The sequence below is a fragment of the Emys orbicularis genome, chromosome 1, assembly GCF_028017835.1.
Source record: "Emys orbicularis isolate rEmyOrb1 chromosome 1, rEmyOrb1.hap1, whole genome shotgun sequence".
Taxonomy (NCBI): domain Eukaryota; kingdom Metazoa; phylum Chordata; order Testudines; family Emydidae; genus Emys; species Emys orbicularis.
In genome coordinates this window covers 215,731,084-215,783,551 of record NC_088683.1, presented here as the reverse complement: position 1 = coordinate 215,783,551, position 52,468 = coordinate 215,731,084, and the positions used below count along the sequence as shown (strand labels likewise).

At 43.0% G+C, this 52,468-nt stretch overlaps 1 protein-coding gene across 1 annotated transcript; it reads right to left on the bottom strand.

The window, feature by feature from the left end:
* Positions 1-22,056: 22,056 nt before the first annotated feature.
* DYNLT3 (dynein light chain Tctex-type 3) lies at positions 22,057-34,747 on the bottom strand. Its single transcript, XM_065401132.1, has 5 exons — positions 34,673-34,747; positions 32,626-32,667; positions 27,822-27,945; positions 26,136-26,213; positions 22,057-24,528 (listed from the first exon to the last, which is right to left on the bottom strand). Exons 1-5 carry the CDS (start codon positions 34,700-34,702, stop codon positions 24,452-24,454), a joined length of 351 nt encoding a protein of 116 aa, XP_065257204.1. The 5' UTR covers positions 34,703-34,747; the 3' UTR covers positions 22,057-24,451.
* Between the last annotated feature and the right edge of the window lie 17,721 nt (positions 34,748-52,468).

Below are 52,468 nucleotides of genomic sequence, written 5' to 3'. Positions count from 1 at the left end.
CCACGTTCTCCACACACAAGCTGGACAGCAGAGCAGACAGGCCATGCAGCAGGGATATCCTGAACCCTCTAAAGGGGTGTCACAAATTGTGTCCTACACCCTGGGAAATCTGGGCCGCATTGTGCCTCTCTGAGGCAGACTGCCACTTGATGTGCCCCCAATGGTGGTGTGACGCTGCACCCCCACCTACTCCACCCCTGTGCCTACCAGGGAGAATTTACCCCTAAATGTTTTTTAAACTTTCATGATAAAAAAAGAACCTTTCACTTGCAAATTGCTGATTCCAAAAATCTGCAGCATCCTGCCAGGGTTACAAACATCCCTTCTTTAAGAAAAGTCATAAATGGCATTCAGTAGATACGCACAGTGCAATGCGTTGCGGGCTACTGTTAAGCATCATAAACTTGCTGTGTGCTAAATGGATAGTAATGCAGGGTTCCCACACTTCAGCCTGATCCTACTGACTACTGAATGCCCTCAATGCTTTATGGTGCGCAGCATCTGGCAGGGTCTTACCCTTAAGCAAGTTGATGTTAAGGCTTTCACGACCCCAGTAAAGAAAGCCTTTTTTCAATAACATACAGTACTGGTTCTAGGTCTCATCCTTATGGTGGAGATAGCTGAAAGTAATGCTTTCAGTACCTTTAATAATGTCAATAGAAATAGGGGATGTTTTGTGACATGCAATGTTAAAATCAATCCTGTGCTGTCCCTGTTTGGAGGCTATAGAAGATGGCTTCAGACTCCAAAGGTGTTACTCGTATATGTTCCACAAGGGCTAAACAATTCACTTGAAAATGCTTTGCAAAAGATTACAGGGAATCAAACCAATTAATACTACATTAACAAGATCAACACTTTAATTAATAGGAGCATTGTCCCACTATTTTTAAGACTTCTTTATCCTGCCAGCAGCTTAATCTGAACGTAGCTACTGAACTCAACTTCCCTCCCCTCTTATGTAAGATCCCCGCTTTCTGTGCGCATCTGGGCATGCATCTAGTAAGACTGGGCTGAGCAGCTGCCAGCCTATTTTTAACCATTGATGTTCATGGTTCTCATTAATTTAAGAAGTGTAAGACGAAAATAGCCACAACTTTCTTAGTCATAATCACCGTAGAAGGTACAGAACTGGCTCTGCAGTAGGAGGAAGAGTAAGCCTTTCCTGGAACCCCAAACAACACAAGCTGGCTCTTTGGGTGAGAGTTTGGGGGGAGGGATAGCTCAGTGGTTTGAGCATTGGCCTGCTAAACCCAGGGTTGTGAGTTCAATCCTTGAGGGGGCCACTTAGGGATCTGGGGCAAAATCAGTACTTGGTCCTGCTAGTGAAGGCAGGGGGCTGGACTTGATGACCTTTCAAGGTCCCTTCCAGTTCTAGGAGATAGGATATCTCCATTAATTTTTTTTTTTTTTTTTTTTTTTTTTTTTAGTTACTGGACTGCCTGGAAGCCAGTGAGCTCCTCATTTCCCACCCTGCAGTACTTCTGCGTGCCATGGCATGAGGCTGTGGAGCAGTCCCTGGGCTGCAGTCACTCTTCTAGGCACCAAGGGCATGGAAGGGTAGGCTCAGCAGCTGGACAGCTGCCAAAAGAAATCCAACCCTGATGTTTCATTTTCATGGCCCAGACTGCAGTGAAAGCCCCAGATGACACAACAGGGGCAGGACCTTGTGACAATGGTTTAATGACTCTGAACCAGTTGGTGCAAATTCAGCCCATATCGTTATAGTTAGTCTTGCCGTTGGAGAGCATGAGCCTGAGATGTACTGAGCAATTACAACTCATCATTGACTTCAATGGGAGTTAAGGGCATTCAGCACAGCTCAGAGGAAAGCACATCCCTTTAGTTTCTGGGATCCTTTATGGCCTGGAGAGCTTGTTTTTAGAAATCCTTGTACTGCTTCTGTAATTCATGCAGCTGTCAAATATTTACAAGATCAGCATAGTAAGAGAGAAAATTGGCAAAGTGAGAGATTATGGTGTTAACCTTTGAAGCAGGTTTTTACATTTGTTGGTATATTTTAGTGCTAATAAAAGTAAGGGCCTAGATTTGGAATCGTCCCACACAACTCCAGAAACCTCTGCTATTTTAGTGACTAGCTTAATAGTTCCAAATAATGGTGGCATTTTTGCATACACACATGCACCGAAAGAAGACCTAAAGACCACCTAAAAGACTACGTACCTATATTATCATACAAGACCAAAGAGCCAGCAAGGTTTTTATAAACTCTGAAACAGGCTTAGCCATGCAATGTTTGCCATTGCACATCACAGAGGAAACCACACTTGTTGCAGAATATCTGTTCCTCTTTTCAGTCATGTTCTTCTTTCCCAACAGGGCAGGGACTTACTGCATGTGACTGCCCACTGCCACATGGTTAAATTAAATTACTTTACTAAGAGCACAAAACTTCTCTTCTATACCTCAGAGAGTCTTTTTGATCACATAATAAATAGTGTCATGGCTTCATCTTGACACTGTCCCAGAGGATTCTTCTTCTGTAATGAGTATTCTTAAATATTTATTCCCAGTATTTTCAGATTTGATTTTTTTAAAAATCGGTTATTTCAACTGTTATTTCCTTGTAAGGCTTAGCGACAAATGTAAGCCCTGATCCCTCAAACACTTACACGCGTATGTTCAAAGGGACTACTCATGTGCATAGAGTTGCTCATGGACCTAAGTGTTTGCAGCACTAGGCCTTTATGAGATATGTCGGATTGTTCATAATGGACTCAATTCCACTGGTAAAAGCTAGCAGTGGTTCTCAAACTGTGGGTCAGAACCTCAAAGTGGGTCCCGACCTTGTTTTAATGGGGTTGCCAGGGCTGGCGTTAGACTCACTGGGGCCAGGGGCTGAACCCAATGCTCGAGCCCCATTTTCTGGGACTGAAGTCAATGCTCCTCTCCCCCCCCCCCCCCCCGCCACCCGGGGCGGAGGAGTTTGGGCTTTGGCTTCCCCCGCCTCCCCCCGCCAAGGGCAGTACAGCTAGGGCAGGTTCAGGCCTCGGTCCCCCCTCCTGGGGTCGTGTAATAATTTTTGTTGTCAGAAGGGGGATTGCGGTGCAATGAACTTTGAGAACCACTGAGCTGCTTGTGTATTTAGTCTTTACGAAAAGAGTCAATCCAATGCCATATTTGAAGAAATGGTTAGCTACGTGCCTGAGAGCAGAAATTGCTCTAAAGCTTGCAAAGATTTTATGGTGTGCTCTCCGAAGTATTATTTCCTTTTTTGGTCTATTCTCTGACATTCAGAATGTCATAAAAAGTAGCATTATGGATTATCCCAAAAGTGACACCAGCCTGGAATGGTTGATGATTTTAATACCTTTCAGCTCCCTTAGGAAATACAGTCGAGTATGAGGAGTATTGTTTGGCTTTGAAATGCCATACATTCAGTTATTTTTGCCTTTTGTTTCATAAAATCCCGTCACAATGGCTACCCAATTGGCCTATTTTGTATTTGTTGAAATTTGCATAATGTACCATACATCTAAGGGCTGGTCTACACTAGAAAATTACATCAACCCATCTGCATCGCTCAGGGGTGTGAAGAAATCTACATCCCTGAGCGATGTAGTTAAGCCAACCTAAATCCCCATATAAACAGTGCTAGGTTGATGGAAGAATTCTTCCGTCAACCTAGCTACTGCCTCTTGGGAAGGTGGATTTATTACAGAGACAGGAGATCCCTCCCATCACTGTAGCAGAGTCCGCACTGACGTGCTACAGCCGCGTCGCTGCCGCTCTGCAGCCGTAGCATTTTAGACATAGCCTAAGTCTGCTGGTGCAATAATGGGGATAAATATGGCCCTAAATTATAGTAAGTATAAATTTGGACTAACTCCATTGATATTGACAGAGTTACTTCAGCTTTACACTAGTGTTACTTAGGCTGTAAGGCCTGACTGACCACTGTGTTTCTCCAGATTTAGGTTGATGTCACACCACTGAATTCAGTGGAATTACATCAGTCTAAACCTGTTACAATGCAGTGGTGAATGATCAGGCTCATAGTCTGGTCCACAGTGTCAAAAGACTGGTGGTGTGATAATCCCACTCCTGTAGGTAAGAAGCAAGAGGTTTCATTATGGCTAATTTAGGCTATTGATGCCCTAAAAAGAATCCAGTGATCACTGAGTTAATTTTCATGAAAAGAAAATTTGATCAACTCCAGGAAATTTAGCTGGGTAAAATATTCAGTTCTCTTAGTTCTTGCTGTGTTGTAAAACAAGTTCTGGGCTTATTTACACTTTGTACAATCCCATTGATTTCAATGAGCTTGGATAGGGAAAGGCAGAATATAGGCCATCTACAGGGGTATCGTTAAGGCTGCATAGCTCTTCAGTCTTGTGTGAAATATTTACATTCACATAGCTAAGGCCCTGATTCACTTATGCACATACTTAGATTTAAGAACTCTAATAATCCCACGTCTAGTCAACAAAACACGTAAGCATGTGGATAGTCCCACTGAAATGCATAACCTGATATTATGAATATTCAAATTTCTACTAGTTGCTAGGGTGGAGTGTGGTTTGCTAACATTCAAGAGGCAGTTGTCTGTATAAATAGAAACTTTGTTTTGCTTTCCATTGGTTGTTATGCAATGGCAGCAATCTCTATTCTTATTTTATAACAGGGGAACTATTCACAGCAATCAGATAGAAAGAAGGTGTGAACCTAATGCAGCCTATTGTTTGTTCTATTTGATTGCTATAGGACCCATAAAAGGAATAACATTTAAAGGAACAACTCACTTTCATTTCTAGAAAATACCATTTCTTTTTCTTTCAACCTTTTCCCTGGACTCTTAAATCGCCCAGGTGGGCCGCAGGGCTCCTAGGCGCGCGTGAGGCGATACCACCAGCAGCGAAGGCAGCTGAGCGGGCATGTGGAAGCCCTGGCCGTGCCAGAAGAGCCCATTGACTGTTCTGCTCTGGGGGCCGGAATTGCTGTCGGCAGGCCTGAGTGCAAGAAAGAGAAGTTAAAATTTCCCCTTTGTGATTCCCCTCTCTCCCTCAAAGCATAAATAATTCCTGGCATTGAGGGAAGTAGGCGCTTAGATATTTGATTAATATCCACATGACAAAACTACCATGAGATTTGTCACAAATAGTCCAGGCCTGGACTAGCAGGGGTTGTACAGAACAGGGGTGAAGGTGCTCTGGCTCAGCTCTAGTGCAGATTGGACTGCATCTTTCTTTAGCAAGGCCCTGTTCCCTTCACCCCCACCTCCCACTTCACTGTGGCTCCTGCTTGTATTCTTCTGCCTCTCCCTCTCAAGCTCTGATCTCTGCCAACCTGGCTGTTGCCCATATCTCCTTGTCAGCCCCATGCATCTTCCTCCAGTGACCACCCTTTTCTCACCCACTCCTTCCCTGCTCCTCCATCACTGCTAGTCTTCTGAAAATTCCTAGGTACAGAAGTGGGGCGGGGCCACTACCATGCCCCCTTTGGAGTGCCTAGTGGAGTGGATGATGCTAAGACTCGCCGTTGGTGTTTGGGGAGAAAGCGTGAGCTCCCTGTGCCCACAACTCCGTGGAATGAGCCAGAGGCCCTTGCCAGAAGGTGTGGAAGTTCTAATGGGCAGATAATGACAATTGTTACCGTTGTCCCCCTGCTGTCACCCTTATCCTTCTACCTATTTATCCCCCTTCCACTCCTGGTAACCAGTGATAGACCAGACCTGAAAAGACCAACCTGTCTTCACTTGATTAGTCCAAATGAGTCTTCTAAGATCTGAATCCTGCCTAGCCAGCGGCAAGGAAATAATGAAGATGCCTCGTCCAAGCCAGCCTTGAGAAATAGAATTTCTATAGGCAATCTCTCAAAGAGAACAAGAGCCCTTTGATCCGCAAGTAGCTCTCATTAGGCTTTTGTTGGCTGTCTTTGTGTCCCAAGATTATGATTATTACCATTATGTATTAATAATAAATAAGATACTATCCAGATTGCACAGTACTTGTACTGCAAGTGATTAAGTAAATATGTAGATAATTTTCCACAGTTGTTCTCTGTGTTAGGTCTGGGAAGCTGAATTCCTCCATCAGTAAAGAACTGAACCACAAGGCAAACATATTGATAGAGCTAATCTATAAATTACAACAATGTGGAGTCTTTTTGTTGTCCGACCAATATTCACTGGAGTACCAGTTGACCCATATTTTCTTTGCCAAACCTAGAAACCCATTAAACATATAATTTCTGACTCCATTCTTACTCTATGGGTTCGCCCATCCTGTCTATTTCCAATTTCATACTCTTTGAGGCATACAGCAAAATTTGAATTGAATGTGCAAGTGTAATGATCACTTCGGAAAATAAAGCCACTGCTGTGGTTATTTTAATTATCTGAATGTGTGACCATTGTTGTGTCTACCAACAGGTGGGTAGGGAATGAGAGCGATCTTAACCAGTTAGTGAGGTCTTTCAATAAGGACTATGGATATGTGCGTGCTACATATTATCACAGTACTTGCTGATTACTGCTGATAGTGAGCAGGGAAGCAATACTTAAACACCCTGATGATCCATATGCTTTGTGCTGAAGCCTATGGAAAAAATGAGAACACTAAAAAGAAGATGTCTGAGATACCAATGGGAGCATTGAGGTATGCAGGTACGACCCCCTTAGTAGTGCCTGCAATGACTGAGAGAGACGTACTTGTCATGAGTACCTGCCTAAAATGCAGTAAAGGAGCATTAGCAATGGCAGAGCAGCTGGCTGAAGGAGAGCTCCCTGAGTGCTGGTCCCCAGTAGAGTCATAACTTTACCTGCCTAAGCCCAGGAAAAGATGATTATATTGATTGCTAATGAAACAAGTCGTGATGTTGTGGTGAAACATGGGCAGAAGATAGCAGACCGCTTTGAGCCCAAAACCATTGTGAGACCCCCAGTGTGAAGTTGTTGACTTTGGAGATTCACCATTGTCTGAGGAGTGAAAGGATTGCCTGAGGAAGACACTTTGTGGAAGATCCAAGGTATTCTCACTGCAAGAGTGGGATGAGTAAAAGGAGTGGAACACAACATCAGACTACAAGACTCACAATCCTTCAGGGAGCTATCTGGGAAGATTGTTCTCTCAGAGATGGAAGACGGGTAGCATTATCTCCAGGAGCTGATTGCAAATGGCATCATTACAGTGTCCCACAGCCTGTGCACCTGTCCCATTGTGATGGTCCATAAGAAGAATGGGAAAATCTGTAACAACCACTACACCCTATATAGGTGCACTGTAGTTGATCAGCACACCATGTCTCGAGTACAAGATGCCTTGAACTGTTTGCTGTTCTCAGCATTGGATCTTTGAAGGGAATACTATCAGATCCTTCTGGGAGCAGAAGATAAGGAGAAGATGGCCTTCATCTGTCTGTTAGGCTTTCATCAGTTTGAACACATGCCCCAAGGAATTTTTGGAGCACCTGACATGTTTCAATGTCTTATGGAAAAAGTTGTTGGAGACATGAATTTACTGCAAGTCTTAGTTTATTTGGATGACCTGACTGTGTTTGGAAGAACCTTGGAAGAACATGAAGAAAGACTTCCTAAAGTTCTAGACCAATTGGAAGCCTATGGACTTAATCTTTCAACTGATAAATGCCAGCTCTACCAAACATTGATGAAGTACAAGGGTCACTTTGTGTCTCAAGAGGGCGTGAGTACTTATCTGGATAAAATAGATACAGGAGTGCTGCACCAAATCACCGCAGATCCTTTACAAAATCAACGAACATTACTAGCGCTACCAAAAAAGTACAGAGTCCTGGCCATGAGGATCCTGCATGATGACTTTGGACATTTGGGAATGGAGAGAACCCTCGAACTTATTTGTAGTAGGTTCTATTGGCCCTGGATGTCTGAGGACATTCACAGAAAATGTGATACATGTGCTTAGTGTGTTCAAAGGAAAACTGCCCACTAGAGTGGCATATCTGAAGAATATCACCAGCAGCAAACCCTTGGAGCTGGTATGCATTGACTTCTTGTCTTTAGACTGTTGGGAACATCTTAGTAGTGTCTGGCCATTTTACATGGTATATGCAGGCATACCCCACATATGACCAGAAGGCCACCACCATCGCTTAACTGTTGTAGGAGAAATATGTTTCGGTGTATGGATTCCCAGCATAGATACAGACCAATCAGGGAGTCACCTTCTGAGGGAGGTGGTGAGGATGGCAGGAATTAAGAAGTCCCGGACAACACCTTATCACCCACAAGGTGACCCACAGCCAGATCAGCTTAATCAAAATCTGTTGAATATACGGGGACTTAATGTCTAGAGCAGAAGGCAACCTGAAGACAGCATGTTGTGTTTTTGGTGCATGCCTACAATGCCACAAACAATGATGCTACAGGAATCACCCCATATCTCTTGAGGTTTGGGCAAGAACCAGGATTACGCATAGACTTGTGCTTAGGCATATCAGAGGATGGGGATAACTATGAGACACACCAGCAGTATGTCTCCCGATTAAGAGAAAAGTTGTGGGATGCTTATCACATAGCTACAGCTCCAACCCGCAAGAACTGACAGTAACAAGCACTGGTATGATGTTAGGGTGTGTTTACAAGAGCTCCAGCAAGGGAACAGAGTTCTGTTGTGAAATTTGGGTGTTGATGGCAAACACAGGATAGCCAACAGATGGAAGGCAATACATTACCTGGTGATGGAAAAACTGGGAGAAGATCTGCTGGTTTACAAGATTAAACTTGAAATGGGGCCAAGGCAAATAAAGACAGTACATAGAAACCTCTTACTACTTGTGGGAGAATTGGTAGGTGACTGGTATGAAATGGACCATGACATGGGACCTGGGTGGCAAAAGTGTGCTGGACCAAAGCCACTGCCCAATACATGCAGTTGGCTCCCTAGGGCTAACCCACCCCTACTCACAGGGCCGGATTAAGACCTTTAGAAGCCCTAAGCACTCAAAAGATTATGGTGCCCCCCCATATGTAATTCAAAATAAAAACAATACTATACTGTAAAATAAAATTTTATTTTTCGAAATGACACAAAACTTACATGTATGCTGAAATTAAAATAGCTTCTTTCTAGATTTTCTGATTGCAAAATTCTGGATACGTTCATTGAAGCTGACTCGACGAAGCATGTCCGTTTCCATACACAATAGGGAAAGTGAATCAAGTCTGTCCTGACACATTGTTGTTCTCTGAGGGTTTTTTATTCTTTTCAGCTGAGAAAAAGAGCATTCTGCAGAGCAGTTAGCAATCATCAATGTTAGAAAAATACGTAGTGCGATCTCTACATTTGGAAATACACATTGTATTCCGTCTTTCAATATTGTGTCATGAAGATCAATGTGACTGAATTTCATTTTTCCTGTTTCATTAAGCTTTGCACGCATATAACAGTGGAACTGCCGTACTTCTCCACAGAGATTCATGTTCAAGTCAACAGGGTATGAGTCAACTAGCTTTTGGGAACCTTGTGAATATTGTTTGTCAGATAAGTCCATATCGTTTAGAAAAGAAAATCTACTTGATACTTCTTTGTACACTTCACCTCTCCTCTTCATATGAGCTTCAAGTGTATCAATTATAGCGTCGTAAGTAGATACGCGAAATTTGCCTCTAGGATTCAATGCTGTTTCTGTTGCACTGCTATCATTTGCTTGTTTTTTCCTGATTCGCTTGCGGGACTGGGCTTCTTTGTAGTTAGTATCAGGCAAGATATCTTTTGATATGTCTTCAAATCTTTCGAAATCATTCCTCAAAGTGTGTAAGTGGTCTGCTAATGATTGACAGAGGTCTGCACATGTTTTCAAATCCAATTCTTTTTCTTGGAGAGCTTGACTTGTGTGGTAAAAGTGTTGTAAAATTTCATTCCACATGGTCAACATGAATACAAACTCTAGTTCTTGCATCTTGTTTGCAATGTTTTCTGCCTCTCATATAGTTTCTCCCTTTTGTGATTGGTCTTCAGCTATACTTTCTAATGCATCCACAATCTTTGAGTAGGACTCCAGAATTGCACTTGTTGCCACTGAATGTGCCTCCAGCGAGTATTAGAAAGAGATTTCAACACACGATCATTGCCCAAATATGTTTTAAGAACTGCCCATCGGTGTGTTGAGGCAGAGAAAAATGTATAAAGTAACTGGACTGTTGAGCCCATTTACTGCCACCAGACAACAATCAACAGCACTGCGGCCAACAAGATTGAGAGAGTGTGCAGCACATGGTATGAATATGGCATATTTGTTCTGTTCTAAAAGCTGCTTCTGCATTCCTTCATAACACCCTGACATGTTGGCAGCATTGTCATAAGATTGACCTCTGCACTTTGAGAAATCTATTTTGCAAACTTGGCACAGATAATGCCATACTTGATTTGCCATTTCTTTACCAGTGTGGCTTTTCAAATTGAGGAACGTTTCATCCTGCCCCTTATCTCAGTTATCTGAACTTAAAAAAAAAAATTACACAACGTACATTATTTTTATGTATATTTATTATATATATAAGAAAGAAAAAAAACGAATCAAGTATGTATAACTCAGAAGAATATATCAATAATAAAACATAAATTTATTGCAGTACATGACAGGATCTGATTTCCTTGCATTATTTCGATCTACATTAGTAGGATGCCCCCCTGGTTTAGGTGGGGATAAGTAATAAAAAGAGAACAGAAAAACGGGGGAAGAGTATGTAGTGGAGTGTAAGGAAGTCTAACAAAGTTCTGATTTTTCCCATGATGACTACTTCGATGCTTTTTTTGAAATATCAAATATCAAATTTTTTTTGGTGCCCCCTGCTTTGCTGGTGCCCTAAGCATGTGCTTAGTCTGCCTATTGAGTAATGCAGCCCTGCCTACTCAGCACATCTGAAAGTGAGTCTGAAGACAAGGACACTACCATGGTATGTCCTAGAATGGAGACCAGATTCCGGCCTTGATTGGCTGACCCTAGTGAGAGCTCCACTTCTTTGGCCCTAAACCTCATGGTAGAAGCATTTAGGTCAGGGGTCGGCAACCTTTCAGAAGTGGTGTGCCGAGTCTTCATTTATTCACTCTAATTTAAGGTTTCGTGTGCCAGTCATACATTTTAACGTTTTTAGAAAGTCTCTTTCTATAAGTCTATAATATATAACTAAACTATTGTTGTATGTAAAGTAAATAACATTTCTAAAATGTTTAAGAAGCTTCATTTAAAATTAAATTAAAATGCAGAGCCCCTGGACCGGTGGCCAAGACCCGGGCAGTGTGAGTGCCACTGAAAATCAGCTTGCGTGCCGCCTTCGGCACGCGTGCCATAGGTTGCCTACCCCTGATTTAGGCCCATTGCTGGCACACCCATGACACCCATAAGACCAGCCTCAGATGACGAGTCTGCCCCACCAAAATTTCCAGACCTCCTTGAAGAAAAACAGGCCTGTGATGACCCACTAGGTTGTTGGACAGTGGGGACATACAGTTGGAAGGTGTCTCTGGTACCCTGGACCTTCCAGTGCTAGAACAAGAGATGCAGGGGCCTGTGCCAATAGCTGAGGGACCCTCAAGGAGAAGACAACTCTTTCTCTGCTGCTCAGCCTGTTTCATTTTAAGACCATGCCCTTTGGGTTACACACAGCAGCAGCCACTTTTCAACCTTTGATGGACTGATTACTCCAATAGCACAGTCAACATGTGGCAGCATACTTGGATGACGTAGTTATCTGTAGTAAGGATTGGGGCTCCCATCTTGAAAAAAGAGTTTAGCTGCCAAATGGGCAATAAAGAACCTGCAGTACTCCCTGATCACATGCCCCTGCGCTGGCTAAATGTGATGAAAGAGACAAATCCCAGGATCATGAGATGGTACCTGTCATTACAACCATACACCTTTTGGATACAACACCGAGCAGGAAGTTTGCATTGTAATGCCGGTTTTCTGTCCAGGGAAGCAGCCTACGCTAAGCTAGGCCTCGGTCTTGTGGGGGAGGATATGTAATGGTGTCTACAAACCAAATACTGAGAGTAGACAGAGGGGGAGGAGACAGGAGAGCCTCTCTTGTTTGGAGGCAAGCAGCTTGACCACACTAGCACGCAGCTGCCAGAGCTGCCAGTCATGGAGGCAGGCACCCACAACTGCATCCAATAGAAAAAAACAAGGCCTGCTATAAAGGGGAGAGTACACAGAAGGAAAGGAAGTCAGAAAGGTCTGTGATAGCAAAGGGGCAACACCCCTGCACCAGCCTCCCTGAACATAGCCAAGAGACTGAAGCATGCTTCTAGACTTAGAGGTGAGGGTTCAAGAACTGCCTGACCAGGGACTAACAAAGGAAGGCCAGTCAGGGGTAGCAGAGACCCCTCAAAAGACCACACCAGGGGCCAGTGACAGTCCCACATAAGCCTTCTGCATGCTGACCCTCTACACAAGAATGAATTTCATCCTGTATGCTTTAACCCTTTCCCTGGGTAATGTCTTAGGCTAAAGCAAGAGAGAAAAAAGAAGGGGACCATTTATAATTGTTGATCATCTAAAGAGCAGAAACTAATGCCAAAACCAAGAAAATGATGAAAGCGGTCCTGATATTATCAGCATATGGAAAGAGTAAAATGTAATCCAATGAGATAACCGCTTCCCTTTCAGAAGTAACAGATGTTTCCTTGCTTAGCTGCTCAGACTAAATCCACAGTTATTTCATTAGTTTCAAGATACAATCCATCAGACTGGGCTTTCATTTCTCCCACTGCCAATGATAAACTGCTCATTGTCAGTCAATGGAAAATGGGCTGTGTGTTCTGCAATCCAACAGGAAAGCTACATAAAGGATCCTGGCTGCAGAGAAAGCACAGTTGGTTTGAACTTTCAGGCCTGACTGCCAACTGCCTTACAACCTGGGTGGGCATTTACTCCCATGCAAGGTGGGTGTCAAAGGCTACTGTGCCGAGGGGCAGCATTTTACACTCACTTTGCACAGGTGTAAGTGACTGCACAGGGTGCAAAGCAGTGGAGAGCTGGACCAGTGCTTTCCAGCTGCCGCAGTTGGTGCAGTGTTCGAGACGGGCTTCCAGAGTGACTGGTTTTGTGGTTTTTGGTAGTGGAGCCAACATTGTAGAATTTGCTTCTCCTTTAAATCATCTCCCCGATTGGCTAGCCTCAGTGGCTCCCCACTCAGCTTGCTGGCTTTTGTGGATCTCATTCCTATAGACACCTAATTCTCCGCCGCATTGTATAGGGAGCCTGGGCACGAAACGGGGCTGTGGATGCCACTAGGCAGCAGGCTACCTAAAGTTAGGCATTGCAATGCTGAGCCTAAGTCCCCTTTGTGGCTAAAACCCGATGTGTTTTTCTTAACTATGTTCTAGACACACCCAGTTTGGCTGTCCTCCACAAGTGGGCGTAGGCAGGACAATTAGGAAACCAATTAGTGACTGAACATGGGCTGCGTTTATTTCCCTTCCAGCAATCACCAGGACTCTGAGTAGGCTCTAAAAAAGACTCCAGCGTTCAATGAAGTATCTTATGGGTTATATCAAGTGGTTAGTAGGCACAGTACAAATCATATGAAGAATGGTAAAGCAGCACACAAGAGTCAAACTGCATTCTCAGGAAAGTCACTTTGACTAGCTGGAAGAATGATCCCCTTCTTTCTGCTGCTCATTAAAGTCCAGCAGTGCTCAAATGCAGGAAGAGTGACACTGCAGAAATAAAGAAAAACCTGGGGCTCTCTTAAAGGGAAAGGCTGTACAATGAGCATAAACTCTGGGATAATATTTGTATGCTGGATCAATGATTTCCTGTGACAACAATATGCTCTTCATACATAATCCAGACTAGTCCGACTGTATCTCCTGGTTTACAGTGTGATTTTATGCCCCATGTTTCCACTATGCATGAGATGCACTTGGCTGAGGGGAGAATGGTGGCTGCAGGGAGCCACTTGCAGCTCCTTGGATCCTGGGTCAGTTGGCGCTGGTGAAAATTAGAGCAGATGGGGGTGCTCTGTAATTTCCACCAGTGAGGATCAGGTGTAGTAGAGCTCTACTCCACACACTCCGCCCCATCAAGCTCCCAGCCCTCCCCTGACATGTCCATTCCTCTCCCTTACACCACAGTTGACATGTAGTGTCATAGGAAACAGTGCAAAGTGAATTTGGTGGACTGAACACCCATTGTTTCTCACCATGGATACAATCCAACACCCACAGTTGACTTCAATTGGTGTTGAGCAAGGCCCTAGTTGTGGAAAGTACATGTAAATAGTTATTATTCTTTGGTTCTCTCTACTCACTGCCATAAGAGTCAGATCCTGGGCCCCCTGACGACAATGGGAGTTTTTCTATTGATTTCAGTGCGGGCAGGATTGGGTCCTAACAGAAGTGATCAAACAGAACAGTACAATTGAAGCAAACTAGGGAAATGTTTAGAGAGATATTTTTTTTCATGTAGGGGCTCCATGCATTCTCTTACCAGAAGAAAAACATAAATGTGATTTCAACCTTGAATTTCTCATTAAGCTTCAGGTGAACATTAATCTAGATACGAATACTAGCTAAAATATTCTAGGGATTAGGTATACTATAAAAACATCATTTCTATTAGACAAAGATGTGACTCCATCTGCTGGTTGAGAAAAGAAATATCCCAGGAAGCTTTCTAGAATACAAGGACAAAATTTTCCCTGTGCAACCCACAGTGTGGTTGTCTGGAAATCAGACAAGAGACTTTTACACCTAATTTCAAATAATGTCTTTCATAACAAATTACCTAAAGAAAACTCAGAGAATGTAGGTAGTAATATAACTCTATAGTGACCAATCCTATATGTGTTTTATTTGCATTGCATTAATTGAAGTTGAGCATTTACACAAAATTATATGAGCTAAACTTTTAAATGTTTTATATTTTTGATATTATTTTAAGTATCTTTAGTTGCATGCTGCTGAGATGAGAACAGGAAAATGACATAATATTATCACATAATAAGGCAGAATACAATTATGAAGATGTGTCAGAAGACCGCTAAAGGAAAACATCCATAAATACGTTCACTTCATTGTCAAATTCAAAAAACATCTAAAAATGAAGTCAGAATATTCCTCTTTAGAAAGGGTCTGTATTCAGCACACTAGTGGGCTAAGTATTAAGTGACATCTTTAACAGCCGTATCCCAAAAAATAAAATGGTCCGAGTGAAAATATTGCAGTATGCCCACCAAAATATGCAGTTGTTCATATTACAGTAGTCACACACCAAAGTACTTTGCAAAACCACAGACATTAGAGATTGAAAAGACCTATCAGGTGATTAATGAGAGATGGCCCAAACCCAGAATCTCAAAACCAAACTTCTGAGGGGTTTGGATTCAACTCAGGGGATCCAAATCTGGCCCTGTTGGGTAATCTAGAAATTCCAGGATGGAGCCAAAACAGGAAAGTTTGTATTTTCCAGTTCCAATTCAGATGAACCCAAACTACTACACAAACAAGGCAAATTCATAAGAGTTTGCCCAAGATGGCATAACTATTGTGTGAAAAGATGGTCTTAGTTCAGATTCAGTGGTGCTGAAATCTCCCACACCCAACCCTAACTGGCCTAGATCAGAACATATGAGTTATCTCTAAATTAAAACTATCCACATTGTCTTCCTCCCTTTCTATCTACTCCAAGACTGTTCTTAATGTTGTATTGATGTTTCTAAATCACAGTTTATTATAAGTAATCATGTAAACTATAGTTCAAATTAACCATCATTGATATTCATCAAATATTCAACTCTATTTTTGTTCATAGCATTAACAGACCATTCTAGAGACAACAGTTATCATATTTTATTGATATGATAACTGTTGTCTCTCGAATGTCTAAATAAAATGCAAGCCTGTTGCCTTAGATCCACACCTTTTAAAGAATATTGTTCAAACACATACCCTATACAAATGCCACAACATTGATCTGCAGGATCATATGGACATCAAATGCAAACTAACAAATGAAATCACTAAAAACTCTAGGGTGGATTCCTGTGTTTTGTCCAGTCTATTTTTTAAAGTCAAGGAACAACAAAGAAAAAATAATAATAAAAAAAATACATTAAACAAGCCCACAAATTTACTGTCTGGCATTGGTTAGACTAGGGACTACTGAGACCATCGTGACTGTTGGCAAAGGTAATCACACCTATCTGTGATGTTACCTTGTCCTTTCACCCCTCTGTTGTATAGTGAATCTATATCCTACATTTAAAGACCCCTGGGACAGGGCATTTGTTTGCAGAACACCTTGTAAATGGGGCTCCTGGGGACCTGTTTGGGGTCTCTAGACACCACTACAATAGAAATATATATTAATAATTGATAAATAGTAAGTGAAAACATATTATTTCTGTCTGACTTAAAACTATAGCATCGGATAGGGAATATAAAGAGTGAAGAATGAAACATGTCTGATTCCTATACCATTCATTTAAAATCTTTTGTGTGTGACAGGGTGCACAGAGCCTCCCTGATTTTCAGCAAACAAAGGGTTAACTCCTGCCTCTCCCTCACACAGGTAGTCATGGGCAAGTAAGGAAGCAGGGCTGGAGACTCAAACTCCAATCAGGCTGCTGGGGGAATTCAGCAAACTCTATAAGAACAAGTATCAGAGGGGTACCTGTGTTAGTCTGAATCTGTAAAAAGCAACAGAGGGTCCTGTGGCACCTTTAAGACTAACAGAAGTATTGGGAGCATACGCTTTCGTGGGTAAGAACCTCACTTCTTCAGATGCAAGTAATGGAAATCTCCAGAGGCAGGTATAAATCAGTATGGAGATAACGAGGTTAGTTCAATCAGGGAGGGTGAGGTGCTCTGCTAGCAGTAGAGGTGTGAACACCAAGGGAGGAGAAACTGCTTCTGTAGTTGGATAGCCATTCACAGTCTTTGTTTAATCCTGATCTGATGGTGTCAAATTTGTAAATGAACTCGAGCTCAGCAGTTTCTCTTTGGAGTCTGGTCCTGAAGTTTTTTTGCTGTAAGATGGCTACCTTAACATCTGCTATTGTGTGGCCAGGGAGGTTGAAGTGTTCTCCTACAGGTTTTTGTATATTGCCATTCCTGATATCTGACTTGTGTCCATTTATCCTCTTACGTAGTGACTGTCCAGTTTGGCCAATGTACATAGCAGAGGGGCATTGCTGGCACATGATGGCATATATAACATTGGTGGACGTGCAGGTGAATGAGCCGGTGATGTTGTAGCTGATCTGGTTAGGTCCTGTGATAGTGCTGCTGGTGTAGATATGTGGGCAGAGTTGGCATCGAGGTTTGTTGCATGGGTTGGTTCCTGAGTTAGAGTTGTTATGGTGCGGTGCGTGGTTGCTGGTGAGAATATGCTTAAGGTTGGCGGGTTGTCTGTGGGCGAGGACTGGCCTGCCTCCCAAGGTCTGTGAAAGTGAGGGATCATTGTCCAGGATGGGTTGTAGATCACTGATGATGTGTTGGAGAGGTTTAAGCTGAGGGCTGTAGGTGATGGCCAGTGGAGTGCCTGGTTTCTTTTTTTGGGCCTGTCTTGTAGCAGGAGGCTTCTGGGTACACGTCTGGCTCTGTTGATTTGTTCCTTTATTTCCTTGTGTGGGTATCATAGTTTTGAGAATGCTTGGTGAAGATCTTGTAGGCGTTGGTCTCTGTCTGAGGGGTTGGAGCAGATGCGGTTGTACCTCAGTGCTTGGCTGTAGACGATGGATCGTGTGGTGTGTCCTGGGTGGAAGCTGGAGGCATGAAGGTAGGCATAGCGGTCGGTGGGTTTTCGGTATAGGGTGGTGTTAACGTGGCCATTGCTTATTTGTACTGTGGTGTCCAGGAAGTGGACCTCCCGTGTAGATTGGTCCACGAAAGCTTATGCTCCCAATACTTCTGTTAGTCTTTAAGGTGCCACAGGACCCTCTGTTGCTTTCTATAAGAACAGCTACTTGGGTGGTAGTAAATCCTTAGGAAGGGTGCATTTCACATGAAGTTATTCTAGGGGCTGGCTTATAGTATAGGTATTTTTAATGGGGTGTTTTTTGTTCCTTTTTCTTTTTTAATTATGTAAAGCAATTTAGAAATCATTCTTACTGTACTCAGGGTAAAACCTTGAGGAGGAAAATTTGCTGATTGGAAGACTGAGTTCCCTGTCATTGAATCAGTTGATCCGTTTCACCAGCTTCCACTAAGGTTAGAGTTTTTTATTGTTTTGATTCATTTGTTTGTCTGGGGGATAGGATGCTGCACCAAGAAGTCACTTAGCTATGGATTCTAAGCTACCCTAATGCTCAATGGTTAAAAGATCAGCTCAAATTGACTATCCTGCCTTAACTTTTATTATTATTCCTGCCTCTTCATAGGTGCATGCATCTTAATGGCCCTTTGCCAAGAGCAGCAGGGTTGAGGCTTGTTTTATAGCTTATGCTAATACCCTGCTTGTTGATCAGTTAGCTTTCAGGGTTTATTGTGAATATTTAAACTATTTTATGCCACACTGAAGTAGCCATGAAACTTCCTAAATACAAGTTCAAAAGGAATTGGAAACTGAAATGCAGCTTTCAAGCAGATTCAAAAGTAGCTGTCATGGACAAGTCTGGGAGACTTGTTACCAGGCTTTTGGGCTTGTGGATGGTCCTAGGAAGTGATGACCAGAATCCAGAGGGGTGCTCTCCCCACTCTACTAAGAGGGTGTAGGGAACCAGGATGAGCCCTCCACCAGCCTCCAGTGCACCTTGCCCCTTAGAAGTCTGGGGAATGATGACCCACAAGCCTAGTCCCCCAGCCTGCTCCACCAGAACCATCTTTACAGGTCTGGGGTGACCCTCATGCTGTTCCTGATTGTCCCTGCTGCAACCTATAGCTCTTTGTCTCTGTACAGGGGATTTGGGGGAAGATATTCGCCAAGCAAGGGCCCAAGGGTAAGTGGTCTGTTTTGCCGGGCCACTTCTTCTCCTGGCTAGATGGAGGGATCCAGTGGTGATAGGAATGTTGGGGTACTACATGCTCACTGAATTGATGGAAGTGTCTTCTGCTCCCAGAATATAACATGAGTGTGAGCTCACTGTGACAGTGTGTGATGGTAGGAAGTGAAACTCACTACACAAAGCAATGTCAAATGCTAGCTGTAAATAAATGGCTGAAGTTTTTTGTTTTTTTGCCTAAACCAGGGGTGGCCAACTTGTGGCTCCGGAGCCACATGCTGCTCTTCAGGGGTTAATATGCGGCTCCTTGCATAGGTGCCGACTCTGGGGCTGGAGCTACAGGCGCCAACTTTCCAATGTGCTACAGGGTGCTCACTGCTCAACCCCTGGCTCTGCCCCAGGTCCCGGCCCCACTCCACTCCTTCCCCCAAGGCCACCGCCCCTTCTCCTGAGTATCCCCCCCCCCCCCCCCCCAGCCTCCTGCACACCACAAAAGAGCTGATCATAGCGGGCGGGAGGCACAGGGATGGAGGGTTAGGTGCTGATCGGTGGTGCTGCTGGTGGGTGGGGAGCTGACGGGGGGGTGGGGGGGGGCGTTCCTGACGTGTTACTGTGGGTCTTTGGCAATGCACATTGGTAAATTCTGGCTCCTCCTCAGGCTCAGGTTGGCCACTCCTGGTCTAAACTTTCAGTTTGGGTTAGGCCTCTCTGGCAGTTAAAAATAAACCAGAAATCTTGGACCCTGCCCCACAGAACTAATGTGATCTGCATATAAACCAGGGATGATACAGAGGGGAGTGGGCAGGATAGGGGGAAACTGGTTACAGTAACAGGCTTATATGGTGGTTGTGGTTAGTAATGCCTCCTCCTAGTTATTTATAACGCAAGAGGAGGCATTCAATGTAATTATAAGGAAATAAACATTAAAACTGTGTGTGTATTACTAAGCACAGCAACTGTTTAAGCCTATTACTTCTCCCTCCTCCCCACTTTAACATTACTTTTTTATAGTTAGCTCACATAAGCTCTTTGGGACAGGAGATATAGGGACTTGTTTTTTAAATGTCCATTTAGCCCAGTTTTGTTGCCCTTTTACACTACGTATAAACCTACAGATAGGTTAAGATAACCTTTATCTTATCTTAAGAGTCATGCAGGATTCAAAAAAGGACAAGACATGATTATGACCCAATTACTTTAAAACTTACTTTAAGATTTTTTTTACAGTGTATATAAACCTTTGTGCTTCAGGGCATAAAGCTAAGGGCTTGTCTACACAGAACTGTAATGGAGACTATAGGCGAGTGATTTCTAAAGTGCATTAATATGATGCACATTAATTGGTTGTTGTAGACCCTGCTGGTGCACGCTAAAGATTCTCTAGTGTAGTTTATATAGTATAATTTCAAACAGTACTACGGTAAAGAGCACTAGGGAACCTTTAGCGTGCACCAGCAGGGTCTAAATGGACCAACTAATGTGCAATACATCAGTGCATTTTACAAATCACACCCTTGTAATTTGCATTACTCCACTGTGCAGTAAAGTCCTAACCGATCAAGAGTAATAAAAACTTGCTGTGGACAGGTTATTTCAGAATTTTCTATCACAGGATTTTTTGCACCTTGCTCAGAAGTGTCTGATATTGGCCACTGTGAAAAAACTGGATTTGAGAGATGTACTGCTTTTATTCTGTATGTTTGCAGTTTTGTTCTAGCCATGTTGGTCCCAGGATATTAGAGGGACAAAGTGGGTGAGGAAATATTTGACCGTGTCTCTTTATTCTATATGGCAGTTTCTAGTTTCTTAACATAAATTTTCACAGAGTAATAATATGATAATTTTTAATTATTCTTTAAAACTGCAGTGCCATTATACCTAGCACTTATACAGACTAACACAAAAATGAGGCTTCATTGATTTTGTGAAGTGCTTTAGGATCTTCTGCCGAAAGATGCTGATACAAACATGAGATGGCTATTGTATCATGCTTTGCACCTGTTCTGATCACAGAAGCATAATAAGAGAACCACTTTTAAGGTTTTATTTTGGAAAGACAAAATTCTGTTTGCAGAAATTGGTGGTGGTATGAAATCATAAGACTAATTTTGGGCCTTACTGTCATCTATATGGGTTGCTCCCACACATGGAGACTAGAAATTCTGTAAGATTCTACTCAGTTTCCCATTAACTCTATCAGGATTTGGGGACTCGGTTTGCTTCCTGAAAAAGGAGGGGGTGGGTCTAATGCAACCTGTGAAGGCCAGGGCTATCTATGCAAAGACCCTGATTCTCTACAGTTAGCACCTTTGCTCCTACATGATTTCAGCTGCCAGAGAATCCCAACTCAGGTATTTCCATAGTATGAAAAGGGGAAAGCAGGTTGCACTGGCCAAATGGTACAGTTCAACCCCTTGGAAGGGAATCTGCAGGGTTAGTAGAAGAAAAGTAACAGAAATTGACATTTTGCCCCTTACTCCCCCGCTCCACCCCCCAACTGCTTTGGTATTTTTTCCATCTGGATCTGCAAGGTTCTTATCCATCTTTGACCATGCTAAGTTTGTTACTACTTAGGTTCTAAAACAATATTTTTTTAGGGATTTATAATAGGTCCCACTGCAAACTCATCTTCATCCCATTAATAAGACTGCATGTCTGATGGTAAGTTTTCTGAAGTGCTTTGAGATGGTTGGATATAAAGGGAATTTAAAAAAATCAGAATTTAGCATCTAAAAATACTATATATTGAAGAAATGCAGTCATGTATTTTAGAATAAATTATAACGTTAATAAATGTTTGTAGCTAAAGCCGTCACTGAGAAGAAAAATAAGTACAAAGTAGATTGTTGACCCATTAGAAGACAATTAAACAATATAGAATAAAGTGCTCTGGTCCTGAAGTTTCTGTAATGAAGGTAATTTGTTGATCCAATAAAAGTTATCTTGTAAAATAGTACGGAAGGCAGTAAGGATGAATGTAATGTTGGGGAAGGATATTAGAAATCGGCACTACTCCCTGAATTTTGGGACACTTGCCAGGACAGATCCATAGTTTCCAAAATATCTGTGCACCTGTAATAACATGCTTCACTTATAAAACAATACAAGATGGAGGAAGAAGTGTAGTAGCAAGCTATCTATCTATGATGAGCTGATCCTACCAAAGGTAAATACAGCCAAGGCAAACCATCTTTATTTTTGGTAGAAACAAAATGAAGTAACTTTACAACAATCAATATTTTTAAATTGTTTAGTGAGCTTTTCCATAGTGGAACTCCACCAAGCCTAGTTACACTGAATAAGATATCACTTCGTATCTTCAAGTACAGCAAAAAAGACTAACAAAGTTAATGGCTATTAGGAATATTTATTCCAGTCATGGCAGCTAAAGCTTATAAAATTAATGGGATAGCAGCTATCCCTATATTTTTACCATCCACATCTTGCCCTTAAACCAAATAATCTTTCTTAATTTACTTTATTATATAAAACTGAAATTCAGTGCACCATGCAAATGTTTTCACACTACCTGCCTCCTAGACAAATGCAATATTCTTGAGCTTCACTCTATTTGTGCTCATATAAAAGCTGAATTCTATTTTATTTATACCTGCCAAGCAATGGATTGTGAACTAGCATTGTGTATTCTAGATGTATGTAGGTTCTAACTTTTGAAGCCTTGTAGCAATTTCAAATACAGTTTTAAGAACCAGGGTTGTTGTAACTTTTTTTTTTTAAAGGACATATTTGCCATTCGACCAAATCAGAGTGACTGTGAAAAATAATTAAAAATAAATAAATCAGAATTGCATAATATTGAAGCAGTACTTTCAAAGTCCATGTTAAAATGCAAAGCAGATTTATAGCAACTATTAGATAGTTACTGAATATCTTTAGAATAGATAGTAAATAAGAAAAAATCTTTAAGCGTTGTTTGAGATATGGCAGAACTTAAAATGGCTGCTACTCAGTGGCAGTAACAACTTGGATCTTTTTATGATCAGTACAAATACTTGACAATTTACATAATTTAGGCATTGACTAAAATGTAGACCCCCAATCCTGCAATTGCTTACATACACAAATAATTTTACTAATCCTGTGAATGTCTCATGTAATAGGATTGCTCATATCTGTGAACTGAGCACATGTGTGAATGTTTGCAAGATGGGGGGGCCTTAGCTATGTTACTAATTTTTTACTATTTTATACTTTACTTCATAGTTATTACACAATTTTAGACTTGGGAGTATAGGCAATACTTTTATAAATATAATTAAAGGATATGTTCTGTATCATATATTTGTGCTTAGAGAGAATAAGGCCCTTTTAAAAATGTGGGCATCTCCTACCTACACAAGCTCATTTATTTAACTCTACATAATTCTACTGAGGTCAACGGGTGTAGAATTGGGTCCTTTGTTAGGAAAGACACCTACTTAAACTGGATCAGGAATGTGCAAAGTGCTCACATCATGAGTTTTCCTACATTCTTCTAGTCACTGAACCAATCGGGCCAGGTCAGATTAAACTAGTTTTATAATTTAGTGAATTCTTCTTAAGAAATATATATTCATATGCACTGAGTGCTAATGAACAGTGCACCCAATCATGTTTCCACTTAATTCAATGACAACGTTCCAAATGGTATTTGAAGAAAGATCATACCCTTTAAAAGGACTAGAGTCCACTGAAGAAATAAATGCTTTGGCATGATTTTGTCCCCCAAGCAGAGAAGCAGTTTGGGCTTTTTACGCTTGATCAGGTAACTGTGGTGTTCATGCAGCATCAATGCATAATCTAGAAATAGCCTTGTTTAATCAGATATGAGGCACTGATACCTATCATACAATACTAGGAATACTGTAAATGTAATATATTCCTAGTCTGTTCCCAACTGCATTTTAATCTCGCTGCTTCTTAATGCTTGTATCCTTTCATCTCCCTTCCGCTGATTAAATTACTCCATCTCCCTGTGAGTAAAGTGTCAGTTGCCTATGTCTACACTGCAGGTGAAGGTGTCCTTGTTGTGTGGCTAGGCATGCCTGTGTTATTTTTAATCTAGCTAGTATGGATAACAATAGTGTAGACATGGTGGCACAGGTTCAGCATGGGCTAGCAACCTGAGTACATACCCGGGCTCACTCACGGGTTTGTATTTGGGCAGCTAGCCAGTGCAGTCACATCTATACTATCGTGTTACCTAGATTAAGGCAAGCACGGGTATGCTTACCTATGCTAGTCTCACTTTCACTTGCATTATAGATGTAATCTTTTGATGCAAATATCCATATTCTCATTTTATTAATATCATGGCATCTCCAGTTTAACATATCATCAATCTGGAATATTTAAATTGCTAAAATTTGCTAAAGGAAAGCCAGTTGTCACAAGTTAAATTGAAAGAATTTGTTCAGAATGTACATTTTGTGTAATGGACTTTACAGCATGTTCATACCTTTTTCTTTAGTGCACAAACAGTATTATATAATGGCAATATGCTTTGAGATTTTGATACTTTCTGATCTTAAAGGCTTTGGTGTAACTTAATATTTGTACTCCAGTCAGCTACAGGACAACAGCAATGGCAAAAACATTGACAATGCAGTTCATAGTCCGGTTTTCCCATCTCACTGTGCAGGTACCTAAAAGATCATTAAAAAAAAAAAAATTAGAAAATAAGCTTGCTCCCCATGCCTTCTCTGTTAAATTCTATTACATTTCAGTGCAAAAGACCAGAAATTTAGGATTAAAAAAACCCTCAGATACTCATTTCTCTGAGGAAATGTAATAGGAATTTGTAATCCTCTCCATAAAGATGAATTTACTCTTACCTTTTTCTCTTTGGAATACAGAAACTAATACCATCAAAACTGCATCAAACTTACACATACTATTTACTAATAAACTTAGTTTTAAATAAGATAAAAACCCCAATATAATATAACAAATTAAATTCTCTCTATAAACCTGGAGAAAAATAGCTTTTTCTCCAACTTTTGATTCTACAGCTAAAGATTAGAGAAATGTAAATTACTATGGAGTGAAAGAATGGAGTGAAAAGCTCAGATTAATGACTTCCTCCTGTCCTCGTGAACTAATAATTTTCCTGAGGTCAGAAAATCATTTCTTGTTCTTCCCTATCACACAACATATAGCGTTTGATAGTTACTTAAGCTCAAAGCCTACCTGGCACAGTCACAGGGAGAGAAGATTGGTTCAGAATGAGTTTTTAAAAACATTGATTTAAGTCAGTCCTTGCCACCCTGCCAACAAGGAATTCCCCCTCCCTCCACGTTCAGCCAATGAATCAATATTTTCAAATCCTTTTATATACTTTTTGGCTCTTTTGCTTTTTTGTATGTAAAAGAAACTTCCATGGCAAAATAAGAATAGACTCGTACTACACTTATGACATTAAGAACATAGATAAGAATATGTGGTTTTATTTACATGGACATAATGGGAAATCAGCAAAAGAAGCTGCTGCTCTGACATTTCTAAAGCCAACAATATATACGTATCCCAACACAAACTCTGACCTGAATGTACTTATTTATTGGAACCTATTTTCTAACTAATGATTCAACTCAGTCTTGTGTTTTAAATGCAATCTTTTGACCTGTTTTACAACAGAATCCTGGTGCCTCATTTTAAGTCCTTTCTACGGTACTTGAAGAAACTGAGCCTTGGCAGGCTTGAAAGCAGTCCAATAATCTTACCACACCACACGGTGAACTGAAATGGGGGAACTTGGAAATAATGCATAAGTGAATAAAATAAAGGAACATGGCAACTGACTGCAAGAAAGAAAGAAAAGCTTTAGCTAAAAAAAAAAGCCAATTCTTTATTCGTGCCAGCTTCTCTTAGAGTAGGGCAGTCCACTTATAATAAGTAGGCAAACATTCAGAATTGCAAATTTACATTTAGAGCACACACTACTAATTAAGTCAGCGTCCCTACAATTGAAGATCTTCTATGGGGACTAATTTGCACAATCTTTCTTTCATACTGAAAATAGCTCCACTGGTATTGCTAATTTTGTCATACCCCAGTGTTCTCCATCCATCTATTATTCATTCAATCCTGGGTGCATCTGTTGAAAATGCATACAAGGCTTCCGGGTCTGGAGTTGGTGGCTTTTTGTAATCAACCCTTCAAACTGCTAAAAATACTATTTGTAGCACAGCTGAGCAACGGGTAGCACATTCACCGTCTTTTATTTGACTTGAATCTGAATGAGGGAACTTACCATCAGTTGTGGTATCCCAAAAGCACGAGCTTGCTGTGTGGAGACCAGCGCCACACTTCTGCATCACTGCACAGGTTACTGAAGGACAGAGTAATAAAATCAGTGTTTTCATTAATAAAACAAGACTGATTAATCTGCAGACTGAGTGAAACTACCATCATGAAACATATAATTGGAAACCTCAAAACGCAGCCAAGTCTAATTCATTTAGTGACAAAACAAGACTGGCAGCCTCTTCCCTTTATGTATTTGTTATATCACACTGTCATAGACAAGCTCCCATTTTACTGACCTGCAAGCCTTCAGTTACCTTTTAACTAGTCTCAAAACAAAGAAAGCTATTATGCAACATTCCCTTTAAAAATCTTCATACTAAGATTTTTAATATGAAGTCTACTGAAAGTGTCTTAACACTGATCTATCATTTTTGGGGTAATTGTTTAGATATCTTCTAGACTACGTAGTAGCACAGGTAGTGGCAGTGGAGACATGACTGAGCCAGACTGAGTACATAGCCACTGGTTTCAGGCTCAGCCATGCTGCTGCTACCATGGCTATGTTGTTATACACTGCTCTGAGAGTTAGCATGAGTATGTATACACAAGGAGGGGAATCACACCCCTAGCTCGCAGTGTAGACATAACCCTAGTGGTATGCAAATAACCCCTTTCCCAGAAAGCTCACTGGTATGACTAAATCTTTTAAAATATTTAGAATTAATTTGCACTTGAAGGCACAGCCATTCACCAAGTTGGTGTGGAGGCACACTGTCCCAGTGCGAGCTGCAGGAGGAATTGTGCCTGACGCAGATGGTGCTTTTGGAACTCCTCTGAGCAGAAGCAGCATGTAGTCTTACACCATCTTTTAAGTGGGTGCAGCATCTAGCATGGTCCAGCTGCCTTTGAAGAAGCAAGTGCCAGCATCCGCTCGAGCTGGAAGGAGTCCTTGCACCCCCCCAAAGGAAAGACCTGCCCTGCCACTGTGTCCAGCCTACACATACGGGCCAAAGTGGGCATAGTGTGTACTTTTTCCCTTTTAACTTCTCCTTTACATGTGCATCCCTGAAAACAGTGGACACAATCTACCCTTTAGGATGAAATCAATTGAACATCCTCTATAAGGGTGTGTACTGTACGCTAAACCTCAAGTACAAATATTTCTAAAATCCTTTTGGTAAGGATTTAGATTAATACAACCTACCTTCTGAAATTATGAGAATTTTTGGCAGATGTAATAACTTTGGGTTTTCTTTACTTTCCCTTCATTGATTTTTTTTTTTTTTTTTTTTTTTTTTTAAAGAGAAACAGGAAAGACAATTGTCAGATTTAGCTCCTTTGGGAAGGGACTGTCCCTATGGTATGTCTTGTACAGGGCTAGGCACACTATCAGCATTTAGCATCAAGTAAAAATGAAAAAACTGCCACAGTTTTGTTGCATATAAATGTCTAAGTGATTAAGCATACACACAAATAATACGGACATTTTCTCAGTTCCTAATCACCTGTTGGGGGTGTGTGGGGGGTGTGTGTGTGTGACGGATGGGTGAGACGGGAGAGATTACAGTACAGGAGAAAACTAAGAGGGTATGTTTTTAAACTTCAAAGTACCTCCTAGCTTGAAAACGAATTCTTCCCAGCAATTACTCATCTGAATTGTATAAGGCAAAGTATGGATACTGGTACTTACCAATGTATTTGTATGTTTTTCCTAGTTTTACCAGATGTGTTAAAGATTGCTCCACTATAGTTGCAGTCCACTGATTGACTTTGTTGTGATTGTAATCTACCTTGCCCAAAATCCCTTCTATGCACTACAAATAGAGAAAAATCAATTGCACTAGTAATACATCAATATGAAATGTCTCAAAACAAACCATGTTTAATAGAGTAACTCCAAATATTTAATAAACAATCCCAGAACACTTGCAGGGCAACTGAGTATCTTAGACTAATCATTTGAAATCAATTTACCTCACTGCATACCAGTTGCTGAAATGGGAAATGAAATATAATTCAGCATCCATAGATGCTGGGATATTTACTATATATTCTTCTGTCTAGCTCAAAGGTACAACTGATGTGGCAAAGTGAGGCTGTCAGTAGAAATGTATTGCAGAAAATACCTTTTAAATAGTTAAGACTGCAACATGACTTCTGTTTAAAAGTCAAGCTTTCTTAAAATCTACATGCTGAATCAGATTCTTTTGAAAGCAGGTGTGCCTCAGGAGGGCACAGGGTAGGGTTAGTGACCCTAATTTGAAGTAATTTGAGGGGGGGGGGGGAAGCCGTTTTTGTTTCTAGCTTTTTTTAACAGAGCTAGGGACCAAACTATTGATGTGATGTGGATAAAAATAGTTTCAATCTGTTTAATCAATGTAGTGCATGGCACCCTCTAAGTGAGAGGGTGCATGGGAACCCAAACTGAGAGAGGATATTTAAAATCATGTTCACTACCCTTGCACAGATGTGTTGCCTGAAAGAATTACAGCTAACATGCACCCATAAAGGGGAAAAAAGTGAGAGGGTTTCTATGCAGTTACTTTATGCTTGCCCGGGGCATTTATGTCCGCACATTCCTTTGAACCTGACCTTTTCTTTGTACACCTGCACAATAAATATTTAATAACTCATGTTGCTAGCTAAAAGATGTCTTATGTGTTTTTATTTATGGGGAGGTTTTACTGTGCTTGCTATTAGGTCAGCAGGCAATCTAACCAAAGTTTTGTTATATCAGGTGGGGAGGAGACAGAACTTTGGGGTGGAGAAGGGAGGAAATGATGGGACAGGAAGAGGGGTTGCAGTTGTGAGGGGGCAGAAAAGGAGTGAGAGGTAACTTCCTGATCTTGGGGGCAGGTTAATGTGGTTTCCAAAGACACGGCATGGAGGTTTGGAACTAGCAGTGCAGCTACCTTGACTGCTGAGAGAAAAGGACTGTGTGTTGCCAGAGTTGTCAACATGCAGATTCTAGGCAATTCCTGGATCACAAGGTTGCAGAAGTTTCCCAGACAGCAAGGTGTACACCATGACAAGTGATTTGGGTTGAGACATGTGGTCTGCATTGGCATTGTGTTTTGCCCACTTTCTGGTGTGTAACCAGTGATTTGAAGTTGTGATCTACCTGGCACACTGGCAATTCACTTGAATGGAAATGATCTGGCTCTTATTCCTGGTGTTCACCTCATACAATGTATGAGAGCAGATTTGGACCACATCAGAGATTTGTGTCCGGGGACTGTGATAGTTTTCTGATTTGGCTGAGTGTCTACATAACTGCTACAGCAATAAGATGAAAGCTATTAATAAGTGTTGGAAGAAGATTAATCAGGAAATTGAATGGGTCATGGCTGACCAAAAGTCTACTGTATTGCACAGAAATATTACGAGCTCTGAAACATCACTGTTTTGGAAGATTGAGTACTTTTATTGGATGGGGTCAGAGGAGCTTTCTCTCAAATATAAAACTCTGTATTTTGGAACAGAAAAACATTTCTCTTACTGCCCCTGCCACAAACTCCACCCTCTAACCATTCTGAAACCTGAACAGAAACACTATTCCACTGTAACACAGTTTATTTTTAACTCCAGGCACTAAACATGAGTTGGGTTATGAGGGGGTGGGGGGAAGTAACAGCAATAGAAACTTTTGTATACCAGGGTGTGAAGACTTCAGGGAGATGTGTTCCCACCACCACAAGTAGGGGAGACTAGGTACAGTAGTGGGCCCGGTTACAAGGGGGAAAGGTAGTGAATGAGTCAGGGATATGGCTGGGGAGGTGTGCCAAAGCAGAGCTAGTGGGGTCCAGCTGGGATGTGCGCATGGGGGGATGGGAATGGCAAGATAGTGGTGGGCTGGCTGGTTTAGTATGCAATTGTGGGATATGTGTACAACTACCTAAATGCCTACTAACCCTACCACCAACATATCTTTCCTGTTCAAAAAACTAGGAAATTCAATAGTAAAAAACTATAACTTTCTATTAGTATAGTTTACTTGGTGGTAGATCGTCCCCTTGCAGAACACTCAGTGGAGCAAAACTCAAACTTCTGAAAACTAGGAAATGCAATTAAGGTTGCCCATGCAACCTTAACTGTGCCCTCTTTCAGAAATGCCCCAATATGCCTCGTTAACACACGTAACTTTTACTCTGCCACCCTAAGAATTGTTGAAATGTACAAGCTTTTACAATCCCCAGGAATCCAGCTAACATTATGGAAGGACAAAGTGGGGGAGGGGGACAAAGGTTGCCCAATATCACATTCCATCTACCCTCTTCAAGCAATGCCTCAGTATGCACATACCACATACTCACTAGAGATGTAAATAGCAGTTAAAAAAGGTGACCGTGTAACTGATTAAAATGTTATTGGTTACACTGTTAAATGTCTAACCGGGGAACTAGGGGTGCCAGGGGTGCTACAGCAGCCCCATGTTTTACGTGGGGCCGGCTGGAGTCCTGGATGGGGGAACGGAGTTTAATCATTAACCGAAACCAATAAGACTGATGCTTATCAGTTAACTGGTTAAACTTTTACATCCCTAATAATAGTGCCAAAGGCCAGTGTGAGTAAGATTCAGGAGGTTCCAGATCCTGGCCTTCACTCATACACTTAGTCAATTGCCCTTTGTAATAAAACCCCTTTGCCCTGCAAAGTATATAACGAGCAATTCTGCACTGAAATAACGCATACAGTATCCTGCAGGTATACATGCAGCTCTTCCCTTTGCTCATGCACAAAGGGTGCAAAACAAAGATCTCCTCAAATCACAATCAAAGCTTTACTACGCACTTGAAAATAATCCAGACATCCTCATATCCCGAATACACCTTTACCAAACAGGCCCAACGAGTGTCTTCACCATTTAGCACAGATACACATAACATACTGATTGCACCTGGAGTGTTTACAAATAACTCCCATTGGCTACTACCAGCTCCAGGGGAACATAGGGAAGGTGGCGTGTGCAATCATTTTTTTCTTTGTCCTTTAATAGAGTTAGATGGAGCTTTGTGGGTGAGAATGAATGAGTTGTGAAAGCAGGAGAAGAATGTGTATTTCAGCAACTGTGGGGTTGGCAGAGTAAAGGTAAGTCTGTTATCCATTCTAATGCTTAGGTGGGCAACTTTAACTCTTCTGAAAACTGGGAAATACAGTTGGAGTTTTGCTCAACTCAACATTCTGCAACAGGATCACATACTGTACCACCCAGCAACCTTAATGGGATTTTTTGCCATTGAATACGTTCTAACAATTCTGTCAAATGAACATTTGAGTTTATTTACAGTGAAGGAACTAAAATTTCCCATTACTCTTATTGATAACCTGTGGCTGCCTGGAATGCTGAGGTGTCACTGCTTGTGTTCTGAAGTACAGTATGGGTTCCTAAGTGCTACTGGAACATTAAAAAAAAAAAAAAAAAACACCTTTCAGTAAAGGAACATATCTAATGGAAACAATATACGTTGGTTTAATCAACGGTGTAAACTTAAAATGGTGAAAAACTGAAAGCATTCCCTGTAAATTTAATCCCTTCTAATTCTTATTAAATTGCAGCCTCTATCATAAAGGAATCCAGTCATGTGAATTCACATGCTGAGACTAAATATAATATTGACCAATCTTAAATTGTAACGAAATTAACATCTGAAAAAGTCTACATAATTAAATGAGACTGTGTACACTTTTTAGATTCAGTGATGTAAACCCCATGCACTCAACTCCCAATTAAGTTATTTAGGAGGCCTATGCCCTGAGGACGGGCAGGATCAAACCCCTCAGCTAGTTTTAATCAACCTTTATACATTGTGACACGTACAGGAAGTAAGACAGGGCTGTTGGCTTCCATTTATTACTTTATACCATTTTATGAATGTTTTTTCAAAAGAAATCTTCTCCAGGTTTCTAGTCTTTCTAGAGCTGCATTAATGCTAGACAACAGTATGGTAGCTTTACTTAACTTTTGAAATGGGGCATGGATACTTGGCTTAATTCCCTGTATCAGATGCGCAAAAAAAAGTGTACAGTATTTGTCCTTACCTTGAAAGGCTAGTTGTGTAAAGAGCTGAACTGTTTATCTGACATTGTTTTTGTGCTTGCTGTGCATACTGGAACAGTTTTTGAAATGTGAAGTTTGACAGGACATGCAGAGAGGGACTTGCAGAGTCTGCAAAGTCCTTCAGGGAATCTCATTTTAATACACTGTCTCCTAGAGAACTCCACAGGACCTGTAAGCAATAGGCTCTGCACTATTCAGTTGCTGGTTGCCATGGTGTTGCATTTAACAAATTCTATTACAGACTAGTCATCATAGCCTACTTTTCCTTGTATAAAAAGGCATTAAAAATCTGTCTTCAAAACTAATTCCAAAATTATATTTAATAAATAAATATGCATGTATGCTAAAAGCATGAAAGTATCACTGAAAGTGATATGCAGCTTTTTCTAAATATTGTATTTCATTCAAGTCACTAAAATTGTTAAACACAGCCTACCTCCTTAACGATGTTGTGGGCTTCCTCAGCATTGAAGGTCATCTATAATTTAAAAAGTTAGAAGTATAATCAGTTACTTATAGCATTTCACATTATTCTGGGGAGAAAAGAAATACTTGGGATATAGTTTTCCTTACCCCAACTAGAAAAGGCATAGATCAAGCACCAGACCCAGTTAAATTGTATTTTAAACCCAAACTAGATCAAAAGTAGTTTTAAAAATACCTCCACATTCTTCAACACAGCACAGCTGCCATCTGGCATTAATTGCTGTGTTACAACCCCCTCAAAGAGGGATTTTAAAAGCTGAGGCCTGGATACCAGGGTCCAAACTCATTTTTCCCTAAACTAAAAGATTCTTATACCATGTCTCTACGCATGCCTTACACATGATCATGAATATCCACCAGAACAAAAGACTGAATTGAACTCCCTTCATAGGGATCCCAATCCCACTCGCACTGAAATCAGGATTCCTATTGACTATTTTTTACACTTATTTTAACAAACGATAAAACAGGGGATTGCAACCCTAGTACGACAACTGCTGAGTTTTATAGGCACTAGAATGCCAAGTCACTTATTCAGAATATTTTTTTTTTATTTAAATCACGCGTCTTCTCTGCATTTGTCTGCTGGTTTTCCCTTCTCATCTTTTGGTTCTTTTTTTTCTCTGTTGCCTTCCCTCCATTAGTTTATTCCACATGTTACCTTCTCCTTCCACTCCCCCACACTTTGGTGTTGGGTGCTGTCTTTACAGACAAAGATGCATAAGCAGCCTACCCAAAGAGAAAGTACTAATTCTCATCATTTTCGCTATGCTCTAGTGGTTCCTAGAAGTGGAGAGGCAGGGTTGAATAGATTAAATCTGGTTAGTTTAATTCTTCTACTCTGGCTGGGAACAGCATGGCAAAATGAAATAAATAAGATCTTGTCATTCACTTTACTGTTCTTAGAGTAGGCCCAGAAGTTTTTTGCATTTCTTGTCAAAAAAACTGATTTATGCTTTGGGGTTACCAACCTGTCACAAATATCAATAGATAACTAAACCAGTAGGATTTTCAAAGCTTATTTTTGAAATATGAACATTGTGCTCTAGGAAGATTGTCCCTTAATCCTTGAAAGGCCACATCCTGTGACTGGTGTTGTGCAGGTGGACCCCTGATACTGATATCAATGGGGCTTTGCGCATGGTGCAGAAAGCTGTGCAAGCAGATCCAGTTGCAGGAACTAGCCCTAAATCAAATCACTCCCTCTAAAGCCATTTTGCCATTCTCAACTTCTCTGCACTCTTTCAAAGCTCAAGAATTGTCCTAAGAATATATTCTCTTTTTACACAGGAAGACAGGGAGGAAAAAAACAGGTGTAGATTTATTCAGAGTGAACTTAATAAACTGAAACTTCTACACTTGTTTGTCCCCCCCTCTCTTCCCCTCCCCTCCCCATCCCTTCTCCACAGAGATGCTGAAGCCTTCTTGCAGATGATTTTTTCAGATCTTCGCCCCAGCAACTGAGCTTATGTCTTCTGGTGCAATAGTTGTATCTAGCTCTGCTTCAAACCACTGCCTACTCCCTAGCAAGGGCGTTGCAAGAAGCAGCTGCTGGTACAGATCTGGCTACCTTCAACTCCCACCTCTGCCAGACGCCACCCAGCCTTGTCCCAGTGTGTGACTCTTCCCAGCCGCAGCCCAGGAGGAAAAGGGGCCTTCTGGACCAGGGCCCTGCGGCAGCGCCCTGCACCCAGCCGCTGTCACACGGGGCCAGCACCTGCCTGACCCAGACACCCCGCAAGGCGGCGGACCCCGCGGGATACACAACTCGGTGCCACCCCCGGGGCGCGCGGGCTCCGCGCTGCGGGACACGGACACTCCAGCGAGCTGGGGCCCGACTCCCCTTCCCCGGGGCTCCGTCCTGCCGGCGGTTTGATTCCCCGGGGCCCAGCCCCCGAGGCCGCTCGCTCAAAGCCCGCCCCGCTTCCCTCGTGCCGGGCGATGGCCCCGGTGCTGGGCGCGGGCCCGAGCCGCAGCGACCCCCCGCAGCGCCCCACCTCATCGTTGTGGGGGTGAAACTCCTCCATGGCCCGGCTCCGGCGGCGTCTCTGGGCCTGGCGCGGCTCCGTCTCCCCCGCCCCGGCCGGCCTGCGGGCCTCCTGCGGCAGCGACCCCTGCCGGGCGCCGGGGGGAGCGCGCCCGTCGGAGCTCCCGGCACAACCGGGGGGGGGGCGATGGGGGCGGGCTCGGCGGGGGTGTCGATGGGGGGGGGGGGATTCCAGGTGCGGGGAGGAGACGAGACTCCTGAACTGCACCTGACCGCACCGCCCGCTCCTGCTCTGGAGTAAATGGGCAGCAGTGAAGGGGCTGATGTCTGTGGTGAAAGCCCGTCGGTCACTGCTGCCTGGTGCTGTGTTCTGGTGACCTGTCAAAAGGGGGACAAATGGGCTTGTGTGCTGCTCTCACTCCCCCGCCTCCAGCCCCTGCCGTGTATAATAAAGGCTGGAAAGGGCTTCTGAGATTGGTGTGTGGGGAGGGGGATTCTTTCCTCTTCTCTTTTACCCCTAGAAAGATCAAGTCTGGCTCCCCTGGGTTTGCTGGAGAACCCTTGAGGTTTCCGGTGCTGCACTGTGGACAGGCGGTGGCCTACTGGCTAAGGTACCAGGCTGGCTCGCAGGCGGGCTGGCTGCTTCTTTTCCTGGCTCTGCACTTGTTAGAGCTGTGTGATTTGGGACAAATTATTAAATTCTCTGTGCTTAAATCTTCCCTGCTGAAAAGTGGAGCTGATGCTTAGGCACCTTTTGTTAAACACTTTGAGACCTTGTGGTTGAAAAATGCTGTATAAAGCGGTAGAAAAATGCTGTATGAGCTTTTGCGTCTCTTCCTTGGGGGCTGGGGTTGTGGGATCTTTACAGATGGTCTTTCCCTGTTAAACCTTGGCGTTAAATAGGAGTTAAAACATCTTAAACTGATGGAGGAAAAATCTTTCACCCTCAGTTGCTCAGTTTTCAGTTTTTTTCCTTGTAATTTCATAATCCCTTCAGTAGTCATAAACAGAGTTTCCAGGTAGACAAAACTTGAATTTTTAGTCTTTAAGAAAGTGAAAAAAAATCCTTTCAGGTCTTCTTCATATGTCACAAAGCAGCATAAAAGTTTATGGAACCCTTATCCCTTTGTAGTTCACCTTTTTAATAGCACCCCGTGTTCTGTGTAGTGACCCTGTTGTATGGGCAGGATTCTTCTTCCCTGCAATTGGGAAAGAGAATGTTCTTTTATTATTATTTATTACATGTTGACAGTGTGCACAATACTGCAGAAAACCCAAAGATAGTTTCCTGTGCTAAAGAAAGTGCCTTTTTGTATTTATATTTCAGTTATAGAGCACCTTTAATCATGAAGGATCTCAGAGCATTTTACAGACTTCAGCTGATAACCAGAGGAATAATTTTTCCCAGTGGTGACTGTACTTTGATGGTAGAAAAACTGATCAGTTGTTCAGCTGGGCATAGCAGTTCTCCATAACAATATAATAAATGAAGTGAAAAATACCATTTGGAAACTGCAGCTGTCTGTAGGTAGGCAGAATGTAAATGAGAAATTGTCCCTAAGATTTCCTTCCCCCCCCCTCCCCCCGGAATTGGGTGGCATTTCCTTTTTACTCTGTAACTGGCACGTTTCTGTAATTCTGAAAGACTCTTCTTGATGCTGTATGATTGAATATGACCATTTACATCATTGATATTACCACTGTTATATAATTGCAACAAATTGCAACAAATCTTATACAAAGTATGTCATGTAAGTGTCAATCTAGGTATCATCTTTGTATCTGAAGTTATGAATATTGGTCATGGACTTGTATCTGATACATGTGTTATAGTCCTGGGTAACACCTACCAGACAGGATTTACATTGGTACCAGACAGCTATGTAGAGATGGTCCATCAAGGACACTTCACTCTCCCAGTGGGCCATAGAAGAAACTCATCCCGCCCAGATAGCTGTATGGTCTTCCTGCTGATGCATCAGTTTCCGAGGGGCCAATAGTCACCTCCTGTGAGTCATCAAAGCATGTAACGGCATGTGATACGCTCATATGACCCTGGACTCCATCTTGGCCCAGTAATTTTCCATGCACCTGGGCTGTGAGTTTAGTTGGGACAGCAAAATTCCGTGCACATGGCAGAGGATATATAAGGACCCTGACATATATCCATTTTTGTCTTCATTTTCTCTAGACTGGATTTCTAACAAGGAAGTTCTAAACAAGGACTGATGACCTCCAACCTGTTTGGGTAATTCCAGGGAGAGAGTTTTGCAAGCTAGCAGTTTATTCCATCATTGCTATGATCCTGATCTATGAACACTGAAAAATCACTTGTATCTATATGATCTATTAATCATTTATAACTCTCTTCTTTTCTTTTATTATTAAACCTTTAGTTTTTAGTTAGTAAGGATTGGCATCAACATAATTATTGGATGAGATCTGAGTTATATATTGACCTGGCTAAGTGGCTGGTCCCTTGGGATTAGAAGGACCCTATATTTGATTAAATTGGTTTTCAGTAACCACTCATCATAAAGTTCAGTGTCTGTGTGGTGAGCCAAGGGCTGGAATGCCTAAGAAGACTGCATTTTTGGCTTCTTTGTTAACCAGTGTGGTGAGACATAAGTTCACTTTTGTTACTGGCTTGGTATAATCTAATGATAGAATAACCACCAGTTTGGGGTGAGTCTGCTCTATTTCTCAGCGGTCTGTCCTGAATTTTGTATTCTCAGCTGTGACCCACTGAGGCATGGTGACATCTTCCAAGATGTTTCAGTGAGGCATTTACAATCTCGCTTTAAAAACAACAAAGCCCAATTATTTTTATCTCTGCTAGGGAGCCCTGTAATTCTGTAAATGAGACACTTCCTCATGGGAGCAATAACTTTTTTTCCCTTCTGCTTCTAGATGAATTTATCTGCATGACCTTGTCATGCATCTGATGCAAAGTCACCATTTTGCAGACGGGTATTAAAAGTGAATTGCAAGGTAATGTTCTCTAATTGCTGCATTTAATTAAAAAGGTTAATACTGACATTTACTTTTATTCTTGCACATAATAAAACAATGAATAGCTAATATATAGGAAGTCACCACTATCTGTTGTTGTTTGAGAGACAAGGATGGGCAACCAGCACAAAATACTGCAAGTTGGAGTACTGAAGTACTGAGACTTTTCAGTGTTGTAACTTTTGTGATTTATTTTGTTCACAACATAGGAAGACTTAGCCACTGTAACATCATTCTTCTCTTCCCCTAACTCTCTCTAATTTGAAAAAGACTTTTAGGTCTAAACTCAAGACTGGGAGTCAGGAACTCCTGAGTTCCAATCCTAGTTTTGACTGTGAGGTTCCTTAACAGGATTGATATATGCCTGCCTACCTCACAGGAGTATTTTGTGGATTAATTTTGCACAGTACTTTGAAAATATAAAAAACACATACCAAATTATCATTTTATTTTGACTTCAGTCACTTGCCCTGGAACTAGCTTTCAGGTTTGGCATGTGCTGCAGGACAGAGTAGGAAAAGATTGATCATGAGGGAGAAATCCCTTGTTTAAAATAGATATTGTTATGCGCAAGCACAAATGGAAACCGAATAATGGAAAAACACTTGAAGCTTATATAGTTTTTCAGCATAACGTATTTGATTTTTCTATTGTATCACAGCACCTCTTTAATGTCCCATGCAATGCTTTCTCAAGACTCCATGCTTTGAAGCTATCTCCAGCAAATCAAAATGTTAGATTTTTTTTTTAAGATAAATTATTACTATGACAGCTAATGGTAACATTCCATCTTGCTGAATTTAAACTGATAGAAGTTTTCTGTAAGATATAAGTGTAGAATATACACTAGTGAGCCACATTGTGGAGAAGAAATCAGCGGTGTGGAAGGGGGATTTACCCCAAGGTTGGAAAAGTTCTCTCTCTTTGGAGTCTTTTCAGGATGTAGGAAAGTATAAAATTAAAATAGCTTCTAGTTCATCTGTGCTTATCTCTTCCCGACTACTGAGCAATTGCTATTGTTTTTCCACTGTGTATTTTATTTGTCTCAGAGAGATTCAACAGTCATTCAACTAATTTCAACAGTCAAAATTCTTCCTCTTGTCATGGAAAATGACTAAATCTGTTACTGATGGCACAAAAACACAGGTAAATTGAAAAGAAATATTTTGACCCCGTTCCACAGTGTATTGCTTGATCATGCTACTTATTGCTTTATTACACTAGAGGGAACTATACGCTGGCAAGTGAAGATGGTTAGTTCAGTATAGCTCTGTCAACTGTAAAAGGAACTGTGCTGAAAGAGATGATGCAGAAGTAGACCCTTGAACTTTTTTTTTCATGCACTACAGACTTTCTTCATTCAAATGAAGAAAAAGAGAGCATAAATGCAGAGAATAAACAGAGCAGTTTGAATCTATGATTCAATTAAATCATTCTGGTGACATCAAGTAAATACTTGTTGGGGAAGGATGATGATTTTACATATGGGAGTGGTAGCAATCTATGAAGAGTCTATGCTGCTTGAGATGATTCAGTATAATGTCAATGCTAATGCTGCTAAAGTATCAAGGAATAACATTTGTCTCACTTTTTATTTAAAATGTTTATTATAGTTAAACTATAAAGGTCTACCTTAAACTGCCAGAGACAAAAGCAGTAAAATTCTGGCATTAGTTTGTCCTGGCTTTCTTCGCCATGTTTGGGCAGATCCTGCACTTCTTACTCAGCCAGAAGTCTAATGAGAATCCTGCCTGCATAAGGAGTGCAGGATCTGTCCCATCGTGTATATGTATTGTCAAGAGATGCTTTAATAATATTAAAAGAAAACTAGTGGCTTGCTAATTACACCCTGGATAATTAAATGCTTATTAAATAAGAGAGTTCTTAGTTGAGTCATTATGGGTATTGCTATCTGCATAGCTGTAAATGGTCCCTTTAAAGAGTGTCCTGTACATGTAGGATCTTATCTATACTGGAATATTGCATCCTGTTAGAACACCTGTTGAATGATATGATGGACCAGTTTATATGAAGTATATGTAGGCATAGGTATTGCATTAGGTATATTCATGAGGTATTGTATGCCCATAAAGGTAGTAAGGCTAATGCTCCCAGTTGAGGTATATATGCCCTGTAACAGCATTGCAAATAGGAATTCATATAGGAAAGAAGATTAGGTTAGGGATAGCATAGCTGTACGGATCGTAAGGCAATTAGCCAAAGTACACCAAATACCATTTAAGCATTACAGCAGTCAAGTAGACAAAGGCGGCATAATGACTTTTCACAGGGTTACATATTTCATAGAAAAAGACTGGGAACTGTTAAGGTTTCAGACAATCAGTCCAGAACCCTATCTGTTTTTCTCTGCACTTTCTTCATGTCAGCAGGGAGATAAAGCAGAATCTAAGACTGAGAAATTGCTAGATTTTTGGTATAGACATTCAGTGGAACAGTAACATGATCATTGCCCTTGACATAGTTTGCGACTCCCTTCCGCTGCACTTCTGAGGGGACCATCTTAGGGAATAACATCACAGCAGCGTAACTCATTGGTCTTCCCTTTGCTTTTTTGAATAAGTGCCTTCTCTGCCTCCTAATCCCTTGTCTCAGTGTAACATCATCAAGAGTCGGGACTGCTTACAGGGGATGCAGAGGGGATCACTATCCAGTTCACTTCCGCACCATATTATTTCCTCCAAGGCACAGCATAAACTTCAAACCCCAAACCGGGAACAGAAATCCCAACATCCTAATCTAGCCCTTATGTATTGCACACCACTTATCACCTCTGAGGCCTCCCAAGACTGGGATGAATCTCAAGGGATGGAATTCAGAAATAGAGGCTAAAACAAAACAAAAAAATGCTGTAATTGCTTCTATGGAAAAAGCACTAATATGGACAATAACTACTTGTTGTTTTCTGTACTTTCCTTTATCAAGAGCTGAGCAGTTGACCGATATGAAAGGGAAGAAACAGGTCTAAGGATGAGATGTCTGAAGCCTTCCTTACAGACTTTCCAAAAAACCCTTGAAAACTACTGACAACTAGAAAGTGTTTTTGATGTCTGAAAGAGAAAGACAGGCAGCTATCCAGCGACAGCATTGAACTGGCCCGAGACAGTGTTGCCATGACGAAAGACGCTGTGGAGAAAGATAGGGACTCCTGGAGGCAATGATCAGGCAGAACATTCTGTTGGATTGCATAGTGAAGTTAGGCCAGCAGACAATCCAGCATCTTCAACCAGAACCGGTCATGTTCTGCAGCCCCTCGATTATCTAGGGTACTGGGAACACCAGCCTATGTTCCCCGCTGTAGACCTGCAGCCTTGCTCCCAGAAGCCATTCACTTCCCCAGCCTCAGCACAGGGTAGTAAGAACACCACATGGGAGCCCAGCACATCTGCACTACCCAATGCACGTGACAACTGTGACCCCAATACACTACCCTACCCTAGAAGGCAGAGGATCTAGAAGAAGCAAAGGCAAGATGTTCACCTGCGTGTGAACAGAAGCCCCCTCCCCTGACTTGTTGTGTGTTGCCCTCTTCAGCCCACTGTGTGTGAAAGTCATTTTTTCACTTTAAAGCTGTGTTTGATGTTGTTTTAATCACTAAGATCAATGCTTGTAACATTTTCTAAGTTTTATTTTTGGTTTTTATTTATTGCAATAATTTGTGCAATAAAAAACATTAAGTCCCAAAGCACCTGCAATGGATGGTACACACAACCCACAAATTTTCAACTGAACAGCAGTGTCTTAAGTTTTTATAAAAGCACAGATGGTATAAAATAGAGTAACCAAATGTGTCACTGCCAGCATCCATAAAATCAACTGTAATGCTCAAAATTCTCCCCCCTTCCTCCCCAAAAACCCACAGCTGGATGTACAGCTGCACTCCTTCAGGCACCAGACTCAAAGTAAGAACAAAAGCAGTCCCTGACAATGCCTTGTATGCCTTGGGGCTGCTCATACTGCTGAGCAAATCTCGGCACCACAGCCTCCCACACATTAAGACTTTCTCCCTTACTCACAGATATTGTGCAAATACAACATGCAGCTATAATCCTAGGTAAATATCATTGTGCAGCTTCTAACTCAATGAAAAGATAATGCCATCTTGATTTCAAACGGCCGAATGCACACTCCACTGCCATTCTGCGACTGCTGAGACGATAGTTAAGCAGTTTATTCCTTCTGTCGAAGTGCACCATAAATTACTTCACTGTTCAGTGTAGCAGAGGATAAACTGGGTCTCCCACAGAACCCAAAGAAATCTGCATGCTGTTAATGTCCATAGTGATCCTGGAGGCAAACTCTCCGCTCATTAAGATAAACAGGCACGAGTTCCAAAAGATCCCAGTATTGTTGACTTTTCCAGACTACCCTGCATGTATGTTTGTGAACCTGCCACGGTCGTCAGCCAGGCCTTGGAGCATCATAGGGAGCACCTTTCAATTCAGCTCTGACGCCTCATGTTGAAGGCAAATGATAGGTATGTGGGTCCCATCAGTTGCCCCAATACAATTTTGAGAAGCCCATGTATGCAAAGCCATCAATAGAGTCCTAATCATTAGCATTGCCAAGTTTTATAACCTAGTGCACCCGTACCTTCTGATCACTGCTCTACAGCCAAAATGCTTCTGAAATAAATGTAGTCAAACTTTACTAATTCTGGGTCACTGAGAATGAAAATGATGCTTAAAATTGTTGATTGGCTCTAGTTTTCAAGATATGCTATTGGGTCAATAAATACGACCCTTGACTTGGGAATGGCGGAGGATAAGTGAGTTATAAAGGGAAGGGATCTCAATTTAAACCAGAAATGACTAAAATACATCTTTGGATCTCTGAATAAATCTATGACTGGGTTTGGACAGTACTTGCTTTTTAGGCAAAACAATGAATGATGCAATCTGAAGCTGGTATTGTGTCATACATGATATGAATTGCATCATGTTATTCCTAGAAGTCATGGATGATGCAATCATAATGAAGCTTACATCACTCTGCTGAACAAATTGCCCTATATCAGCTCTAGAAATCATACAGTGTTGTGCTCTCTTATTTGTCAGTGTTTGATTTTGCAAAGGGACACATTTCTGTTTAGCCAAAGTGAGCAGAGATGCCTCGTACTTGTGTGAACAGTGCAGATAACTTCTGCTATGTTTGTGGTGAAGTGACTTTTGCATCACAAAAGCGCAGTATAACCACTATGGTTAAGAAAGCCTATCACCTTTATTTTGGCTGCAAAATTGGAGATCAGGACAAGAGGTGGGCCCCACACATATGCTGCAACACTTGTGCAACAAATTTTGGCCAGTGGTTGAACAGGAAAAGGAAATCTATGCCTTTTGCAGTGCCAATGATTTGGAGAGAGCCAATAGATCATACCAGCAATTGTTACTTCTGCATGGTGCCTCCAGTTGGGAAAGGTGTGTCAAAGAAGAAAAAGTGGACTGTGCATTATCCAAACATTCCATCAGCTATACGCCCAGTACCCCACGGAGAAGAACTGCCGATTCCTGATGCACCAGAATCATTCTCACTTGAGTCAGACGAGGAAGAGGATGAAACTTCTGGTCCTGAACCATCAAAGTCACAGGACCCACATTTTCTCCCATCCTCCTCCTCTGAACCACACCTCATAACATAAGGTGAACTGAATGACCTTGTCAGGGATTTGGAACTACCCAAGAGTAAGGCAGAACTGTTGGGCTCCAGACTACAGCAGTGGAATCTCCTGGCAGGTGATGTTAGGGTTTCCATGTTCCGTGACCATCAAAAGGATCTTGTCCCATTCTTCTTCATGGAAGGTGATCTTGTAGCCTGCAACAACATCGATGGTGTGATGGCAGCCCTCAACATCGTTCACGATCCAGATGAGTGGAGACTGTTCATTGATTCATCGAAGATGAGTCTTAAAGCTGTTTTACTGCATAATGGCAATGTTTTGCCATCAATTCCAGTTGGTCATGCAGTCCATATGAAGGAAACCTATGACAACATGAAACAACTTTTGAGGTGCATCTTTGTGGCGATTTGAAGGTTGTTGCTCTCTTGCTTGGTCTGCAGACTGGATACACAAAGTACTGCTGTTTTCTCTGCGAATGGGATAGTCGTGCAAGAGATTCCCACTACATCAAGAAAGATTGGCCACTCCGACAGTCATTGGAGCCTGGGAGGAAAAGTGTTCAGCATCCACCACTTGTTGAATCAAGGAAGATTTTGTTACCACCCTTACACATCAAGCTGGGTCTGATGAAGAACTTTGTCAAGGCCATTGACAAAACACAAGCAGCTTTCAAGTACCTCCGTGGAAAATTTCCAAGGTTAAGTGAAGCTAAGATAAAGGAAGGTGTCTTTGTTGGTCCTCAGATTCGTGAACTTCTTCGAGATGATGCATTTGACCATGCACTGCGTGGCAAGGAAAAGACGGCATGGAAAGCCTTCCAGTTAGTGGCAATAAATTTTCTCAAAAACAACAAGGCAGACAACTACAGGTTGTTGGTGGAAAACCTCCTCAAGGCATACAAAAGCCTTGGTTGCAATATGTCACTAAAGATACATATTTTGCTCTCTCATCTAGATTTTTTTCCACCGAACTGCGGAGCAGTGAGCGACGAGCACGGCGAGCGATTTCACCAGGACATTGCAACAATGGAGAAACACTATCAGGGCAAATGGAGCCCATCAATGTTTGCAGACTATTGCTGGACAGTGACAAGAGATGCTCCATTTAATGAATACAAGAGACAAGCCGAGAAGCACTGAGTAGACACTGAATAGGACTAAACTATGTACATAATAGTTTTTTGCCTTTTGTTTCTTCATAAATTTTATTTATATAACCCTTTTGCTGATTTTTAAAGGGTTACATAAACAGGACAGGTGAAATATTATCATGTAAAGCAACCATAAACACATGAAAAGACCTAGGTTTACAATTTATGATTAAAACTCTACTATCTACACAAAATGTAAAATGTAAAAACTTAAATATCTTAGAAACAGTAGCCAATCAGTTGTTTTAATTGTCATATTTGAATTCAGCACATCAAAATACATAATAAATAGCACATTTTATCTCTGAAGCAGACGACTTCTCGAAAATTGTAGACCAGTGTAGCAGTACACACTTGCATGACAGTATCCCCACAGTTGATCTTCCAACACTGAATTGGTTGTCTACAGACCAGTAACACTTGGGGGTGGACCATTGCTAGATGGTGACCTGTTTGTCAACGATGGTAAACAGCATGTTAGTTAGGGTGACCAGACGTCCCGATTTTATCGGGACTGTCCCGATATTTGCTTGTTTGTCCCGTGGGACACTGGACAAACAAGCAATTTTGCCCTCCGCTCCAGCGCACAGGCGGAGCCCGGAGGGGCTCTCGCCCCCAGCCCTACCCCCTCCTTCCCCCATTGGATCCCTCCCGAAATCCCCGCCCTGGCCCAGCCCCGCCCCCTCCTTCCCCCATTGGATCCCTCCCCAAATCCCCGCACTGGCCCAGCCCCGCCCCCTCACTGCCCCATTGGATCCCTCCCCAAATCCCCACCCTGGCCCCACCTCTTCCCCAAGCACGCCACATTCCTCCTCCCTTCCAGGCTTGTGCTGATCAGCTGTATGGCGGCGCAAGCCTGGAGGGAGGGGGTGGCCCTCAGCACTCACCCTGCGAACTGCTCCAGTCTAGCTTCTCCAGGAAGGTGAGCACACCCCGGCAGAGATCCCGCAGCGGCTCCCTCCGCCCGAGCCCCCGGTAGAAGGCGAGGCAGGCCTGGGCCTCCTGCGCCGCGCCCATGGCTCACAGAGCGGCCTGGCCCGGGCAGGGAGGGCGGCCAGGAAGCGAGCCAGGCTGCCCCGGGGATCTCGTGCAGCATGTGGGCTTGGCAGCTCCGGGGCCACCATAGAGTGGGTGGAGATGGGGCTGTGCCGCCTGGCGGGGGGGCGGGCGCTCCAGCGGCTTTTTTTTTTTTTTTTGCTCCGCCCCGCCCTCCCCCCCCCCCAGCCTGCGTCCCGATATTTCATGTTTGTCATCTGGTCACCCTAATGTTAGTATGCTGCCACTGCAGCTTTGAGGTGAGCTCAGCACAGATCTCAAAAAGAGCTGTCTTTGCCATCCAGAAATCCTGTCACCACTGCATGTCCTCCCAGGTCTGCAGAACCGTCCTTTCCAACCAATTAATACTGGTTTCCAAGCCCAGAAATGGCGTTGTGCTGTGTGAAGCTACTCCAAGAACAGCTCGTGTAGTAGCAGTTGCTCAGGGTATGTCTTTCTACACTATGAAATTAGGTCGATTTTATAGAAGTCGATCTTTAGAAAGCGATTTTGTACAGTTGATTGTGTATGTCCCCACTAAGTGCATTAGGTTGGCAGAGTGTGTCCTCAATACCGTGGCTAGCATCGACTCATGGAGTGGTGTACTGTGGGTAGCTATCCCACAGTCCCCACTGCCCATTGGAATTCTGGGTTAAGCTCCCAATGCCTGATGGGGCAAAAACATTGTCACAGGTGGTTTTGGGTACATGTCGTCAGTCTCCCCTCTCTCCTTCCTTGAAAGCAATGGCAAACAATCGTTTTGCGCCTTTTTTCCTTGGTTATCCATGCAGACGCCATAGCACGGCAAGTATGGAGCCTGCTCAGCTCACCGCTGCTGTTGTGAGCATTGTAAACACCTCGCACATTAACCTGCAGTATGTGCAGAACCTGGCTAGGAGACCCCAGCATGAGGACGATTGTGAGGAGGACATGGACACAGATGTTCCTGAAAGCATGGGATGTGGCAATTGGGATATCATGGTGGCAGGGGGGCAGGTTGATACAGTGGAATGCTGATTCTGGGCCCGGCAAACAAGCACAGACTGGTGGGACCGCATAGTGTTGCAGGTATGGGATGATTCCCAGTGGCTGCGAAAGGCCACTTTCATGGAACTGTGTGAGTTGCTTTCCTCCGCCCTGAAGTGCAGGAATACCAAGCTGAGACCTGCCCTGACAGTTGAGAAGCGAGTGGCAATAGCCCTGTGGAAGCTTGCAACGCCTGACTGCTATCGGTCAGTCGGGAATCAATTTGGAATGAGCAAATCTACCGTGGGGGCGGCTGTGATCCAAGTAGCCAAGGCAATCAGTGACCTTCTGCTAGCAAGGGTAGTGACTCTGGGAAATGTGCAGGTCATAGTGGATGGCTTTGCTGCAATGGGATTCCCTAACTGTGGTGGGGCGATAGACGGAACGCATATCCCTATCTTGGCACCGGAGCACCTTGCCAACCAATACATAAACCGCAAGAGGTACTTCTCAATGGTGCTGCAAGCACTGATGGATCACAAGGGACATTTCACTGACATCAGCGTGGAATGGCCGGGAAAGGTGCATGACGCTCACATCTTTAGGAACTCTGGGCTGTTCGAACAACTGCAAGAAGGGACTTACTTCCCAGACCAGAAAATTATCGTTGGGGATGTTGAAATGCCAATAGTTATTCTTGGGGACCCAGCCTACCCCTTGCTCTCTTGACTCATGAAGCCATACACAGGCAGCCTGGACAGTAGTAAGGAGCAGTTCAACTATAGGCTGAGCAAGTGCAGAATGGTGGTAGAATGTGCCTTTGGATGTTTAAAAGCTCGCTGGCGCTGTTTGCTGACTAGCTTAGACCTCAGCACAACCAATATTCCCATTGTTATTGCTGCTTGCTGTGTGCTCCACAATCTCTGTGAAAGTAAGGGGGAGACGTTTATGGCGGGGTGGGAGGTTGAGGCAAATCGCCTGGCGGCCAGTTTTGAGCAGCCAGGCACCAGGGCGATTAGAAGAGCACAGCTAGGTGCGCTGCGCATCAGAGAGGCTTTGAAAACCAGTTTCATGACTGGCCAGGCTTCGGTGTGACAGTTGTGTGTGTTTCTCCTTGATACAAACCCGCCCCCTTTGTTGAATTTACTTCCCTGTAAGCCAATCCCCCTCGCCCCTTCGACCACAGCTGGCAAAGGAAATAAAGTCCCTGTTGTTTTGAATCCATGCATTCTTTATTTATTAAGAAAAAAGTGAGATCACAGACAGGGTAGCCCGGGTGGGCCGGGGGAGGAGGGAAGGACAAGGTAACATTGCTTATTGTAGCCACACTACAAATCAAAGCTGTTTGAATGACAGCCTTCTGTTGCTTGGGCCATCCTCTGGAGTGAAATGGCTGGGTGCCCGGAGCCTGCCCCCCGCGTTCTTGGGCGTCTGGGTGAGGAGGATATGGAACTTGGGGAGGAGGGCAGGCGGTTATACAGTGGATGCAGTGGTGGTCTGTGCTCTTGTTGCCTTTCCTGCAGCTCCACCAGACATCTGATCATGTCCGTTTGCTCCCCCATTAGTCTCAGCATCTCCTCCTACGTGTTCTGAACACGCTCACTGAATGCTTTCCTGGCCTCTGCCACTGAATGCCTCCATGCATTCAGCTGTGCCTTATCAGTTCGGGAGGACTGCATGATCTCAGAAAATATGTCATCGCGAGTGCGTTTTTTTGCCTTCTAATCTGCAATAACCTCAGGGAAGGAGATGATACGGGGAACACAGAAACATTTGCACCTGCAGGGAGGATAAAAACGGAGAGTAAAATTTAAGAAGATATATTTTTGAGAACAAAAGGGAGACTCTTTCACAGTGAATCAAGCAATTCACAGTAGACAGCACATGTGCTTTAGGTACAAGGTCACATTTTGCCTTTTATATTGAGTGCGTGCCAGTATGGTGACACATCACACATAGCTGGGCAACAGAATTCGGTTTCCAGGCAGCCATGGTAAGCCAAAGGGTATGCGGGGTTGGCTTCTTCCGCGTACATAGCATGTGGGAATGGTTTCAAACTGCAGCACCCTCCTTTCCCATAGCAAGCAATGCCAGTTGGGTTTGCCATTTAAAAGGAGGGGGCTGGGGTTTTGGGTTGAATATGCAGCACACCCCTCCCCCCACTGCATGGCTATTCTCCGGGATGATCCTTTTTAGCCAAGCGCAAACAGCCCAGCATGAATGGGGTCCTTTTTCTGTTCCCTAACAAACATTCCCCTATTTCAACCAGGTGACCATGAATGATATCGCTCTCCTGAGGCTGACACAGAAAAGTAAAGGCCGAATGTTGCATGAATGCGACCCAAACCCAGGACCATTCGCTGCCATGCTTTGTGCTGCAATGATTCCAGACTACTTGATACTGGCTTGGTGTGGTAAAGTGTCCTACCGTTGAGGACAAAATAAGGCAGCCCTTTCCAGAAACCTTCTGCAAAGGCTTTCAGAGTATCTCCAGGAGAGCTTCATGGAGATGTCCCTGGAGGATTCCCACTCCATCCCCAGACACGTTAACAGACTTTTCCATTAGCTGTACTGGCCGCGAATGCATCCCAATTTTTCAGGGCAAATCAAATATTAAACACAATTGCTTTTAACCCCTGTAGTGTAGTTACAAATGTGCACTCACCAGAGGTGCCTTCTCCGCCTTCAGGGACCAGGAACCCGCCTTGGGAGGGTATTGGCTCCAGGGTGATGAAAAGGTCCTGGCTGCTGGGGAGAACGGATTCTCCGCTTGCCTGCTGCACGTTCTCCTCCTCCACCTCTTCCTCATCCACAAAATCCTCCTCCCTGTTGCCTGAGACTCCCCCCTTGCAGGTGCCCACAGACAGTGCTGGGGTACTGGTAGGGTCCCCCCCTAGAATCGCATGCAGCTGATCATAGAAGTGGCATGTCTGGGGCTCTGACCTGGAGCGACCGTTTGTCTCCTTTGTCTTGTGGTAGGCTTGCCTGAGCTCCTTAACTTTCACACGGCACTGCTGTGTCCCCCTGGTGTAGCCTCTCTCCACCATGCCCTGTGATTTTGGCATATATATATATATCAGCATTTCTTCTTTTTGATCGGAGTTCTGCCTGCACAGATTCTTCTTCCCATACAACAATCAGATCCAGTGTCTCCCATTCGCTCCATGCTGGAGCTCATTTGCAATTCTGGGACTGCATGGTCACCTGGGCTGCTGAGCTCTCCATGCTGACCAAACAGGAAATGAAATTCAAAAGTTCCCGGTGCTTTTCCTGTGTACCTGGCTAGTGCATCGAGTTGAAAGTGCTGTCCAGAGCAGTCACATTGGAGCACTCTGGGAAAGCTCCCGGAGGCCAATACCATCGAATTGCACAACGCTGCGTCTGCACTACCCCAAATTCGAACCAAGAAGGTAGTTTTTAGCGCTACTCTCCTCGTCAGGGAGGAGCACAGCCATCGATTTTAAGAGCCCTTTAGGTCAATGGAACAGGGTTGGTTATGTAGCCACATTGCTTATAAAATCGACCTAACGTGGCTAAATTCAACCTAACGTCATAGTGTAGACCAGGGCTCAGTGTCTTTCCTTCTCCCTCTGCTGCTGTTGTGGCTGCATCTGTTGTTTGGTGGTTGAAATCCAAAGCCCCCCAGCACCGAGAGCTCAAATAAAGCCCAAACAGCCTTTGCATGTTCGTCATTGCTGGCATGGAGCACTGTTGTGTCCATGCTGGCCTACGGCAATTCAGAAATGGCTCTAGCCCACCTTGGAAGAGAGGAACGACAGGATGGAGGGAGTAGAATCATGGGATTTGGGGAGTTTGACCCCAAGTCCCAGAATTCCACTGTTTGTTCAGTAATAATTTCTCTTGTTTTCCTTTAGGAGCAGTTTCAACAGGTATTAAACCTCTCAATTATCATTCACATTTTCCTGTTTCCATTTGCTCCCAAATGACTTAGCTCATAGTCGTTTTCAGCTTTAAGAGTGCCAGTTGCACAAAGTATGAAAGAGTGTGTGTGTGCGTGTGTGTGTGTAATATAAAAAAATGGGTGTGGACTATATTCTGTTTGCATATAACAAATGTGATCGAGTCATGATTACTTGTTCCTAAGCTACCACTAACTTGAGTTCTGTGATCAGTTCCTCTCTTTGTGTCAAGATGAAATAGAATTTTGCTATATTGAATGCAGCAATTTTTGAGTTAGGAAATTGTCATTTATTATAATTAGAAATTCTGAGGATGTTTCAGTACTGGCAGCATGAGACCTCCAGCCTATCACTAAGCTTGAAATCCCACATTATAATGCAGCTCTTCTCCCCTCTGCCCCCCACCCCACTATGGATAGGTGCTTATGGAGCTGGTCATACTGTTCTAGTGTGATTTGGTGGTCTGTAACAGACACCAGCTAGTACCTCATCTTGTGTTTTATTTATTAGGACATTGATCTATAAGCATTCAAGATGACTTTCTTCCAGTGCCAGTGACTCAGAAACAGGTAATGCCACTCTCTTCCCCTTTTGCCCACTTGATCCTTCCTAAATAGGTTTATAAATGTGGCTAAATGGAAACCAGTAGAAAGTAAGTGGATCCCTGGCTGTCAAATGTACGAAAGGTGACCACACATGTGTTGCTGCTATTTCAGATGAATATCTATCTGTGTAAGATTTATCTTTCCCTTAGAATGTATTTTTTTTAATTATATTAAAAGCTTTTTATAAATATCTGCTTATATGAATCTCTTCACTGACTGAAATAAATGCTCTTGCCATAGGCAGACAGAATTAATTATTATAGATCAAACTTCCTTTTCATTTCTAGCTTTGACATATAATATCCCATTCACATAGTATACATAGGACCCTAGATACTTGACTTTTAAAAATGTAAATCTGTTACAGGAAAGAGAGCAGGGCTATATCTTCTTACTTTAGATTTCATCTGACTCATACCCAGGTTCAGAATAAAGAATTGCAGAGCCCCGCATACTATGGAAATTGCCCTGCCTTCCTTAAATTAGACAGCATTTGAAATGCAAGAATATTGCTGTCCTAGGCAAAACTTCAGTGTGCCACCGCCAGAACAGAGGCTCTCAGCTGGAGTGTGAGATGTTGGACTTTCTGGGGCAGTACAACAAACCTTCTGATGGTTCAGTGCAGGGCCGGCTCCAGCTTTTTTGCCACCCCAAGCGACGAAGGAAAAAAAAAACTGATTGAGCTGCCGCCGAAGTGCCTTAGAGGAAGACACGGAGAAAAGAACCCGCCGCCGAACACTAAAGCGGAGCGCCGCCCCGATAACGGATGGAGTACTGCCCCTTTCTATTGGCCACCCCAGGCACCTGCTTCCCTCGCTGGTGCCTGGAGCCGGCCCTGGTTCAGTGGTTATGGTAGAGGTGGGAGGGTCAAGCACTGGCCAGGTCCCAGCACCACTCAATCAGGGCAAACCTGAGTTGCGACTGGGTGCCCAGGTACACAGCACTACACAAGGGTTTTTTCCCCCCAGAGGTTGGGGGGAGATGGAGGGGCCTGACATAGGGCCCTGGGCAAGTACACTGAATGCACATTGGTTAATCCAGGCCTGCTTCCTCCAGGGCCTGGGGGTGCTCAATTCTTCCCTGCTCTGCCCCAGGCCCCATCCGACCCCTTCCCCCAAACCCCCACCCCTGCTCTGCCTTTTCCCACCCCTGCTCCCCCCTGTCATGCCTCTTCCTGTCCAGTTCTGCCCCCTCCCTCCCAGCAGCTCCTTCAGGCCGTGGACCAGCTGATTGCGGTGGGTGGGAGGGAGGGGGAGGAGTTGATCGGCGGGGCTACCAGCGGGCTAGAGGCACTGGGGGGTGGGGAGGAGTTGGCTGCCAGTGGGTGCTAAAGCACCCACTTTTTTTCCATGGGTGCCTATGCCTGCTTCTACTCTTCTTTGGGCATTCTTTTTTGAGGAAACGGAGAGGGAAAGCAGTAGAGTGGTGCCTAAAGAGATTCATTTCTGGGAGAAAAATGAAAATAAAACGTGTTATAAAGTTT

Coding starts and splice junctions, on each gene's coding strand:
- DYNLT3 (XM_065401132.1), bottom strand. CDS start 34,702: ATGGAGGAGTTTCACCCCCACAACGATGAG. Junction 27,946..32,625: donor CCCACAACATCGTTAAGGAG/GTAGGCTGTGTT, acceptor CTCTATTTGTAG/TGCATAGAAGGGATTTTGGG. Junction 26,214..27,821: donor AAAAACATACAAATACATTG/GTAAGTACCAGT, acceptor TCTGTCCTTCAG/TAACCTGTGCAGTGATGCAG.